This window comes from Bidens hawaiensis, unplaced genomic scaffold, assembly GCF_021521415.1.
Source record: "Bidens hawaiensis isolate Kalapana, Puna unplaced genomic scaffold, B.hawaiensis_p1.1 tig00013505_1, whole genome shotgun sequence".
In the NCBI taxonomy this organism is placed as follows: domain Eukaryota; kingdom Viridiplantae; phylum Streptophyta; class Magnoliopsida; order Asterales; family Asteraceae; genus Bidens; species Bidens hawaiensis.
In genome coordinates, this window is record NW_027492146.1 from 403442 (window position 1) to 475530 (window position 72089).

Genomic DNA, 72089 nt, shown 5'->3' on the forward strand with positions numbered 1-72089 from the left:
CCCGATTTCTGTCCCCACTCGCGATCATCTGCCAGCGATCCACCTAATTTTGGTAAAGCTTACTTATGCATTTGTAATGACGTTAAATAGTTTGATTATATTTTTATACGACCCCATCTCCCACGGTCATATATATTCTTTTAACACAAGAAGGAAAGTATTACGACACAAAAATCATACACTTCATTTAATACGAAATCAAACAAACTTAACAAACATGCATGTTCAGAGTAATAAAGAAGAGTCACATGATACACCATCCCTTAGATGACTTTAAATCCTTATGAACCTTGGTGTTAGACCTGAAAGAACGTTCATATCTACTTTAATCAAGATAATGTCATGAACCATAAAAACCTTACCCCTAACATTTTGAAGCGTGTCCAAAATTGGTTGCAATTCTTGTACAACCCTTTTCATATCCATCCTTTCTGATGGAGAATCAAGAGTGCATGATAGTCCAATCTTCAATATTAAAGCCAAGCATTCCTCAACTTTGTTTGCATTTTCTTCCCTATTTAGCATAAAAGTTTCATTCACTTGATAAACATTCAGAATATTAACATCTATAGCATCTGTTACATGGTCTGACAAGGCCATGGCAGCAAATTTCTGAATGCTAAGGCTCTCCCTAAAAATGTCGTCAGTCGGCTCTTTACCTGTCATAACCTCTAGTAATAAAATTCCAAAACTGTAGACATCTCCTCTACTTGACATCTCATTTCCGAGACCGTACTCTGCAATTTATAAGCAAGTACTTTAGAAATAAAGGTAATACTATGAGTAAGTACATATGAAAGTCTTATTTACCTGGAGCAACATAGCCGATTGTTCCTCTAATCCCCGTTGAGCTGTCTAGGTGTGAAGTTCCAAGTAAACGAGTTATAACCAAAATCTCCAACATGATCTACCATATCATTATCGAGTAGAATGTTGCTTGGCTTCAAGTCTCCATGAACAACAATCGGTACGCATTGATTGTGTAACAACCCTGAAAATAGGGCTAGATTTTTTTTTCTTTATAAGAAATCTTATCGTCAGATAGTGAGTATAATGTTGGTCGAATAGTCGAAGTGACTCGTGGCTCGGCCGATGACTATGTAGAAACCGATGGAGATAGGGATAAGCCGAATAATAATACCATGTTTTATAACGTGTGCTCGGCCCAAATTAATCGAATGAAACAGAGACTCGCTTAACCCAAACAAACATGAACCCAATAACCTCAAAATTAAACAGACCATTCAGTAGTTATTTAACTTTACTGGGTAACTAAAATATATAATCCAAACATCAAACGATCTCTCATATTACTGTCCGGTCACCAAACCAAAGGAAACGAGAACCGACTAACAAGATTTACAACATACTATGTATTAATTTAAAATACATAACTTCATGTTTATACATAAAAACCTGCACTCTTCTAGTTTTATTATTTGAAATTTATAAGAATAAAACAATAACATATTATAGATAATAAAAGATAGGGCAAATATCACAAAAAATCAACACACTTTTTGTTTTTTCTCACAAAAGTCCTTCAACAATTTTTTGCACGTTAAAGTCCTTCCACATGTTAAATTTTAATTAAAAAGTGGCATAACTTCTAAAAACATATATTTTTTTTTGCTTAGGTCGTGTCGCATACATGTAATATATATGATGTTAATTAAAAGTTTTGGCTTATATTGTTATAGCAAAACCAATAATATTTTGCTTAAACTGAGAATTTTTTTGTCTTATAATTTGCTATAACTATAACCAGACTTGATTAAAAAAACAAAATAAACATAACAATAACCACATCACAAAAAGTACAAAACAAAAAATATAAACAAAATTTGCTTATGTCACTCTTGTTCATCGTTCGATTTAAAACATGAAACCGTTCAAACCAAAAGTACAAAATTGGTTTATCCTTCTGCATATGATTCACTCTTTTCGCATACACTACCAACTAATTTTAATTAATAACCATCATTGAATATTAGTTTGTGGATGTTAGTTGTATTTATTTAACCTTCATGATCCATAGCAGATGAGATCTAAGTGAATATGGCAAATGGGATACAAATTAATAAACCCATTTTTATAACAGCACGAAGCATCGATGAGAAACATTAATAGATTTGCAAGCATGTCACAGTATACCATTTTTTCTTAATATCATAGCAAAAGAATTAAAAGAATTTATAGATTTACAACCATTAATCCAGTTAGTTGGGAGAAATACAGTGAAATCAAACCATTAGTAACGGTTCGGTTTTAAATTGTAACAGTTCGGTTTTGGTTTTCGATAATCAAAAGCTGTTAATAACGGTTTGGCTCAGGACTTCCCATCAAAATTGGACCATGGGCACCCCTTACATGTCAAATTTTGCCACATAAGTAAAAATATATGTTTTTATAAGTTATGTTATTTTTTTGTTCAAATTTGACATGTAGAGGGACTTTAATGTTCAATAAAATGTTAAGGGACTTTTATGAGAAAAAACAAAAAGTATATTGGTTTTTTATGGGATTTTCCCTAAAAGATATTATGAGATCTTCAAATCACAAACCCCAATCCCTGGCCTCCTGCAATCTATTGTCTGCCCCAATCAACACTCGTCACCACCTGTTCCAATCAACATCGATGTCAGCCTCCATCCCCAATCCAGCTTCATGCAAAAATTTGATTCTTTGCTACAAGAAGTCTTCTCCTTCATCTCAGTTAATATATTTTAATCTCATCTTCAAACATCAACTCTCTGCTCTTTTGTTCCTGCTTAAAGAACCTAACCAGCAACTAAGAACAGAAAGAAGTGATTAAATTCATAAAGCAAAAGAAACCAGCCAGATGCTTAAATCATTCGAGATATCTGTCAATCATGTTCTTCAATTTCTTCGTTTATTTCAACTTTTCGAAACCCTTGTTGAAGAAACACTAAGTGACCCCAGCAGATTACGGATAATCTTAGGGTCAAGTAGATGTTTCCCACGAGGGTTAGGTCCGGCAAAGATGGTTATTCTTCTGATGACCTGCAAAACAGACACCGTGAGCTCGTCACTGAGAAGGGGGGGTACCTCCTTGTGACCACCCTCCGGCGTGAGAATCAGACTAGATTGCTCTGAATACAAGTGTATATTAAGAGAAATAGCTAGAGCAGATAAGATATGTGATGGTATAAGATAGTATATGATAAGATAATGATACCGTTCCAAGGTGTTGGAGTATTTATAGCCGAAGGTAGGTTTCCAAGCAGGTACAACCAGCTGTATAATATTCCTTTTCTACCAACTGTGGGCTACGCACGTGCCATGCTGGTGGTTGGTGGGTAGGCAGCGCCAGCTGTGTTGGTGAGTAGGCAGCGGCTGATAGTGACATTAAGTACTAGAGCGTGCTGCTCGTCGTACTGTTGTGACATGGCCGGCTGTGTACTATTCCTTTTCCACCAACTGCAGGCTATGTACGTGCCACGATGAGGGTTGGTGAGTAGGCAGCGGCTGATAGTGACATTAAGTACTAGAGCGTGCTGCTCGTCGTACTGTTCTCAGTGAGCTGTCACCCTGTGATTGGTTCATGGGCTGCTTTGGTCAGATCTTGTCTATTTTGTCCATACCTTGGCAGGTATAGTACAAAAGATCCTCCAGAAGCGTACAGACTGACTCATTTGGGCGGGAGTATTCCCGCCTTGCTCATTCCTTCTTCAGGTGACATTACTGAATTATTGAGAGTTAGTGCCTTGTGCGTGTAGCCTTGCTATTAGTGCGGGTAGCCTTCCCTGATGGCTTGTATCCGCAGCTGCGGGAACAGGCGGGGTACTTCACCATTGGGAGGCTTTTCCTGCGGGAACAGCTTGCGTACTGCGCGTAAGGTCTTCATCTCTCTGAGCATGGTGGGTCCTGCGGAACCAGTTGGTCTTTGCGCAGACGTCCCTCTTCAAGGTGAGTCTTGCGGGTCCAACTGGGCTCTGCTGGGACCTACCTCTTCAAGTCCCCCCAGTCCAATGTTCTTCTCATGAATTGTTAATAAGTGAGGTGAACTTTTGGACTTAAGCAAGGGGTTTTGAAAAGGGTTTTTAGTTTTAAGGTTTTCCGTGGGGATTCTTCCCGCGGTTTCCCTAATGTCACGTGCAGAAATTCCCGACTTTTCTGCTTGATCTTTGGGTATGATGCGGGTAGGTGTGTAACTTCCTCGCAAGTCAGGAGCGTTGAGTTTCACTTGTGTAGATTCTCCACGAGGTTTTGGTAGTTTTAGACATAGTGATCAATTATGTTAAACAACCAATTCCATCTTGGAGCTTCAAACAATCTAGTTCTCAACGTTCCCGCTATGCGGGGATGTTATTTCCCTTTCCACAAGCATGGCCCAGAAGATCCTTCTTGGTTTTAATTCCCTGCAAGTGCTAAGTATGTGAAGGGTTTCGCCTTGACACTGTACCCGCACTCGTCTTATAGTTACTTGACTTCCAAGGTATTCTTGGCTTCAATTCCCTGCAGGTGCTAAGTATGCGAAGGGTTTCGCCTTGACACTGTACCCGCACTTGTCTTACGGTTTCTTGGTTACCAAGGTAAGGGGGTATAGTCCCTCTTATTTTTGAATCTTTGAATCTTTTTGACTTGCTTTATAAACGTTATATGACTTGCCCATGCATATTATAGTTTAATTTGGCACTTGTTTTGCCTCATAAACAATATATAATTCGCTCATGCATACTTTAGTTTAACTTAGCAATTTTCCAAGTGTTTTGAATAAGTTAACCTTTCGACGCGTGGTTGTTAATAGGTTAGTGTTCAGTTTCCTCTATCATGATTGTGCGGGTAGGACCGTCACTTTCATTTAGTGGGATGACCAAACTTCACCTATAACTGACCTGCGTGAAGGTTTTCCTCATTTTTTTAGAAATTTTCTAAGTGTTTTGAATAAGTTAACCTTTCGACGCGTGGTTGTCAATAGGTTAATGTTCAGTTTCCTCTATCATGATTGTGCGGGTAGGACCGTCACTTTCATTTAGTGGGATGACCAAACTTCACCTATAACTGACCTGCGTGAAGGTTTTCCTCATCTTTTCCTTAGAAATTTTTACCGTTTTTTGTGTTTATGCGGGTTTTGCCGCCTTCCACACGCAACGACTTACTTCTTTCCATATTTATGCGGTGAATACCGGCATATCAGTCTGGAAAGTTCATAAGTATAAATGTAAGACCATCAGCGTCAATGTGATTTGGAGAATCATTTCCATTAGAAGTGGCTCTAGGCCTTTTCTTTACAAGTTTGGAATTGATCTACATGCAGCCTGTGTAATTGAGCTCCCTTCCATGTTCTTGGGATGGGGGTGTCATCGAGCCTTTCGAGCCGATATGCACCTGGTTCGGAATCTCGTTGTTTACGCAGTATGTAGTCTCCAACATTGAAGCTGCAGTTTCATCCGTGTTTTCCCCAACTGGGGTTCTACACGCATTAGCCTGCTTAGCGTCCATTACGCCACGAGATGAGTGAGTTTCCCATTTCTGACGAATGCTTCGACGACGTCCTTCAAGGCTACGCATTCCTCCGTGGTGTGGCCTTTTGTCCTGTGGAAGTCACAGGATTTGCTTTGATCAGCGTTTGGACGCTGTCGGATTATTGGAGCCTCTGGCCATGGGAGCCTCTCGGTGGCAAATATCTCGGTGACGCTTTTGGTGAGTGGCGTCCATCTGGAGTTCCGGTTCGACGACTGCATGTTATCCTTTCCGCCTAACCGAGGGTGCGAGCCGGATGAGGTGTCAAAGTTTACCCTTGACTTCCAAATACCAAGCTTCCTCTTTTTGTTTTGTCGGGCGGTAAGGACGTTATTTTCTCTTGTTTTTTGAGTGTAGAGGTTTGTGCTCTGGGGAAGATCTCTACCCAGTTGCTTTTCCATTTCCGCGAAGCGTTTAGCTGCTGTCATGATGGCATCCCACGTGGATGGCATGCCATCTTTACCCGTTAAGGTGCGGATGAGCTCTGGGTCTTCCGCGCCCTGGATGAACGCAGCGCGGACAAGATCTTCACTAATAGTGCCCAGACTTAGCTTCTTTGAATTGAAGCGCGTGATGAAGTCTAGTAAAGACTCATCTTCCTCTCGGATGCAGTTGAGGATCGTCCATTGCTCTTCGGTATACTTTCTTTGTTTACTGAAGTGTTGGCTGAACTTTTGCTGGAAGTCTGCCCAATCGTAGATGTGGTGGACCGGTAGACGGTCGTACCACGCTCTGGCTGCCCCAACAAGCGTCATTTGGAACATGTAACACCACGTGGGTTCCGTCCAATTGCTGACGGTTGCCCCCGCTATGAATCTGTTCAAATGATCGTCTGGGTCAGATATACCATCATATGTGCCTATGTTGGACATTTGTTTGGCACTTTTCGGGGCAATTGCTTCCGCAATGTCCCTTGCAAATTTGGACGTTCCCGCATTTGCAACAGTTGGTCTGAAAGTTTTAGAGAAGTCACGTGGGTTTCCACCCGCATTTTTTGGTTTAAAGGTTTCTCCAAAATTTCTTCTGTGGAAATCTGCTTGTTTACGCTTCCCTTTCGCCCTATGGCGCGGGTTTGCGTCACTGTCAGATTCTTCCCAATCTTTATCATAGTTGCACTCATTACTCATGTTGAGCTGTTGTCGAGTGCTTCCGAATTCGTCAGCCTGTTGGAGTGAACGTAAGCGTTCATCCAACTCAGCTTGGAATACCTTCTGACGTGCTTCCGCCCACGCTTTAACTTGATCAAGTGTTTGGCGGGGGAGCCTCGTCTGTTGTCTCTCCAACTGGGTATCGGTGAATCCCAGGGGAGGATTATTTACTGCACTTGCCCCGGCTTGGGTAACCGGGGTAGTGTTCGTAAAAATTGTGTACTCGCCGGTGTTCCCCCAGTAGCTGGGGTTGTGGTTACCGGAGTTTCTTGGTCACTCGTTGGCCTTGGCACCTGAGTAACCTTAACCATCTTTCCAGAGGTTTTGAAGAAACTGAGAAAATTAGTTCTAGCTTTTATGCACGGATGGCGCCAATGAAGAAACACTAAGTTACCCCGGCAGATTACGGATAATCTTAGGGTCAAGTAGATGTTTCCCACGAGGGTTAGGTCCGGCAAAGATGGTTATTCTTCTGATGACCTGCAAAACAGACACCGTGAGCTCGTCACTGAGAAGGGGGGGTACCTCCTTGTGACCACCCTCCGGCGTGAGTATCAGACTAGATTGCTCTGAATACAAGTGTATATTAAGAGAAATAGCTAGAGCAGATAGGATATGTGATGGTATAAGATAGTATATGATAAGATAATGATACCGTTCCAAGGTGTTGGAGTATTTATAGCCGAAGGTAGGTTTCCAAGCAGGTACAGCCAGCTGTATAATATTCCTTTTCTACCAACTGTGGGCTACGCACGTGCCATGCTGGTGGTTGGTGGGTAGGCAGCGGCTGATAGTGACATGGCCGGCTGTGTACTATTCCTTTTCCACCAACTGCAGGCTATGTACGTGCCACGATGAGGGTTGGTGAGTAGGCAGCGGCTGATAGTGACATTAAGTACTAGAGCGTGCTGCTCGTCGTACTGTTCTCAGTGAGCTGTCACCCTGTGATTGGTTCATGGGCTGCTTTGGTCAGATCTTGTCTATTTTGTCCATACCTTGGCAGGTATAGTACAAAAGATCCTCCAGAAGCGTACGGACTGGCTCATTTGGGCGGGAGTATTCCCGCCTTGCTCATTCCTTCTTCAGGTGACATTACTGAATTATTGAGAGTTAGTGCCTTGTGCGTGTAGCCTTGCTATTAGTGCGGGTAACCTTCCCTGATGGCTTGTATCCGCAGCTGCGGGAACAGGCGGGGTACTTCACCATTGGGAGGCTTTTCCTGCGGGAACAGCTTGCGTACTGCGCGTAAGGTCTTCATCTCTCTGAGCATGGTGGGTCCTGCGGAACCAGTTGGTCTTTACGCAGACGTCCCTCTTCAAGGTGAGTCTTGCGGGTCCAACTGGGCTCTGCTGGGACCTACCTCTTCACTTGTATTGATCTAATCCATGAAGAAATTTTGTCATGTGCAGATAGAGTAACCAGCCACAAACTATGCAAAAACATTAATTTTTATCCATGTAAAAACTGACTTTTGTGTATAAAATGCTAACCGGAAAAACTCAGCTTTAATCCAAACACACCTGGATAAAAACTAAGCATTGCCTGCTTTAAAACTCTAAAATTGGTTGGAAACTGTGGTATAATCTGTGTAGCAAACGGGAGTCATCATGGCTGCCAAGACACATGTTAAACTCGGGTATAATATAACCAGGAGGTCGAAACCTTTAACTATTAAACCGAAAACTCGATTTTTAAAACCCAACTAACAGGCCTTAAAACTAAACCAGAACATGTAGAAATGTTACTGATTTGGAACTTTTAAAATTGCATTATATGCAGCCTCAAAACCGTGGCCATTCGGTAACTCGTTTAAGGACAAACTAGTTAGAAAACCTAATAAATAAGTGACCATATTAACTTATGAACCGTTAGCATGATTTACAGAAGTTAGACACTTTATTTAATTCCTTAAACCTGGAAAATACCAGCCCGAATGTATAAAACCGACAGTTAAACACCTTTTAAACCCATGCTTTGAACTCACTTAACTAAGAAATGATACCTGCAGCCTAAATCATATTATGACATTTTTTTTAGCCTAAATATACTATTTTGAAGATATATAACCTTATCCAAAACTATTTTATTTGATTTATCATTTTTAAAAAAAAAAACTGAATATGTCCTTAACGGGCCGTTAATCTTTAAAACTGGTTCATACATATTCTGTTTATAAGTCTAAATATTTCCAGCAGTAGTCCCATCAATAAAATGATTCAAAAAGGTGATTGGCAAGGTCGTTGATCACTAAAAGAACCGGTTAAACCAAACTAAGGGTGCTAAAGGGCCCAAACCGAACCAAAGCCACTATTAAGGTTCCGAGCACCCTAATATCAATATGAAACTTTTAATAAGTCATTTTCAATGAATTATAACTGGCCCAGAACCGTTTTGTGGTGAGGAACCAACTTTAATCAATAAACGTGGCTACGACCATTTTTGGAATAAAAATATGACGGGTAATAACTTAAACTACGAAACAGAAAATATTGATTTTAAAACAGAAAATTTTAAGTTAAACATGTTTATTTTAAAACCTGAACTTGGTGTAGAACAGCCCTGAAAGATGCCTATAAACCGTGTGTTAAAAACCATCCAAACCGACATTTTTGGTGACTCGTTTGATAAGAAACAAGCCGTGCAACCCAAGTAATAATATTATATCTTTTTGCAGCCCTAAACATAATATTTTATTGATATGGTCTGACCCGTAACCATTTTGCATGAATCATCGCTTTTAAAAAAATCGAACTAGACCCCAAACGGGCCAAAACCGGGCACGTTTGCGAAACTGCAGCAACGAACACTTTTCGAAACGCATGATATGCCAAAAACAATCTATTTTTATTTATTCTAACAGGCCCTAACATATTTGATGACCAAAAGTAAGTTTTTGTTAAAAACATGACGAAAGGGCATTGTCGGAAACGAGATTTCTTAAATTCTGAAAGTATAAAAAAATAAGTTTTAAAACAGAAACTTACGAGCTAAAATGTCTCATTATAAGTTATAAAATGTCTTAGGGTAGGAGGATTTACAAAATGGCCCGTTTACAAGCTTTAGAGCGTTGTTTCGTTTAGAACCGAGCGGGCCGGCTTCTTAAGACCAAAATGGTTCAAAAATATAAAGTGTATATTTTTCCATAAATTTATATTTAAAGTACCTTATTACACCAGTATAAAACATTTTTGATAGATGCACCACCACTTTTGTCAAGAATGGTCGTTTAAACGTAAGTTACGGTTAAACCGACGTAAACCGAACAAGCATTTTGAAAAATATAAAGTTATGAAGTTTCTATTTTTTAACAGCAACTATAAGCCAATAAAATCATGATTTGAGTGTTTACTTATTTTACAAAAATATCTAAGTCTTAAACTTGGGTTTTGCCAAAATAAACGTTAAAACAAAGGTACGAGGACTAAAAACTGTACAACCCCAAATTTTTGAAATATTGGACCTGCAATAACTCATTTTTATGATATACGTAATTCTAGAAAATGATAAATTTCAGTTACAAAAGTATTCGTTTATTTAAACTATTCTTTCAAGACGTTTCGTTAAAAACCGACAACACCGATGATAACCGGTATTGCCAACTTTTGTAAACACAAGACATTGTTGTTTTAAACAAGAATCATTAAAATTTTGATATATATATATATATATATATATATATATATAACTTCTATGTTCATACAATGGCCCGATACCTAACCGAAAGCCCGAACTTTCCAAAAATGGAAACTTTACTGAAACCTGACAAGTAAACCGAGGTAACTAAAACTCTTAAGAGTTGAACTATAATACTTATACAACAACACCAATATTGTAAAATTGTTTAAGTGTAAAATTTCCATAAAGGGGAACTTTATTGGTCGGCAACTAGAATTAGCTAGTACACGATACCCATAACGAATTTTACATTGTTGTCCAATAACTTATTGTTGATTGATATATATAATAGGCGTACTTGGTGGTTCCTAGCGTAGTTGCAAGCTCATAGATTGTCTCTCGTTTACACATATTGCATACGGACTGAGGTGAGTTTCGTGCTGCCCCTTTTACTTAAACTTTTTGGACTGAATACATGCTGTGATTTACTTATGGTGTGATGTTTATCAAGAACTGTTTCTGCCATGTTTTTTTTTGTCCCACTTTAAATTACACAATCATTAACTCAGGGAGTGAGCCTATGGCTTGTATGGGTAGTACTATTTGGGAGACCCCACGCACAGTGACCCTATGTCGGGTAAACCACACTGAGGTCTGCGGACCGTTGCGGCATATGACCTAACGTTTGGATTATTTCTTGGCAGAGTAATAATCGGGGACGGGTGCCGTTTGGTTGTAGGTCGAGGGGAGGCTTATGATTGAATGCAGGATTAATTGTGGACTTGATTGATGTGCACCATGCTTTATACATACATACACGCAAACTTGCGCACTGTTATAAATTAACTCTTTTATGTGTATGTGAGCTAAACTCACGAACTCACCAACTTTTTAGTTGACGCTTTTTAGCATGTATTCAGGTACTATGTGGATAGCAATTTGGATTAGCGATGTAATGAGAATTCCTAAAGATAGAGGCGTATGCCGAACAAGAACAATGAAGATTAGATGCCAAGAAGATTAGTAAAACCTAACACAGGATTGCAGCAGTGTCAGAAATAAGATAGTTGTGTAGTTACACCTTGTCTTAAATACATAGTGTAAACCTTGTAACTTATTTTAATCAATAATATTCCACTGCTTCCATTTGATACCAATTTGTCCATGAAACTCCCAGACCCCCATGGCAGGGTGTGACAGATTGTGAATATAATCAAGTGCAAATGCTACATCCATGAGAATATTTATTCTTTGGAGAAGGTTGAGGGATGTGCCTTCACCTGAATGCAACCAATTTTGTAGACTCCCATTAGGCATAAACTTGTATACCAAAGCTTTGAAATCATTTCCTTGAAAGTCAATGCTTGAGCATGAAGTTATTATCCTCAACAGTTTCCGGTGGCGAATGCTTCGCCAAGCTTCACACTCCCTCATAAAGCTACTTTGAGCTCCTCGATATTGAAGATGTATAACTTTAACCGCAACAATAATATTATCATATTCATCAAGAATACCTTTAAAAACAGAACCAAACCCACCTTTACCAATCAAATTGGCTTCGGAAAAGCCATTGGTAGCCTTGAGAAGTTGATCATATGAAACTTTCAAGAATCGATCTCTTGTTGATGATTGAGATGGTTTACTCCTGCTTTTCTTCTTAAGCCAAACATACACTAAACATGCTATGGTGAAAAATGTGACTGAAATTAAAATGACTACTACAAACATAGGAAACTTCTTCTTATGATTCTTTTTCTCTTCACATTTGGGTAACCCAAGCTCGACAATGCCACCACAAAGTCTACTATTACCCAAAATAGAGTATGCACTTGCATTGGCAAACACTCCTAAAGTTGGCATTTCACCTTCAAAATCATTATATGAGAGGTTCAAGTATTCCAATGACGAAAACCCTTCTAAGAATTGAGGAATTTGGCCAGATAAATTATTTTGAGAAATATCGAGTTCCACTAATCCTTTTAAGGACCTTAATGATGGTGGTATCCTACCGTTGAATAAGTTAGCTTTGAGATACAACCATGAAAGACTAACACAACCACCAATGCTACTAGGAATATTACCGGATAAATTATTATCAGATAGATCTAGTGCACTCAACATATTGAGGTATCCAACTTCTGTTGGCAGTGGACCAACCAGATTGTTTTTAGAAAGATTCAAATCTACAGATAAAGATGAAAGTTGAAGAAGTTTGGTAGGAATACTCCCTTCAAGTTTATTGTGATCAAGGTACAACTTTACTAACTTATGACAATTCCCCAAACTTGATGGAATAATCCCTTCCAACATGTTTGAATATAAATCAAGTGTGGTTAATGATGATAAGTTCCCGATGGAATCTTCCCCGAAAGTTGGTTGCCATATAATTGAAGTTCTACTACCTTTTGAAGGTTTACAATGGTAGATGGGATGCTACCAATGAATTGATTCGAATATAACGACAACTTGGTCAAACTTTCGAGATTACCTATTGAACTAGGGAGGTTTCCATGTAACTGATTTTCGTATAAAGATATACGTTGGAGTTGATTAGAAAGATTACCTATTGACGTGGGGAGCATTCCTTGAAGCTTGCAATTAGGAAGAATTAACCATTTTAATCTAGTGCAATCTTTCAAACTACCAATAAACTTCATCTCATCAGTTTCTTTGCTTCCAAAGTTGTTATTACCTAAAATTATATAATTAATATATCTTAGTTTCTCGAAATTGATTTCCAGCTTCCCACCAAGCTCGTTGAAACTCGTTTCAAGAGTTTCTAACCTCGAACAATTAGAAATGGATGGTGGAAGAGGCCCGGTTAGTTGGTTAACCTATAACTGAAGGTGGACAAGATATGGAAGCATTATGGTAGGAGGGAGACTGCCTGTCAGTTGATTATCAGCCAAGCTAAAATGAGTTAAGACTGAAAGGTTATAAAGAACACGAGGGATGTCTCCATATAAATTACAACTCCCACACCAAATTTCATCTACTGTTTTCCAATGACCTAAGGTATACGGAATGCTCCCACCCAATGGATTATCGACAACGCCAAACTTTTTCATCGTTGTTATATTTCCCAAGGAAGGCGGTATTACACCTGTTAAGTTATTATACGCAAGTGCAAGAATAGCAAGTTTAGGGAAGAAACTAATCTCCTTGGGAATACTTCCGGTTAGCTCATTATTGGAAAGACCAAGAATTTCAAGATTAGAACAACCAGATATGTTAGGCGGAATGATCCCATTGAATTTGTTCCCGTACAAAAAAAGAAGTTGTAGCCTTGAAAGGCGACCGAGTTCATAAGGGATGGCTCCTTTAAAGCTGTTGTTAACGAGATTAAGCTCACAGAAGAAGCTAAGGTTCCCTACATGAGGAGATAAAGAGCCTTCCAAACCTTGTGAGGCCAATACTACACGAGTCACTCTTCTTTGGCACTTTCCACATGTAACACCAATCCAATCACAAAAGTGGAGGGAATTGTTCCATGAGGTTAGAGCTCCTTGAGCGATCATGAACTTGATTTGGAGCAAAGTGTGACGATCGGTCTCATTTCTGCGGCCATAAGAAGCTGAGATGGTGGTGGGATTTAGAAATATAATGAGTGCATAAAGGAGGAAATGGCTAAGAGAGAAAGTTGATAAGGAAATTGAAGAGGTAGGTCCCAGCAGAGCCCAGTTGGACCCGCAAGACTCACCTTGAATAGGGACGTCTGCGCAATGACCAATTGCTCCAGCAGGACCCACCATGCTCAGAGAACCTTACGCGCAGTACGCCAGCTGTACCCGCAGGGAAAGCCTCCCAATGGTGAAGTACCCCGCCTGTTCCCGCAGCTGCGGATACAAGCCATCAGGGAAGGCTACCCGCACTAACAGCAAGGCTACACGCACAAGGCATTCGCTACTTCAGTAGTCACATGAAGGAATGAGCAAGGCGGGAATACTCCCGCCTAAATGAGCCAGTCCGTATGCTTCTGGAAGGTCTTTCGTACTATACCTACTAAGGTATGGGCGGAACAGACAATTTGACCAGAGCAGCCCATGAACCAATCACAGGGTGACAGCTCACCGATAACAATACGAGGAGGAGCACCCTCTAGTATTGTTTGTCACTATTAGCCGCTGCCTACTCACCAACCCTTACGATGGGACGTGCGCAGCCTACAGTTGGTGGAACAGTGCGTAGCCGGCAGTAAAGGAACAGTATACAACCGACCTTTACTGTTGGCCGTAGCCTATCCACCAACCAGCATGGCCTGTGCGTAGTCCACTGTTGGTGGAACAGGAATACTATTCAGCCGGCTGTACCTTCTAGGAAACCTACCTTCGGCTATAAATACTCCAACACCTTGGAATGGTAAGGATCATCATCGGATATCTCAATCTTATCTAGCAATCTCTTAATATACACTTATATTCAGAGCAATCTAGTCTGATTCTCACGCCGGAGGGTGGTCACAAGGAGGAACCCCCCCCCCCCTTCTCAGTGACGAGCTTACGGTGTCTGTTTTGCAGGTCCCCTGAAGAACAACCTTCTCTGCTAGACCTCATCCTCGTGGGAAACATTACTTAACCCCCAGATTATCTATAATCTGCCCAGGGTTCACTTAGTGTTTCTTCATTGGCGCCATCCGTGCATAAAAGCTAGAACTAATTAGTTTTTTCAAAATTTCTGAAGAAATGGTTAACGTTACTCCGGTCCCAAGGCCAGTAATCGACCAAGAAACCCCGGTAACCACAACCCCAGCAACTGGGGGGAACACCGGCGGTTATACAAATCTTACGAACACTACCCCGACTACCCAAGCCGGGGCAAGTGCAGTAAATATTCCACTGGGGTTCACTGATGCCCAGTTGGAAAAACGAACGAGGGTCCCTCGCCAAACACTAGATCAAGTGAAGGCGTGGGCCGAAGCACGTCAGAGAGAGTTCCAAGCTGAATTGGACGAACGCTTGCGTTCAGTTCAACAGGCTGACGAATTCGGCAGTACTCGCCAACATCTCAATATGAACAGTGAGTGCGAGTACTCAGACGACGAGAGGGAAGAATCCGATACCGACGCAAACCCTCGCCATAAGGCGAAAGGGAAGCGTAAGGAAACGGACTTCCAACCGAAAAGGAATTTTGGGGAAGCTTTTAAACCAACAAATGCGGAGAGAAACCCGCGTGACTTCTCCAAAACCTTTAGACCAACCGCTACAAATGCAGGAAAGTCAAAGTTCGCAAGGGACATTGCGAAAGCAATCGCCCCGAGAAGTGCCAAACAAATGTCCAACATTGGCACTTATGATGGTCTATCCGACCCAGACGACCACTTGAACAGATTCATTGCGGGGGCAACCGTCAGTAACTGGTAGGAACCCACGTGGTGTTATATGTTCCAGATGACTCTGGTTGGAGCGGCCAGGGCATGGTTCGATCGTTTGCCGGTCCACCACATTTATGATTGGGCGGACTTTCAGAATAAGTTCAGCCAGCACTTCAGCCAGCAGAGGAAATATACTGAAGAACAGTGGACGATCCTCAACTGCGTTAGAGAAGAGGATGAATCTTTACTAGACTTCATCACCCGCTTCAACTCCAAAAAGCTAAGTCTCGGCAACATAAGTGAAGATCTTGTTCGCGCCGCTTTCATCCAAGGCGCCGAATACCCAGAGCTTATCCGCACATTGACGGGTAAGGATGGCATGCCATCAACATGGGATGCCATCATGACGGCGGCAAAGCGCTTTGCCGAGACGGAAAAGCAACTAAGAAGGGATCTTCCCCAGAGTACACACCTCTACACGCAGAGGACAAGAGAGAACAATGTTCGGATCGCCCGGCAGAACAAAAAGAGGAAGCTAGGTATCTGGCAGTCAAGGGTAAACTTTGACACCTCATCCAGCTCTCACCCTCTTGTTGGCGGAAGAAATCACACACACCCTTCAAGCCAAAAGCACCGGTGGACGCCACTCACCAAAAGCGTCACGGAGATATTTGCCACTGAAAAGCTACCGTGGCCAAAAGCTCCAATGATCCGGCAGCGACCTAATGCGGATCAGAGTAAATCCTGTGACTTCCACGGGACAAAAGGTCATAGTACGGAAGAGTGTACATCCTTGAAGGATATCGTTGAAGCATTCGTCAAGGATGGAAGACAGGCACACCTGGTGGCATCAATCAAGAAGGGAGGAAGGAACGACAACCGGTACCGAGGCAACGGACGAAAGCCCGTTGACATCAGCATCAACATGGTTCATGGTAAGATCAAAGGAAGAAAAAGGCGAACGACAGAACCATGTGCGTGGAAGGAAGCTGAGGTGCGCTTCCCGCGAGTGCCAGGAGGACCCAGCAAAGAAGGCCCTATCGTCATCAAAAGCCAGCTGGGGCACTACATCACTTCTCGCACTCTTGCTGACAACGGCGCCTCGTCAACGGTGATGTACAGGCAGTTCTTCGACAAGCTAGATGACGAAGACAAGGAACGCCTGGAAACGATCTGCGCCTCGATGGAAGGGTTTGATGGCAGCACAAACACCCCCCTGGGTATCCTATCTTTCCCCGTCACTCTTACGGATGGGAAACACTCCCGCACAGAAGATGTGGACTTTGTCGTGATGAGGAAGCCACACCACACATACGACATTCTCTTCGGGAGAGACGGGATGGCAAGATTCAACGCCGTGGTATCCTCAGTCCACGGCATGATGGGATGGCCAATAGCTGAGGGTGTAGCGATGATCACCGGCATTCCCCAGGTATGCATCGCATCTGTCTCATCTAAACCCAAACCAAAGATGGCTAAACCAACCATCACCGAACCAGAAAGATGGGCCTTCAACGGCAAGTACCCTGACCAGGCCGTCACCATTGGCCCGACAATTGTTGATCCCACACGCACCTTACTCAAGCGCTTATTACAAAAAAACGCTGACATCTTCGCGTGGACACCAGCTGACATGACTAGTGTACCCCGAAGTAAGGCAGAGCATAAGCTCAAATGCGATCCGGCTGTTACGCCGATCGTACAAAAGCGCAGAGTAATGGGGCCAGAACAAACTAACGCGTGTAGAACCCAAGTCAAGGAACTCCTTGACGCAGGCATCGTACGCGTTAGTAGATATCAAACTTGGGTTGCAAATCTCGTTATGGTACCGAAGAATAACAAACAATGGCGCATGTGCATAGATTTCAATGACTTGAACAAAGCATGCCCCAAAGATTGTTATCCGTTACCCGAAATTGATCTTAAGGTGGATTCGTTGGCACCGTTCCGCCTTAAATGCTTCCTGGACGCGTATAAGGGGTACCATCAAATAAACATGGCCGTTGATGATCAGGACAAAACCGCTTTTCGGACGCCCGATGGCACATTTTGTTACCAAATGATGCCATTCGGACTTAAGAATGCCGGGTCCACATACCAACGCCTGATGGACAACCAGTTTCATGCCCAAATTGGGAGGAACTTGGAAGTCTACATGGATGACTTGGTCATCAAAAGCCCTGACCCAGAAGCGATGTTGAAAGACATCGAAGAGACTTTCAACACGCTCAGGAAGATAAACATGAAGCTCAACCCGAGCAAGTGTGCCTTTGGAATGGAAGAAGGGAAGTTCTTGGGGGTCATCGTCACTAAAGATGGCTTCAGAGCGAACCCTGAAAAGGTCGAAGCCATTATCAAAATGGAATCACCTACTACCATCAAACAGGCTCAGACACTGAATGGACGACTAGTGGCACTTAATCGCTTTTTGGCAAACCACGCAGATAAGTCGTTTCCCTTCGTGTCAACGTTGAGAAACTGTTTAAAGAAAACGCACTTCCGCTGGACACCAGAAGCGGAAGCAGCTTTTCAGGAGATTCGGTCACGCTTGATCGAACTCCCAACGCTCACAGCACCAAAAGCGGGAGAGGAGTTAATCCTATACCTTTCCGCAACAGATAGAGCAACCGGGGCAGTCCTGCTAGTAGAGCGAAAAGGCATCCAGATGCCAATCTATTATGTCAGCCGTATCCTAACAGACGTAGAAACCCGGTACTCTACCCTCGAAAAATTAGTCTTAGCACTTATACACGCTTCACGCAGGTTAAGACGATATTTCCAGGGTCACCCAATCACCATTCTCTCCAACTTCAAACTTGCAAACGTTCTAGGCAAACCCGAGTTATCGGGACGCCTAGCCAAATGGGCAATTGAGTTGGGGGAATACGCGATAAAGTATAAGCCAAGACCAGCCATAAAAGGCCAGGTTCTGGCCGACTTTATTGCAGAAGTACCTGCATCGCGGGAAAAGAGTGCCAGGAAGAGGCTCAACCCTCTCCAGCACAAGACATCAATGATGTCTGGCGACTCTACACTGATGGAGCAGCCAGTAACGAGGGTTCTGGCGCAGAGCTGAAACTAACCAACCCAGCAGGCCAAGAATACACTTACGCTATTCGACTGGACTTTCCAAGTACGAATAACGAAGCCGAGTATGAGGCATTCTTGGCGGGGCTGAGAATTGCGCGTAAGATGGGAGTGAAAAACTTGGAAGCCCACGTGGATTCCATGTTAGTAGCCAATCAAATCAACGGGACGTACACGGCCGTGAACGACACAATGGCCCTGTACCTCGCACAAGCAAAATCCCTTATGCGCGATTTCAACGACTGCAAAGTCATACACGTCAAGCGAAGTGAAAACAAATCTGCGGATGCGTTAAGCAAGCTTGCATCATTAGCCTTCACCCACTTAGGAAAAGATATCCACATTGAACTCCTCGAGGCACCTTCGGTCCCGCACAAGGAAATTTGTGTCATCCAAACCGGCACAGAAACGTGGATGACACCAATAATAAAATACCTTGCGGCAGGCACGCTACCAGAGTCAAAAGCACAGGCAAGAAAACTACGCTGTAAAGCGCTGAATTATCAACTCATTGATGACATCCTTTACAGACGTAACTTTCTTGGCCCACTCTTGAGATGCGTGGACAACCAAGATGCTGACTACCTCCTAAGGGAAGTACACGAAGGCATCTGTGGAGTACACGCAGGTCCCCGCGCTGTTGTAGCTAAGCTAAACAACGCGGGATACTTTTGGCCGGGGATGCATACGGATGCGCTGACATACATCAGAAAATGCAGGTCTTGCCAGCTCTACGCACCCAACACGCACCGCCCGAAGAATGAACTTGTTCCAGTCACCTCTTCATGGCCATTTCAGAAGTGGGCCATCGATGTGACAGGCCCATTTCCTACAGCAGCAGGAAATGTTCAGTTCCTAGTGGTAGCCATAGATTACTTCACCAAGTGGATAGAAGCAAAACCCTTAGCCCAAACAACCACGAAACATATCAAAAAATTTATTTGGGAATTTATTATTTGTCGTTTTGGACATCCACAGAATTTGGTGAGCGATAACGGCACCAACTTTGCTGACAAGAAGCTACAACAGTGGCTGAAAGAACTTCAAATCACCCACACCTTTACCTCAGTGGCACACCCGCAAGGTAATGGTGAGGTGGAAAGAGCAAATAAGAGCATCGTCGAAGGCATCAAGAAAAGACTCTTGGAACACAGATCCGGCTGGGTGGACGAGCTTCCGCACGTCCTTTGGGCAAACAGAACGCTGAAGAAGGCCAGTACGGGAGAAACCTCGTTCAGTCTCACTTATGGCACTGAAGCCATGGTCCCGGTCGAAATTGGTTTACCCTCACCAAGGGTCTTGATTCAGCCAGAAGACAATGATGCGGAAAGACGGTTGGACCTTATGCTAACCGAGGAACGCAGAGACTTAGCCGCAGTGCGTGAAGAGAACTACAAGCGACAAATGCAAAAGTACTACAACACGCGGGTAAAACTCTGCAACTTCAATGTAGGAGATTACATACTGCGTAACAACGAGGCTTCGAACCAAGAACGCCCGGGAAAGCTGGCCCCGGTCTGGGAAGGGCCATACATTATCAAAGAAGTCCTGGGAAAGGGCGCATACCGGCTCGAAAGGCTCGATGGCACTCCCATCCCAAGAACATGGAATGGAGCTCAATTACGCAAATGTTATATGTAGATCAATTCCAAACTTGTAAAGAAAAGGCCTAGAGCCACTTCTAATGGAAATGATTCTCCTTTCACAATGTGTTGATAGCCTTACCTTTATACTTATGAACTTCTCACACTGATGTGCCGGTATTCACCGCATAAATGGGGGAAGAAGTAAGTCGTTACGTGTGGAAGGCGGCAAAACCCGCATAAACACAACGCTAAAAATCTCAAGTTTTAAGGAAAACCTACACGCAGGTCAGATGTAAGTAAAGTTTAGCCATCCTTGTAAGTGCAAGTGACGGTCTTACCCGCACAATCACGAACAAGGAAGCAAAACTTCAACCTATCATCTACCACGTTCAAAGGTTAACTTATTCTGAACACTTAGAAAATTTCAAAGGAAAAGATGAGGAAAACTTCCACGCAAGTCAGATATAAGTAAAGTTAAGCCATCCTACTAAGTGTAAGTGACGGTCATACCCGCACAATCATGAAAGAGGAAGCGAAACAAACTTATAATTTACCACGTTAAAAAGTTAACTTATCTAAGTACTAAAGAAATTGCTAAGTTAGATCAAAACATGCGTAAAATAAACAAGGCAAAGAACAAACACAATCTTTATTTCATCAAATTCAAATATTACAAAGATAGCTATACAAAAGCAAAAATATACGCTAATGGTGGAAAGGGATCTTCAGAATCAAGCTTCAGGACCACTTCCACTTGGACCCGCTCCATCAGTAGAGCGTAGTGGTTCAAGGAAGGCTTTAAGAATAGCTAGCCCATCATCAGCAGCAGCGATTCGTTCACCTTCTCCACCACCGGATGCGGGAAGGCGGCATACTGGTTCACTGCTTGGTCGTAAATAGCTTCAGTATCCACATCATACAAAGGGAAGTTGGAAGGCGGGATGCCTTTCTCAACGAACCCTAGACCAAGCAGGAAGCCGGCCTTTTCCCCATCCTCATGAGAAGCGTTGAGGGCTGCGCTCATAGCATCGTCATAAGACGTCTCTGAGAAGACCCGATGCACAACCTACAAAGAAAAAATACAAGTATCAGAACCTTTTCTATTTACAAAGAAAAGCGTGAAGACATGAAGCTAAACATACCTGAGACAACGCTTCTCGAAGAAGCTATTCCTTGGCAACCAGAGCTTCTTGGAGGGCAGCTTGAGCTTCGTTACGGGCGCGTTCGGCTTCACTCTTGTTGAGGTTGGCAAGCAACACATCTTTAGCAGCAGCCTCTTCGACGCCCTTTAGCTTACGCTCGATATGGTCAAGCACCCCCCCTCTGGTCCAGGATTTCTTGAAGCTTCTTAGCGTCCTCCATCGCCAAGGCATCATGAGCCTGCTGGAGAGCCTCTAATTTGGCTTTAAACTCTTCATTCTCCAGGCGTAGAGGCTCAGCAACAGTTTCAGCCTTGGTGGCCCTTTCAGTCGCGTTCCTAGCAGTCTCCTTAGCCAGCCGAAGCTTTTCATTAACAGCTTGGGCAGCCTTGGAGCGAGCCTCGAGACGGGCCTGAACCTCAACTTCAAGGGCCTTGAACGCCTTCTCCTTCTCCGCCGCCGCGGCGGAAAGCTTCCTATTCTCCTCCCGGACAGCCCGCGCCTGAGCTACTTCCTGAAGGCGAGCTGCTTTTAACTTGTCGTTTTCACGACAAAGCAGCTCGACGCGCGGCTGCATCCGGGCCAGGAGAACCCGAAGCTCATTGCTTAGCCTACCCTCCTGGTAGCTAGCCATGGCTTCCCCCAACGCACCACTGGGAACAGCGTGACTAGCCCACTCCACGCACTCCACAGGTGTGCGAAGGGTTGTTCCTCGGCGAATGTTCCATCGTGGAACATACACTTCATTGGAATCCGACACTGCAAAAAACAAAGAGCAGTTAGGAAAAGATGATTGAAAAATATAAAATAAGCCAAAAGAACCCTACGCACCTGTAGGGTCAATAACAGGCCGATAGCCGCCGAACCCATCACCTGAACCCAAGGGAAATCCATCCAAGAGGTCAGGCAGATGGGAAGGTGGCAGAGGTTGGCGATACGCCCCATGCATACCTGAAGGTTCGGCCGTCGTTGCCGATGACAGAGGAGGCATGGTAGCGGCCGCCGCGGTCGCCGCTGCGGAATCCGCAGCAATAGTAACCGCCGGCTCGGTGAAAGATGCTGTAAAAATAGCACTCACAGCCGGCGGTGACGTCATCACAGCTGGAACAGTCGGCTCAAAGGAGTGAGCAACTGAACCAGCGGATGCAGGCGCAGGTGCCTGGGTCGTCGCCTCAGGTAGGCTGACCAAGCCTACCGTCATGGGCGGAGAGGTACTCCTCTGCGCTCCACCCTGGAATGCGTCAACATCCACGCCTGCGTAAAGAAGATATGTGTTAATGATATTAAGCTATGAAGTTAAAGATAAAGGAAATTTGCACTTACGGGTTTTCTTGAGCCTAAAGGTACGGAGAGGCGGGGACGAACCCGATGGAGCCGGCCTCTTTGCGCCGCTCACCGTCGTCTTCTTGGGCTCTCAGGAGGTGACAGTCGCAGCCTCCGGAGCGGTGGTCTTATCACCACCGGGATTCCCCGCCACCTCTTCGCTCTCGGTCTCCGAATCAGACCGAGGCACTGGATCCGCAGTGGAGGCCACCTTCTCCTTTCCCTTCCCGCCGGCAGCCTTCTTCTTCCGCACCAACGGAGTACCATCTGCGGATTCCTCATCAGAACATACGATTAGAGGAATTCCAGCAGAGGTTTCAACATTGAGGGGTCGAGGGTTGAATAGCGCCTTACCTGGCCGCCTGGCGCTCAGGATCTCGTGGCCTAGCGGGTAGACCTCCACGAACCGATCCGCCGTTTGTTCTAGGATGGGCAACTCGTTCTCGTCTAGAGCGCGAGTACCCTCCGAGCGGGACCATCAGCCTCCCGCGGGTTCAGGAGCGACTGCAAGTCGTTCCCCTCTGAAATAAACAGGAAAAAAGTTAGAAGAAATTCAGAATCAACAAAAAGAAACAAAGCATACCGTAAGGAACATAATTCGAACCGTATTCAAGGACGATTGGGATCTTTTGCGCATCCGCCTCCTTCCACACCCGGCTCATCCCCAACATCACCATCCCGGACTCCGCAAACCGGTAAACCGGAGATTGGACCCGGGATATCTTCGAAAACCATTCCGCCTCCTCGTAGTTGGAGGCTGGGAAGTGCTTGCCCGTTCTTGAATTTCATGGCAAGTGGGATGGCGCGAGCGGAGATGTAGAAGAACTCCCGCTTCCACGAGCGAAGACTGCGCTCGGTTGCGCAGATTTTCAAACCCTTAATCCGGGTTATCAATGTATACCACCCCTGGATGCACCTCCAAGTGTAGAAGGTCATCAGGCGGTCAACATAGGGCTCAATACCCAGAATCTGGCACACCCACTCGAAGTGCCGAATCTTGGCAATCGCCATCGGGTGCACCTCGGTCAGGTGCACACCGTGCCTCTCCAGGACACGGTAAACAAACTTTGTCAATGGGAACCTAAGATTCCCATAAACAAAGAATGCAGCATATACCCCGATCTTGCCTCTAGGGGCATCGTACACTGTCTGATGGGGTTCAGGAAACTCAGGCTCGAGAGACTCGAGCATGAACTTCCTGACCACATACTGGTACAGATCGACAGGCAAAGCACACTGGCACTCGCCAGCAGTACTCTTGTCGTCGGCTGTAGACTCGAGATCACGAGACGACATCTTGCAGATGAAAGAAAACGATTTCGAGAAAAGGCTCGACTGAAAAGTAGAGTATTCACCGGAAATCGTTATAAAGATGAAGAGAAAAGCGAAAGTGTGAATTACAAAGAACCCTCTCCCCCTTTATATACTAATCGCAATTAATGCGATGAATTTAATGCGGAGGAGAGAGAAATCGAAGGTGCAATGAAACTATGACACGTGGCAAAAAGCAAGCTGGCAACAGCTGTTGAAAGGACGCATACCATTAATTTCGCGGCCACGCGCCCGAAAAAACGGGCCCACGCGCCTGAAAAAGCGACTGGAATGACCAGGTACTGTCACGTTACCATAACTTCCTGCACGTCCTGACACAGTCAGAAGAAACCGTCGCACGACGTTTCAGAGGTTTGGACTGTTCTTATCCTTTCACCAACTCTTCGAATTTCAAAAAAAAATTCAAAAAAAGATTCAAAAGTAAGCGGGAAAATACCCCTTACCTTGGTAACCAAGTAACCATAAGACGGGTGCGGGTATAGTGTCAAGGCAAAACCCTTCACATACTTAGCACCCGCAGGGAATTGACGCCAGGAATACCTTGGAAGTAAAGTAACCGTAAGACGAGTGCGGGTACAGTGTCAAGGCAAAACCCTTCACATACTTAGCACTCTGCAGGGAATTCAAACCAAGAAGGATCTTCTGGGCCATGCTTGCGGAAAAGGGAATAACATCCCCGCATGACGGGAACGTCGAGAACTATATTGTTCGAAACTCCATGATGGGATTGGTGGTTTTAGCATAATTGATCAATATGTTGAAAACTACCAAAACCCCATGGAGAATCCACACAAGTGGGACTCAACGCTCCTGACGTACGAGGAGGTTACAAACCTACCCGCTTCATACCCAAAGATCAAGCAGAAAAGTCGGGAATTTCTGCGTGACATCAGGAAAACCGCGGGAAGAATCACCACGGAAAACCTAAAAACTAAACCCTTTTCAAAACCCCTTGCTAAGTCCAAAAGTTCACCTTACTTATTAATAATTCATGAGAAGAACGTTGGACTGGGGGGACTTGAAGAGGTAGGTCCCAGCAGAGCCCAGTTGGACCCGCAAGACTCACCTTGAATAGGGACGTCTGCGCAATGACCAACTGCTTCAGCAGGACCCACCATGCTCAAAGAACCTTACGCGCAGTACGCCAGCTGTACCCGCAGGGAAAGCCTCCCAATGGTGAAGTACCCCGCCTGTTCCCGCAGCTGCGGATACAAGCCATCAGGGAAGGCTACCCGCACTAACAGCAAGGCTACACGCACAAGGCATTCGCTACTTCAGTAGTCACATGAAGGAATGAGCAAGGCGGGAATACTCCCGCCTAAATGAGCCAGTCCGTATGCTTCTGGAAGGTCTTTCGTACTATACCTACTAAGGTATGGGCGGAACAGACAATTTGACCAGAGCAGCCCATGAACCAATCACAGGGTGACAGCTCACCGACAACAATACGAGGAGGAGCACCCTCTAGTATTGTTTGTCACTATTAGCCGCTGCCTACTCACCAACCCTTACGATGGGACGTGCGCAGCCTACAGTTGGTGGAACAGTGCGTAGCCGGCAGTAAAGGAACAGTATACAGCCGACCTTTACTGTTGGCCATAGCCTATCCACCAACCAGCATGGCCTGTGCGTAGTCCACTGTTGGTGGAACAGGAATACTATTCAGCCGGCTGTACCTTCTAGGAAACCTACCTTCTGCTATAAATACTCCAACACCTTGGAATGGTAAGGATCATCATCGGATATCTCAATCTTATCTAGCAATCTCTTAATATACACTTATATTCAGAGCAATCTAGTCTGATTCTCACGCCGGAGGGTGGTCACAAGGAGGAACCCCCCCCCCCTTCTCAGTGACGAGCTTACGGTGTCTGTTTTGCAGGTCCCCTGAAGAACAACCTTCTCTGCTAGACCTCATCCTCGTGGGAAACATTACTTAACCCCCAGATTATCTATAATCTGCCCAGGGTTCACTTAGTGTTTCTTCAGAAATGGCTGGTTACTTTGAATTCATTGTGAAAATAAACTTATAATCTGAAGATAATTTTTTTTTGTTAGCCTTTAATATATATGCATGTTATCGTAGTACTCTATTAGTTATAAGTCAACGAGTCTTCAATCTCCAGTTTCTAGGAAAGAAACTTAGAATGGGTCACATGACCGGGGTTTTGTCATTACCAAAACATTCAATATTCAAAAAGAATAAAGCAATTCGTCACTTGCAAAGTGTGACATGGGGTTTTTTTGTCAGTGACGAATAAGACCAAGTGTTAGGCTGGGTGGTATGGGACTCAGGTCTAAAAATAGGACTGTATCTAAGAATCAATTAAAATTTTATAACATTGGACGAGTAAACAAGGGCCTTTTAAAAAGGGTGGTGTTGAATCAAAATTAATTTGTGAATGCTGAATCAAAATCGGCACACATAACTTGAAATCAAATTGGCATAAATTCAATCGGTTTTTTTGTTAGTATACGCTTAGGACTACATTTGTATAACATGTATAAAAAAAGGGTGTTGTTGTCATTAGTGGATGCGAATTCGGTCGGTATAGGCTAGTTTTGTTTCAATTTTGGAATTAAACCCCAAAAATAATTTCAATTTGACATATAGTATCATAAAAAGCGTGGTCAATGCCAATAGAATTCACGTTAACGTTTAAGTTTACTGCCGAATTTTCTGCGCTGGCCAAAATATCAAAATATTTTATCTTATCTTTACCTAACATTAGAAAAGAATATTTTTAATTTTTACAACAATAAAATATTTGATACGTAAACCAACATCCAAAGTTTTAGCTCCGTATATATATATTTATAATATGTATATCTGTATCTACTTAGCTCTATAAGGCTGGACGGAGCAGAATTGAAGAAGAAATTAGAAACGTATATTATATATTATTAGGTACGTAATCCGCTCTCAAGTTGTTATTAGTTTCGTTTTATTATTGTTATTATTATTTTTTAGCGGGATTAAAACTGTTTACGGTGTTGAAATAGTTGAGTTTTTAGTTGGATTCATGTGTTCCGATGGATGATCCGAATCACGAATCGAATTTTGAAAGAAATAATTACTGCTATCGACCGAACAACAATCAGTACTTTTCCCGGCATTTGAAAAATAATACTTGTTAGTGTTACCGGTACTAATCGTCTAATCGTTACTCAACCAAAAAAATTGGTACGGTGTTTGGTTATGGCTTTACTGTTATCCGTATCGGTATTTTTCAGTATGTTCATTGGTACCGGTTAAGTATTTCATATTCATCAAACATCTCTATTTTCCATTGTATTCGCAATGCAACTTTTAACGGCTGCGGATGGCGTTTAAAGTTGCTTCATGCAAGAACAAGTGTCTTGAGAAATTGCACATGTTTATATCGTTTACATTTGATACGTTTGGTTTTGTTACGCCTACAGCTAAAAATGCTACGATTTCAGGATCTGAATGCAATTTTAAAACGACTTACTTTTTCAATGTCACTTTTTTTTTAAAAAAAATATAGGTATTATGCATATACGTTTTCGTGTTTTAGACTTGTTCAAACATCTAATTAAAATAACGAGCAGCCTTACACCATAGCCCACTGTTAGAATTTTTTTATTACACGTAACTGGCCTACAACTTTGAATATGAGAAAACTTAAAGTGCACGGAGTAATATTTTCTTGTGTGAATTTGACTATTGCTCTCTAAGTCGCTATATAATTGGAAAAAAATCAATCAATAATGATGACATTTCTAAGCAAAAGGTGTTTTACTTAGCGAGTACATACATATAGACTAATTCTGCCTAACCACTTTAAAAGTGATTAGTCTAGAAACACAGTATCATAGTGTAGAAAAAAACTTTGAGGTAGTTATAAAAAAATGGGTGATTTAGGAGTAAAGTTAAAATGTGAGAGCCGTCTTTCTAAAATCTGGCTACTCTATATATATTTTTTTAATTTTAAATTAGTACACTTTTGGTACATAACTGGTTAAATTTTGTTTTATTTATAAATTAGTACACTTTTCGTACATAACTTGTTAAAGTTTTATATAAAAATAAGAACCAGATAATATCCAAAGACTTGTAGCATGGCAAATATTTGACAAAAACGTAGTTTCAAATTTCAAATATTTTGACAAAAAATAAGTTTAGAGTGGTAAAAAATAATAAAAAGAACCATTTGATACACTTTTGCTAACAAAATGAGATAAAAAATTCTGAGATAGTTGAGAGTGAGATGGACGTTTATACAAGTAATTTAAAGTAAAAAAAAAATACGCAATCTGAACTTAGGCCTTCCTTTAAAAATTGGTGGTGTGTGAAAAAATAACTTTATAGCTTTTGATTTTTAAGAATGAGAAGTATACAATATATATTTATGTGTTTTGTATCTCATTAATCATATTTCAGCTACAACTAGATACTCTCACACAAGTGTAACATGTACCAGAAGATGAAGATATCAACTCATACAACTTTGATTTTCATCACTTTGATCATAATCCCATTACTAGTATCTAAATCCAATGGAGATGCAAGAACCCAAATCATTAAAATCCACTGTGATGGAGGAATATTCGAAAATGGTACGCAATTTATCGAAAACTTTGTCCTTGCAGCGACAATAACTACCACTGATATTCAGACCTCACATATCTCAACGGTAGTTGTAGGTAGTGGGCCTAACACGGCCCATCTACTCACCCAATGCTACCGGGATCTCTCTTGGCAAGATTGTCTCATATGTTATTCCCAGTTACGAACTTATGTCCCCAGTTGCTACCCGCAAACTGGGGCCCACGTTTATCTTGACGGGTGCTTTATGCGACTCCAAAACTTTTCTTTTTTTGAGGAGTATACGGGCCCAAATGATACTACGGTTTGTGGGAATACAACACAAAAGGGTGTGTCATTTCAAGAGTCAACGAGTCAAGCGGTGGTCAATGCTGTATCGGGTGCGTTAAGAAATAGTGATTATTTTGCTAGGGAGGAAATGTTGGTGTCAGGTAGTAATGACTCGGTTTATGTGTTGGCGGAATGTTGGGAGACTTTAAGCCCGAGTTCTTGTAAGGCGTGTTTGGAGAATGCATCGTCGTCGATAACAAAGTGTTTACCATGGTCCGAGGGTCGTGTGTTGAATACGGGGTGTTTTATGAGGTATTCGGATACAAATTTTCTTAATCCCATACCAACCACAAGCAGGTCTAGCAATAGCAATAAAGGTAATTATGATTATCTTGAATCAAACTATAGAACTAGAGAAATGTATTTACATATCAACTTGAGATAACATAATTCAACAGGATGAAAGCTTGCATACATGTCTCTGATGATATTTTTACCCACTGAGTGTTTTGCAGGGAGGATAATAGCTATTGTGGTTTCTGTTTTTAGTTCTGCGGTGGTTCTCGCGGTAGCGTTGGTGATTGCTTTATACATCACAAAACGCAGATACATACTGCGCAGGAGAAATGGTATAAAAATATACATCTTTTTTAGAACCCGTGAAACAAACAAACAAATTAATGTTTGGATTAAAATTTTCAGGTTCTTATGCTAATGCTGAGGAAATGGCAAAGACTCTTAATGACATAAGCTTGAACTTCAAATACTCCACTATCGAAAAAGCTACCGGAAACTGGGATGAAATCAATAAGCTGGGACAAGGAGGATATGGGACTGTGTACAAGGTACTACATTGCATAATACAACCACACCAGTTAACGAGCGAGCCTAGTCAGCTTTAACTTGGGCTCGGGATCTCATTTATTTTTAACGAGCTAAATATTTTCGTAAGATTGAAACTTGGAATAATATTTTAGACATGTGAATTATTTCATGATATATCCCTTATAACAAATATAAAGTTTTAACAACGAAATTGGTCTCAGGGGGTTCTTTCAGATGGACGAGAAATAGCTGTGAAAAGGCTTTTCCTCAACAACAGATTCAGAGCAGCAGATTTCTACAATGAAGTGAACATAATTAGCAGTGTTGACCACAAGAATCTGGTTAGGCTGTTAGGATGCAGCTGTTCAGGGCCCGAGAGTATTCTAATATATGAATATGTACCTAAGATGAGTCTCGACCTCTTCATTTTTGGTAATTTAAAGAACTCTTATATGAAACTAGTAATCTGATATGAAAATGTGAACTTGTTACCATGGGCTATAACCAATGTTACGATTTTTAATTTTTTTGTAACCAGTAGAAGTTAATTCGGTTATTTGAAAACGTGGCTTGGTATTGTTAATCACCATCTTTGGACAACTATGCTATATATAAAAATTTATAATGAAGAATAAGTGACAACTATGCTAGTTATAAAAATTTATAACAGAATTGTTCCGACAAATAGCGTCTTATTTATAAACAAAACGCAAATGTTGGTTATATAGTTTGTAATTTGGTTATTCACACACATAACCATAGCGAACCAAGCGGTTCAGTCTTTTCAACTATGGTTTGGTTTGTTTGATTTTTATTCTCACTGTTACTTGTTACAGATGAAACTAAAGGCAGAGAATTAAGTTGGGAGAAGAGATGTAAGATTATAATTGGTATAGCAGAAGGTCTGGTTTACCTTCATGAAAATACAAAAAACCGGATTATTCATAGGGATATTAAAGCTTCCAATATCTTATTAGACTTGAGGTTTCGTCCCAAAATAGCTGATTTTGGGTTGGCAAGATCTTTTCAAGATGATAAGAGTCACGTCAGCACCGCGATTGTAGGAACACTGTAAGTACCGTGATTTCATCTTAAAAAAAATTAAATTGGCTAAGCTAACTTTTTTTAATTTCTATTATCAACATAATTAGTGGATATATGGCTCCAGAGTATCTAGCTCATGGTCGTTTAACTGAAAAGACAGATGTGTATAGCTTCGGGGTGTTACTTTTGGAGATGGTTACTGGAGTAGCAAACAACATAAGTAAAACTACTGAATATACTGACAACTTGGTGTCTACGGTAAGTATTGAAACTTCACTTCACACCATAAATGGCTCACAGTTTCTAGTAAATATTTTTGATTATAACCAGTTCTGTAAACAAACCAAAGGTCCTTGAGAATTGCTTTAATGAATGTGAAGAAATTTTTTTTCATTGAATTAAACGAACGAATATAAACGCATGTCTTATTTGTTTATTTAAATTCATGAACATTCGTTTATGTGTGTTCATCTGCTTTCACTCATTTATTTTCATTTGCATGCTCATTTGAATTAGTTATTAGCAATACTAGTTGGTTCATCGCTCAATTGTGCATAAGTCCAATAGAATTTTAGAATTGAATCTTGATATTTGAGTAGTGTGCGAATTGACACTTTTATTTTCTTTGGTTATTTTCGTTTATTTACACTCGTTTATTATCATTTTGAATGCCAAGGAACGAACAATGACACATTTATTTCTTAACAAACAAACCCAGCAAGAAAACCCGCTCCTTTTAAGTGTTCGTGCCCATTTTTTGACTCGTTTACAGCCTCCGTCGATGTGATATGTTTATTTATATTAATGGATTGGTTTGAATTATATATTATTTAAAAGTGTTTATTAGTTAAACTTTACCCGACCTTAAACGTTATGATATATTCAATTCCCATGTGTTATTTATGGATAAACAGGCATGGAAGCATTTCAAGCAAGGTAGAGTGGAGGAAATATTTGATCCAAACCTAATGATGCATATTCATCCCAACATCAAGTTCCAAAAGGAGGCCGTAAAAGTGGTACATGTGGCACTACTTTGCATCCAGGAAGCTCCATCTTTAAGACCATCGATGTCAGCAGCACTAAAAATGTTAGCAGTAAATGATGAACCTTTACCTGCGCCCTCTAATCCCCCTTTTATAGATGAAGGAACCATGGAATTTAATAACATCACACAAAGGCTACTCAATAACTTTAATGGTGATGGTTCTAGCTCGATGTCCCATATCCAATGTATATGAAAATTTGATGTAATTATTAAAGGTTATTGCTAAAAATATCAATTCAAGATATTTGTTACTAGAGTTTACTGTTAAGTTCATGTTTTGTGCACAACATAATACCTGGAAAAAATAAGTTAAGAGGGTTGTTCTAGGAAAAGGAAGCAAGCTAAGGGGGTTAAAGTTGAAAATTTGAATCCGGAGGACTAAAGCACGGAAATAGCTCACTTGAAAATAAGGTTTTAGATGAGATCCTGTCGGCTTGGTTTGTAAACAATCTGAGTTCAAGCTTGAACTTGCCTCCGCTTAGTTAGGCTCGCTTAAGTTAACTCAAAAATTGGTTTCAACTTTCATAACATAACCCATTCTTACTCTTTCTCACCCCGGACTTTACAACCTAAGTGTCCAACCCCCATATATAGGGTATGTTTGGTTGAGAGCTTTTAGGAGCTTCTAGCTTCAATCTTTTAGGAAAAAGCTTATACTCAATTAAAAGTCTTGTTTGGTTGAAGGAGCTTGAAACTTTTAGGTTATGAAAAAAAGCTTAAAGCTTGAAGCTCCTACTAATAACGCTTAGAAAAAGCTATAAGCTTTTAGTATTTTAAATTACTTAAATAACATTCCAAAATAAATGCATTTAGTATTATTTTTTTAGTTATGCCCATTTTTGTCATTTTATACATTTTATTAAAAAATGCTACTCTACCAAACATCTAAATATATCAAAAAAGATACAACTACCAGTTTCCAACTACAGCTATCAGCTTCAAGCCACTAACCACCAGCTAGTTTTGCCAAACCAACGCATAGAGCCGAAGTGCCCAGGCCAAATATATCATACTAATAACTAATTTAGTGACAAGTGGTATAGTTTCTTTCTAATGATTCAGTTGAACTGGTGACCTAGTATTTGATTGATCTTGTAATTTGTTGAACGTTGACAATGTATATTTTCTGCAATATTTTGAACTTTGCTTTACTCTTATTTTAATTTTTTTTTTTTTTTGATAAAGTCTGACTAATAATATAATTTGTGTTCGAAAACTAATTGGATTACATCGAAACAGAAGGCAAGCGGGCAACAAGCTGCGCCGCTACTCCTTATTTTAATTATGTCTCAATCTTGAAATGTTCTATCACACTTACTTTTTGGAGATTTATATGTACTTCTTGATATTTTTATGGTATATTAGAAGGTCTTCTCGTATATATTAAATCGACAACTTCAAGACTATAAGTCTTGAAATGTTCATCACACTTTTCAGAGATTTATATGTATTGAAACTTCTTGTTATTTTTGTGGTATATTAGAATGTCTTCTCGCATATATTAAATCAACAAAATCAAGACTACAAGCATTGATTATCTTGAGTTTAGGCACGAATCTCGCTCTCTTTAGAAAAACACTTGAAAATAACTCGCTCGGTCACCAACATAGATGAGAACCGAAACTTCAATACAAGTTATTGATAGGTACAAATAATATTATTATAAATGATATCTCCTAAGATAACATTTTCTAAAATGAAAACAACATATATATTTATTTTTTATCATCAAAATTATGTACTTAGTGATTAATGAAAAAAAAAATATTATTTATGTTAAGTATTAATGAATAAACTATATAGTTATTTATGAAGATCGGATTTGTTTATAGATTTGTAAATTGTGTACCAAAAGTCAAGAGAGAATTGAAGACCTGGTCCACCATAACCCAAATAATATATTTTTAAAATTTTGTTTTATTTAACTGAAAGAGTCAATTACGCAATCATGTTGAGTGTGACCATCAAAAACAATTTCAAAGCCTACTTTCATATTGTTCTTGACCCTTAAGGATTGATCTTCTAATCTACACATTTTTTTAAAATGTTATTAGGGGAACACAAATCAAATTCTAACTACGCTGATATCGGTGTTTTTAAACACCACTATGTCCTAGTTACTATCTAATGGGCCCGTGAAATTTGACGGACTTTTAAAACTTTTCGCATCTTATTCTCTGTGTCGTCTATATAGATAACACTTCTTTATTATTTTTTAACTATTTTTATTTTTCTTCCACTCATAAATTATATGTACAGAAAATAAATTGTCAATCTCTATAATTAGAGAATCACTATAAAGATCCAGGCGTGATGATAATTTTACTAATTTCTTTAAAATTTAATGATATAGTAGATGTAGCAACCAAAACGCTCCAACAAATAAAAGACAAATTTTCAGTGGAAAGATAAAAGTCCTCGTTTCCGACCTTTTTCTAGCCAATTGAAGTTAATGATTCAACTAAATGTAGTGTAAATGATTGCATTTACTATTTTTTTTCCTTTTTTTGAACGGCTTAAGTTACACAATTTTTTTTTGGTTATATAGAGGATTTGACCCTTCAGTTTAGGAAAACATCATTTTTCAAAAAATGCAAAAGGCCTTTTGTTAAATGATTGCTTTTACTTGATAAGTTGAGTGTATATATTCTTTTGAATAAGATTGATCTTTACTCAATAATATTATTAATAATTTAACTACTAAATAAATTAAATGAAGCTCTTTCATTGCTCCTTTGACCACTTCTATGTATGCAAATTCTATATAATCTATACACTAATACAAGTCTAAACATACCTGTGATTCCTCCATTGACTAAGGAGCATTCTCTCCACCTCTTTGAGCCATATCTAATGATTCAAATGTAGGCAAAAGGTATGTATACTTACCCAAATCATTAAATTTGTTTTATTATTATTACTAATTAATTAGGATTAAAGATATTAAGTTGATATGTAGATAATTATTTTAATTTGACAAAATAACTTCGGATTTCATCCCTGTAGTTTGTTCAAATTTTCTATTTCAGTCAAAAAGATTAAAATTTGCTATTTTTGTCCCTAAGGATTCATTTACGTTGCAATTTTCGTCCATAAGTTTCGTTTTTATTGCAATTTTCGTCCCCGTTGTTTGTTAAATATATTATTTCGGTCCAAAATATGTTAATGAAAAGGAAGAAAATTGCAATGAAAATGAAACCCTAGGAATGAAAATAGAAAATATAAAACTTTTGGACTAAAATGGTAAATTTAAACAAAGCACGAGAACAAGAACCATAGTTCACTTTAATTTAATTTATAGGGATTGGTGTTTTAATCTGCCTTGTGGTATGTAATTGGTGTTTTGTAGTTGGGTCTAAATCCTTCTGCCATCACCATTTCAGTGGGGGTGGTAACGGTTTTTCTTAGGTTTTTTTATGGGAGGATCCAAGTCTGAATCTCCACGTATGAGCGTGCTCTTAAATATAGACACTACACTAAGTAGACGAGGGAAATTCAAACTTGGGTAATAGGATATGACAAGTGTTATGATAATTTGAAAGATACACGAATACCATTGTAACAGACGTCTTTAAAGTTAAAAAAAAGGAAAAAGAAAAATCCTTTGTTAGATCTTGTTTTGTTGTTGGTTTGCAAAATCCCCTGTGTTCAGGAATTAAAAAATAAGTACGTGGCATAACATGTTGCTACGTATTAATAATGGTGGACATGTTAGCATTTATTATTTCCATGTTTTCCTCATACAATAATTATTATCCAACATACACAAATATTAGTAAAGTCAAACAGTGCAAATGTATGGTTTGAATTAGTCTTGTTTTGTTTGGGATTTTTTTTAATGAATATGTCACTATAAAAAGTGATTTAATACATAACAATTCTAACAAAGACTTGTAACGCATTTTTTCTTTAAATATGATACATAAAATGGTTATCTAACCGCTTATAGCTACTCTTTTCTTACTCCATATATCACCCAAACACTTACTACAGGTATATTACATGATTTCTACAGCTATCTGCTAAAAGGTTTGGCTAAAATGAAGTCATCACTTACAACTATAATATTCGTCATCGCTTTGATCATGCAAGTATCTAAATCAAACGGTGACGCGCGATCCACAATGATCAAAATGCATTGTGATGACACCTTAGAGGCAGACCCGACAATTTTCGTCCAGAATTTTGTCCGCACGATTAATACAATCGCGACCCAAATTCGAACTTCACATTATGTGACAACAGTTGTGGGTACTGGCCCCAATATAATCTATGCTCTAGCCCAGTGCTATGGTGATCTCTCTTCACAAGATTGCATCTCATGCTATGCCCGAATGCGTTCAGCACTTCCCGGTTGCTACCCACGAAACGGGGGGTGGACTTATCTTGACGGGTGCTTTATGCGAATACAAAACTATAGCTTCTTCGAGGAGTATACAAACCCGAAAGATAATATGGTTTGTGGCAATACAACAAAAAAGGATGCATTGTTTCAAGAGTCAACAAGTCGGGCAACGGTCAACGTTGTATCGGGTGCATTAAGAAAAAATGACTATTTTGCTAGGGAAGAGATGTTGGTTTCGGGTACCAATGATTCGGTTTATGTGTTGGCGGAATGTTGGAAGACTTTGAGCCCGAGTTCTTGTAGGGCGTGCTTGGAGAATGCTTCGATGTCGTTAACGAAATGTTCACCTTGGTCCGAGGGTCGCGTGTTGAATATGGGGTGTTTTATGAGGTATTCGGATACCAATTTTCTCAATCCTGTACCGGTGTATAGCAGTAAAGGTAATCATAACTATACTAAACCAAACGGTTTGGCTCTCGGTTAGGTTTTAATGGTTAGCCGGTTGTGTTCGCTTTGGAACTTGAAACCAACCGTGTAAACCCGTTTAACTTATATATTTATATGGTGGAGTTATACTTAAAAGTAAACTTTTTTATACTTCTTAGGTGAACCTAATTCTATAAATAAATCAAAATAATGAATCATCTTACTATAAATACAAACTAATGATTTAAAAAAAAAAAAAAAAAAAAAAACTGGTTGACCCTTAAACAAGTAAAATGAGCTGACTCATTCAAGTGCTCGGTTTGGTTGTCGCTCCTCGAGACTATAGTTAGCAGTTCAGCCTAGAATTTCACTAAACTCCAATTAAAATGATAAAAAATAGCATAAATAACAAAAACACATGATATTAAAGATTGTTAACGATAGTGATATTGGTATTTGCAGGAAGGATAATAAAAATTGCGGTTTCAGTTGCTAGTACTGCGGCGGTTACTACAGTTGCTTTGATCATTATTTTGTATATAAGGAAAAGAAGATATATACAACATAGGAGAAGAGGTACAATACACATTTGGACAAAAGAACATGCTCAATAAAATCTATGAAACAGACTACTAACTGCTTATTATTTCTAGGTCCTTATGATACCAAAAAAGTAGCAAAGATTCTTAATGACAGTGGCTTGTACTTCAAATACTCAACTGTTGAAAAAGCTACAGAACACTGGAATGACTCTAATAAGATTGGAGAAGGAGGATTCGGGACCGTGTACAAGGTTTGACAGATTTTGAGGCTCAAATATGCTTACATAAAAACTAGTCTTGTAAACGAACACGAACAAGAAATGAACGAAACATGTGTTTATGTTCGTTCGTTTAATTAATGTTCTGTGCATGTTCGTTTGTTTATTAAATGAACAAACATAAACGAATTCCCACCGAACAGTTCACATATAGTTCACTAAACGTTAGGTTCGTTATGCTTCAGAATACTTTTGAAATTATTAACGCGAACAATGAAATTTATTTCAGGGGATTCTTGCAGATGGACGAGAAATAGCTGTGAAGAGGCTTTTCATCAGCTACAAATTCAAAACAACAGATTTCTATAATGAAATTAAATTAATTTGCAATTTTGAACATCCAAATCTGGTTAGGTTACTAGGATGCAGTTGTTCAGGATCCGAAAGCATTCTTATATACGAATATATGCCCAACATGAGCCTTAACTACTTCATTTTTGGTAAGTTTTGAAAAATGTTATTACAATTTCATTTTGTTTGATTGTGAATTAATTATCTATAAAAAAATTTATAGAATGGACAATGAGTGTTTGGGGTCAACTCAACGCAATCCATGATTAAAATGACCCGTATGAACCCGAACCCATATGACCGGTTATGTAACCTTACCTATCAATGGCTCTGAGCCATCACCCATCGACTCTAAAGTCATTAATCTAATATTTTTAGTGATGGAATTAATTACTGAACTGTCCTTTAATTATACGTGGCTTGAAGTACAAGGAAGGAATCTTGGATTGCATATAAAGTTAATTAGAGGGTTATTATATAATTATCAAGTTTGGATTGATTATCTTAATTTTTTTTATTATTTTATTAGAGTCCTAGTTGTAGTCTAAACGGGTTTATGTTTAGCTACATATATCGAGTCGTTGTAAGGGCTGACGGGTTGTAATCAAATTTTTGAGTTATTTTCTTGGCTAATAGAAATTGAAGAGTTTATTCCAAATTTAATTGTTTTTACTCAAATATGTACAGATGATATAAAAGGTAGGGAAATAGGTTGGGAGAAGAGAGTTGAGATTATTATTGGCATAGCAGAAGGCCTGGTTTACCTTCATGAGAATACCAAACGACGGATCATTCACAGGGATATTAAAGCTTCTAACATCTTATTAGACTATAGGTTTCGTCCCAAAATAGCTGATTTTGGGTTGGCCCGGTCTTTTCAAGAAGATAAAAGCCACATCAGCACCGCCATTGCTGGAACCCTGTAAATATCTCTTTTTTAGATAGAATAATCATGCAAAAGATATTTTAATTATAAATTCACTTATATAGTCTACTAACATTTTTCATTTTTATTTTGATATTACCAGTGGATATATGGCTCCAGAATACCTAGCCCATGGTCAATTAACCGAAAAGGCAGATGTCTATAGCTTTGGTATTCTAATTCTAGAGATGGTCACTAGAATTGAAAGCAACCGAAGCAAAACCCTTGAATATACTCGCAGCTTACTGTCTACGGTAAGCATATCTATTTCACCCCACACAATTCTTAAAAAGATTTAAAGTTATAATCACATATTTGTTTACCAAACAAAATTTAAAATGTCAGTTGACAATACCAACTATTTTTACTTCAAGATACATTGATTCACGTTATAAAAAGTATTTCCACTTTGAATGAAAAGGCATGGAAGCATTTCAACCAAGGAACTGTGGAGGAAATATTTGACCCAAATCTAAAGATGCACATTTATCCCAACATAAATTTCCATAAAGAGGCCATAAAAGTGGTACACGTGGCACTACTTTGCACCCAAGAAGCTCCGTCTCTAAGACCATCGATGTCAGCAGCACTAAAAATGTTAGCAGTAAATGATGAACCGTTACCTGCACCCTCTAATCCCCCTTTTATTGATGAAGAAACCATGGAACTTAACAGCATTATACAAAGTCTGCCAAATAACCATGATTCTAGCTCCGTTGCTATAGTTTCTTAGACTCGTTTCTACTCGAGGTAACCCTAGTTAACCAGAACTAATCAATAATGCAGTGTGTAAACATGTAGTAAAGGATGTTTGTAGGGCATGAAAAGAAGCCAAGGTGTGATGTTGGTTTGTTGTTACAGAATATATAACTAAAGGTAAGGCCTGGTATTTGGAGAAAGAAGAAAAGCAATATAAACGAAGCGAACCTTGGCTATTTTGAAGAAATATTTATGACTTGAGAGGTAGCAAAGCAGGCAGGCCAGGCGGATTAGAAACATGTCGCAATGGGTTTAGGTCCAAATAGATGATGCTTAAATACTAGTAGCCAAAAAGGGTTTGTTTGGTTGGTTTTGATTGGATTGTCTCCCGACAACTGTCCTATTAAGACGGGTCGGGCGAGTCAAAATATTTTTTTTCCAACATTTTTTATATTTATATAAATAATTAGTGTGTTAAATATTACTATAAAGTTGTATTATGTTCTCAAGTTTACGCTCACAAATTCCGATTTTATGCTCCCCTGCTCGTTCTAATATGCTTCATTTGGGTATTGAGTTTAGAACTAGGCTAAATAATCCCTCAAGTTTGGTCTTAAAGATCACCAATTGCATACACATTTTTCGAATAATCAAGTTGTTAGCTTTTAAACGGTGTACATTTTACCCGTTTATATCCATTTTTTAAAGCCATTGGCATAAACTTAACATCTTCATTGCATAAAGGAATGCAGAAGTACCTTTTAACCATCATTTTGCAAAGTTTACCCATGTATGATCTAGCCAGCTTTCATGTGATTTAAGTTTATGAATGACTTCTCTTGTTCTTATTTGGCGTGTTAATATGTAGTTAACACAACTTTTATAATTTATAAATTTCTAAAGATAGATTAGAAGGTAATAATGGCTTACTTAGCACCAGCCAGGGCCGGCCCTAAGGGGGGGCCGGGTGGTCGACGGCCAAAGGCCCGACACCCTGCTAGGCCCAATTTTTTTAAAAAAATTATATGTATTTTATTTAAACAAAATGAATATTTAGTGCTTAAACTCAATTAAATAGCCACTAGTTTGGTCTAGTGGTAAAGCGGTATTACTCCCAACCAAAAAGTTATGGGTTCTAGTCTCATTTGAGATATATTTAATCATATTTTTTATACAAAAGATTTTTACACAACCTAAATTATAACCATGTAAGCCAATATCAAAATTAAATTGTTTAAACCCAACAAAATTATCCTTTTATTTAAGGCCAAAAAATATTTCGTCTTCGACCCAAAATTTTTTTACTTTCTCAAAGCCGGCCCTGCTAGCTAGGATACGGTTAAAAGTTTTTGAGCTTGTTTTGAGAGAAAATGTGATAAGGTTTGTTTTGTGGTGTCGTATTTTGAATTCAAATGTACGTATATATGTATGTAAAGATGGGGTTGTCTTGCGTCATATTTCAAAGATTAATTTAGTGTTGTACTTATAATATAAACAATGCTAGTTCTTGTCTTGTCATCATGGTGGTAGGTGGTAAGATTTTCATTGCATTCACATCTTAACTATCAATTTATACTTGTGAAGTTTTTATAATTTAGATAGTGGTCTAGAGTGTTATGAATGAAGGAGAAAAAAAATACAGTGATTTTTTTGTATATTTAAAAAGCTATTGTTCACACTATATAATTTTTTAATATATTTTAAAAATGGCTGTGACTGAAGAAAAAAGAAATGGTAATGATAAATGTATAAAAAAATATTATTTAAATGTAAATAAGAGAGAAAATACATTGATTGTTAGTGTTATTATGGATTTAAAGATAGAAAAAAGGATATGAATGCTATAATAATAATTTAGAATTCAAAATACTCGTACCACTTTTCCCGGTTGCTCTTGAGGAGTATGCAAACTTGAAAGATAACAGGGTTTGTGGGAATACAACATAACAAGGTGCATTGTTTCAAGACTCAACAAGTGGCGTAGTGGTTAAATTTGTATCGGGCGCATTAAGAAATGATGACTACTTTGCTAGGGAAGAGATGTTAGTGTCGGGTACTAATGATTCGGTTTATGTGTTGGCTATTTTCTACTTGTTTAACTTTCATATTTCTACATGTTTGATCTTCGATCAATACTTTACTTTTAGTTTTCTGACTCTTTTATAATTCAATTGTCAAAATGGTTTTGATCCATGACCCACGGATAACTCAAATGAATGAAATGAGAAATTAGAAAATTATGAAGGAAAATTAGGCTATACTTGAACGTGGGTTTGACACCTAAGCATTATTATTTTCCTTTTTATTAGAAGAGCAAGATAAGATTTGTAAATGTAAATTTGTGTTGTGTAAATAGACACCAAAATTCAAAAGGGAATTGAAGACTTGGTCCACTAAAGCCCAAATAATATTATCTGAATCTGAAAGCAAAGTTTATTGAAAGAGTCAAATTACGCAACCATGTTGAATGTTAGTATGTTACCATCACAAACAAATTCAAAAGCCTATTTTCAGATTGTTCTTGAACCTAAGGGATTTTGATCTTTTTAATCTACTAAATTTTAATAGCTCTTCTAAGGGCAACAAATCAAATTCGGACTAGATTAATATCGGTGTTTTGAAAACTACCAATAAGGCTGTAACAAATGAATAAGCCGGTTTTCAGTCAAAAGAAAAAAAAAATTCACCTACAAAATTTGAACCCTCAACACATAAACCAGTTAGGCCAAAAACCTTTCAGTAAATGACTGCTTTTACTTATAAATTAAACCTATATATTCTTTTTTTAGCAAGATTGATCGTTGATGAATATCTAATACTTTATTTAACTACTTAAAAGATAGGTGTATTGGTTTTATTAATCCTAACCATCATCTATTGGTCGCTGCCGGTCCCAACTAACGAGTTGGCTGATGACGGTCCCATCTTTTAGCGTATTTGTTCCCAACGGTTCACGACTAACAGAATCCTAACGCCGTTACTTACAGGTCGCCAGAAAAACGCTTTTGACAGGAAAAGTCACATTTTTTGCTGGAAAACTCAACATGAACACTGCCACCACCAACTGACTCACCACCATTTGAGCACCACCAACCGATTCCGATGATGGTTCTAGGGTTCCGAGTTCCGACGACCTCTATAATTGGGAGCTTTTACTCGAAAAAGGTTGCTAAAGGTCGGATCTAATGTATGGGACGACGAAAATATAATGTTGAGTTTCCCAAAAAAAATGTGAGCGTTTTTCCGGCAACCTGCAACTAACAGCATTAGAATTCTATTAGCCGTGTATCGTTGGGAACAAATATGATAAAAAGTTGGGATTATTATCAGACAATTCGTTAGCTGGGAAAAGTAGCTACCAAAAGATGATAGTTGAAATAATAAAACTCAATACAACTAAAAAAAAGGTAATAAATGAAATTCTTGCAATCCTCCTTTGACCGCTACTATGGATGTAAATTCCATTATAATATATATATATATATATATATATATATATATATATATATATATATATATATATATAAAAGTCTATACATATCTCTCATTCTTCCTTATTTGATTAAGGAGCATTCAATGTAGGCAAAAGGTATGTAAACTTACCCGAATCATTAAGTTTGTTTTATTATTAGGGCACTGGGGGCACCTTCGGCAACCACCTTTCGGGTTGACTTTGCCTATACATTGCTGCTGGCCATGCGGGTACCACATGGCAGCTTGAATCCTGGTTACTTGTTGGCAAGGAAAGAGTTAGAGAGAGAGAGAGATGTGTTTGTGTGTAGATGAGAGAGAGTTGTAGGTACGCTTTGGTACGGATGGTATGCGATGAGTTGTCAACGAGTGGCTGGATGTTGGGCGTATACGCCCCTACCGGCCTTTAGTCAATTATGATTAACGATTTTACGTCGAGATATGTTGATAACTATTTCAATTTGATTTATTATTGGTTTCTAAATCGTTGCTAGATCTTGTTTTGTTGTTGGTTTACAAAATAATAATAATAATAATGACAAAGATAAAGATTATTACATTAATAATAACCAAACTATTAGTAAAGTCAAACAATGTAAATGTATGGTAAGAATGAGTTGTATTTAGTTGTATATTTAAGTAATCTGTCAAGCTGTTTATACATAACAATTCTAAATAGAAAACCTTGTAACATATATGTATCTTTTTTTCTTTAATTAAGATAAATAAAACGGTTATGTAATCGTCATTCGTAGGCCTACATTTTTTTTTTTTACTTTATTATATCTTTCAGACACTAAGTACAGGTATATTACATGATTTCTCCAGCTTTCAAAAAATTGGTGTTGTATTTCGGTTTTCCTGAAAAGTCTTGTATACTAGAAGATGAAGAAGTCCTCACTTACAATTATAATTTTCGTCATCGCTTTGATCATGCAAGTATCTAAATCAAACGGTGACGCGCGATCCACAGTGATCAAAATGCATTGTGATGACACCTTACAGGCGGACCCGACGATTTTCATCCAGAATTTTGTCCGTACAATAAATACAATCGGGACTCAAATTCAAACTTCGCATAATGTGACAACAGTTGTGGGTACTGGCCCCAATATAATCTATGCTCTGGCCCAGTGCTATGGTGATCTCTCTTCACAAGATTGCATCTCATGCTATGCCCGAATGCGTGCAACCCTTCCCAGTTGCCACCCACAAAGCGGGGGGTGGACTTATCTTGACGGTTGCTTTATGCGAATCCAAAATTATAGCTTCTTCGAGGAGTATGCAAACCCGAAAGATAATATGGTTTGTGGGAATATAACAAAAAAGGATGCATTGTTTCTAGACTCAACAAGTCGGGTGGCGGTAAACGCTGTATCAGGTGCATTAATAAACAATGACTATTTTGCTAGGGAAGAGATGTTGGTGTCGGGTACTAATGATTCGGTTTATGTGTTGGCGGAATGTTGGAAGACTTTGAGCCCGAGTTCTTGTAGAGCGTGTTTGGAGAATGCATCTATGTCATTAACGAAATGTTCACCGTGGTCTGAGGGTCGTGTGTTGAACCTAGGGTGTTTCATGAGATATTCGGATACTAATTTTCTCAATCCTGTACCGGTAAAAAGAAGATCTAGCAATAAAGGTAACCATAACTATCCTAACGATTAGCTGGTTGTGTTCACTTTGGAACTTGAAACCAATCGTGTAAACCCGTTTAACTTGCATATTTATATGGTGGAGTTATATTTAATACAAACTAATGACTTTGTAAAAGAATTAAAAAAAAAAAAAACTGCTTGACCGTCAAAACGAGTAAAACCGGCTGACTCATTGCAGTGATCGGTTTGGTTTGTCGCTCCTCAAGACTGTAGTTAGCAGTTCAACCTACAGTTTTACTAAATACCAAACAAACTCTTACTGAAATGATAAGAATTAACACTAATAATGATATTATTATTGCCATTGGCAGGGAAGATAATAAAAATCGCTGTTTCGTTTGTTAGTACTGCGGTGGCTATTGCAGTTGCTCTGATGATAATATTATATATAAGGAAACGTAGATATATACAACACAGGAGAAGAGGTATAATACGCATCTGGACAAAAACATGTTCAGAAAAATCCATGAAACAAACTACTAATTGCTTACAATTTCTAGGTTCTTACGATACTCGCAAACTAGTAAAGATTCTTAACGATAGCGGCTTGTACTTCAAATACTCAACTGTTGAAAAAGCTACGGGACACTGGGATGACTCTAATAAGATTGGAGAAGGAGGATTCGGGACTGTGTACAAGGTTTGACAGATTTTGAGGCTCAAATATGACAAACCAACGAACACGAACAAGGGCATGTTTGTGTTCGTTCATTTAACTTTAAACGAACATGGAACACAAACACTTAATTGGACAAATATTTGTGTTCATATTCGTTTGTTTAAAAAATGAACATGTTCATGCTCATTTATGTTCGTTCTCTTAAAATCTAAACGAAGAGTTCACGAACATAAACGAACATAGATGAACAAACATAAATGAATACACCTAAACGAACGTTCGCTATGTTTATGTTCGTTCGTTTAATTAAATGAACACAAATTTTCTGTGCATGTTCGTTCACTTATTAAATGAACAAACATAAAAGAACTTCCCGCTAAACGGTTCACGAAAAATTCACTGAAAGTTCAGTTCGTTTACAGACCTAATAAAAACTATATTATATTGCATAACAGTCGATTTTTATCATTTAACGTTTTATGCTTCAGGATGCTTTTGACATGTTCAGCCTATTTGACTAGTTGGCACATTTTCCTTTAGGTTAATTTTGTTGTTTACAATTATATGTTTCACCCATTAGAGATAGCATAAAACTAAATCAACCAATTCATAACTAAATTGGTGGAAATTATTAACGTAAACAACGAAATTTATTTCAGGGGGTTCTTACAGATGGAAGAGAAATAGCTGTGAAGAGGCTTTTCAACAGCTACAAATTCAAAGTAGCAGATTTCTATAACGAAATTAAATTAATTTGCAATTTTGAACATCCAAATCTGATTAGGTTATTAGGATGCAGTTGTTCAGAATCCGAAACCGTTCTTATATACGAATATATGCCCAACATGAGCCTTAACTTCTTCATTTTTGGTAAGTTCTGAAAAATGTTATTACAATTTTGATTTGTTTGGTTGTGAATTTGTCTATATGTTTTTTTAATCTCACACGGGTCAAGTCAATGGTTTTTTTTTATATTTATTAAAAATATATTGTTTTTATAGAAACAATAATGAATTACTTATCTATAAAAAAATTACAGAATGAACCCAAACCCATATGACATGTTACGTAACTCTGCCCGTTAGTGAGTCTGAGCCGTCACCCATTGACTCTAAAATCGTTAATCAAATGATTTGAGATTTAACATTTGTGAATTTGTACAGATGATGTAAAAGGCAGGGAAATAGGCTGGGAGAAGAGAGTTGAGATTATAATTGGTATAGCAGAAGGCTTGGTTTACCTTCATGAGAATAGCAAACGCCGGATTATTCACAGGGATATTAAAGCTTCTAACATCTTATTAGACTTAAGGTTTCGTCCCAAAATAGCTGATTTTGGGTTGGCCCGGTCTATTCAAGATGATAAAAGCCACATCAGCACCGCAATTGCAGGAACACTGTAAGTATCCTCTTATTATATAAGAATAATCATCCAGAAAAAGATAACGTAAGTAAAAAAAGAAGGAAGATGCAAACTAATTTCTTTTTTTTTTTTTGTAAATATTTTGGCATTACCAGTGGGTATATGGCTCCAGAATACCTAGCCCATGGCCAATTAACCGAAAAGGCAGATGTCTATAGCTTTGGTATTCTAATTCTAGAGCTGGTCACCGGAATGGAAAGCAACAGAAGCAAAACCGCTGAATATACCGACAGCTTACCGTCTACGGTAAGCGTATACACTTCACATAATAATTACTCCTTTTGGTTTCTAGAAAAATTTCAAGTTATAATCACAAATTTTTTTACCAAAAGCTTAAGATATCAGCTGGCAGCATGAACTATTTTTACATCAAAATGCATTGACTTAGGATATAAAAATTAATTCCATAGTTATCAAAGGCGCAGCGCCCAGCCGCCTGGGCGATATTTCTGGGCGAGGCGCATAAACACCGCCTATGTTGACTAAAGTCGGATTTTTAGGGCTTAAAAACGGCAACTGAATATTTTTTTTTATTTTTTTATTAACCTTGATTTTATATGATTATTTTGTGATTAATAGTTGAACAACCTACCCAAAATATATGGGATTAACATAATTAAGTGTTGTTTCTATCTTTATAATAATATAATGATCGGCAATTAGTTTTTATTATCACAACTACAAGCTACCAGTCGCTACCAGAAGGAGCAGGTTAGCAATATATATATATATATACATATATATATATATATTTAATTTTTTTTTAGAATATGAGGTTAGTTTAGTGCAGCTTGTTACTATTTTCTGTTTTGTTTTATGTTTTCGGTTATGAGATTAGTTAAATTCTGGTTTGTTTTTATTTTCTGTTTTCGATTATGATGTTAGTAATAGACTGGTTCGTTAGTTTAGTGCAGCTTGTTACTGTCTTCTGTTTTGTTTTGTGCTTTTGGTTTTGAGATTAGTTAAATTCTGTTTTGTTTTTATTTTCTGTTTTTGATTATGATGCTATTAATAGACCGGTTCGTTAGTTTAGTGCAGCTTGTTACTGTTTTCTGTTTTGTTTTATGCTTTCGGTTATGAGATTAGTTCAATTCTTTTTTGTTTTTATTTTCTGCTTTCGATTATGATGTTAGTAATAGGCTGGTTCGTTAGTTTAGTGCAGCTTGTTACTGTTTTCTGCTTTGTTTTATGCTTTCGGTTATGAGATTAGTTAAATTCTTTTTTGTTTTATTGTCTGGTTGATGAAGATATTTCGGCTTTCGTTTTTATATTTATTACTTCATGATTTTTTTTTGCTTTTGAGTATGAACAATTTGGTTATTTTGGATTTTCATTTGATTTTGGAAACTATGATTTGAGGATTATGCTTTTGAATTGTTTTGGTATTTGAATAAAGTATTGTTTGCCATTATAAATTTTGTTTGTGAATTTTTTTATTTAGTTGCGCCTTTTTTGTATCAGGCCCACGCTTTTTTTGCGCCTAGCGCCTGGGAGAGGCACGTTCACCTTGTGTGCGCCTATCGCTTTTAATAACTATGATTAATTCCACTTTGAATGAACAGGCATGGAAGCATTTCAACCAAGGCACAGTGGAGGAAATATTTGACCCAAATCTAAAGATGCAAAATTATCCCAACATAAATTTCCAAAAAGATGTAATTAAAGTGGTACATGTGGCACTACTTTGCACACAAGAAGCTCCATCTTTAAGACCATCCATGTCAGCAGCACTAAAAATGTTAGCAACAAATGATGAACCTTTACCTTTCCCCACTAATCCCCCTTTTATAGATGAAGAAACCATGGAACTTAATAACATTGCACAAAGTCTGCCGAATAACTGTAACAGAGATGATTCTAGCTTGGTTGTTACAGTTTCTCAGTGTCGTTTATACCCGAGGTAACATTAGTTAGCTATAATTAATCAATCATGGTTAGAAAAAACAATACCGTTACAATGATAAACTAGTTCTAGGTGTGTAAAGCGATTTAAGATGACTGTAAACGTTTAGTGAATGTTATTGGGATAATTTAGGTATTATTCTTTTCTATAATTTAACATTAATCATTTTGTAAATCCTTTTTATAGGGCATGAAAAGAAGCCTAGGTGTGTTGGTTTCTTGTTACTGAAGAACTGAAGGTAGGACCCACTAACTGAAGAAAAAAGGGAAGTGCTATAAACGAACCGAACCTTGGCTATTTTGAAGAAAAGATTTACGACTTTAGAGGTAGCAAAACAGGCAGGTCAGGTGGATTAGAAACATGTCACAATGGGTTTAGATCCTAGCAGATGATGTATAATTACTAGTCAAAAAGGGTTTGGTTGGTTATGACTGGATTGTCCTTCCAAAACCTTTCCAACTAAAGCAGATCAGGTGGTTGGAATGTTTTTTTAACATCTCTTTTTTTTTCTATAAATAATTAGTGTGTCAAATATGACTATAAACTTGTATTATCTTAATCTTAGTGTTACATTCTGACTTTATGAATATAATGATTTTGGAGGTTTTATGCGTTAGGGGTTAGATTCGGTTGACCCATTTTCTATTAAGCTAACCTCTTTGACTTAAACATTTGACCCTTTAGGATAGAAACATGCCCTAAATTCAGATTCTAAAATCAATGCATGCCCTAAAGGCCTAAATTCAATACCTTATTCCCTTCTTTTGCCCTAATTTCCAAAATCAATACATGCCCTAGATTCAAATTCTAGAATGCATGAATCACTATTCTAAATTTCTAATCGAGGATTACATTAAATTCACTTACTCAAATGCATAAAGATTCCCTGTAGTTCCAGCTCTAATTATTCTACATCTCTTAATTATTAAGGAGATAGACAAATACAACAATGAAACATATATATAACAAGATTAGTAGATTACCAAACACAAATTGTTCATGAATGAAGTAACATGGATATATAAAGTTTTGGAACCAAAAATATCATTTCTAACCTTTGCTGATGAAAACCAAGCATTTTGAAATCCTCATACAAATTACAGGCATTTTTTATCGTGTAGCAACCAAATTGCCCATGAGTCCTCCCCCGACTTCAAAATGTTTAGCACTTGAAAATCCTGCTTTTAAAGCAAGATGCTCCAACTCCTCACCTGTATATTATTTGCAAGTAGTAAAGTGAGTTTAATAGTCATATGAAACTTAAGGGTATCACATTGTAAATATAATGGTGTCTTAGGATCTCTAGCTCATCAAAATTAATAATATTCCGACTGATGGAAATTGAAGGCCAAATCATGCCTACTAGTGACATGTTATCATCATTATTCTATTTCATTATATACAAACATATATCGGATAAAATTAACGAACCTGTATAGAATTCTTGAATTGAGGTCTTTAGATATCGATATTCCTCTGAAAGCCCATAACTAGCTGCTACAGGCACAACTATATTGTCTATCATCCAACCCTACCACAAAACTCATAAATTTCACAGGATGTTCACAAAATGAAACTTGCAACGCATAACATAAACCAAACCTGAATAGTCGTCCTAAATTCATCAGTGGTCTTGTTGAAATCAAGGATTGAAGCTTTCGACCCTGGTTTCAAAACTCGATAGACCTCCTTCATTGCCTTGTATTTGTCAATAACATTTCTTAGCCCATAGCCCATGGTAATTGCATCAAAATAACAGTCGGAAAATGGCAAATCAAGTGCATCACCTTCCACCCACCTACATATATAATCACCATTGTGTTGGACCAGTCACAAGTAAAAGGTTTAAATTATTAACAAGACATTTAAGTGGAACTAACAAAAGGTAAATATACTATACCAATGAATGCTCACTTAAGGTTACGATAGCAGGCTTTCGGGTGTAGTTTCTGGCGAGAGGAAGCAATGTCTAGTTGTTGTCTTGAAAAGTCAAACCCAATAACCTGCAAATTATTAGGGTCAATTTTTTTTTGAGCGGCCAACAAACAGAGAATTGTCTAGGTACTCCGTACAGAGTGACCCAATGGCAAAAGGCCACCGCCAGCTAACCCAACCCAGCCCTACGCACCTCCAAGTGATGATAACAAGTTAAACTAATTAATTAAATTACAAGTGAATAATAATAATAATAATAATAATAATAATAATAACAATAGGTGACCAACTACTCACCTGGCCATGGAGTCCAACCTTTTGAGACAAGAGAAATGCCAGGTCACCACTTCCACAACACAAATCCAATGCATTACAACCTTCTTTTGCCCTAGTTTTCAGATATCAATACATTCAATGGGGAAGTATCATTAGGGCCATGGGTCCCCCCCCTGTTTTTTTGCGCAGCTGTGTAAATGTATTCGTTTTTTGCCGGAAAATTTTATACGTAGTGTAAATTTACCTGTTTTCGGCCGAAAATTTGAGCCCGACCCGCCTGTTTGTTTTCGCAGTAGTGTAAATGTATCCAATTTTCGCCCGAAAATCTTATACATAGTGTAAATTTTCCATTTTTCGCCCGAAAATTTGAACCCAGCCCCCCTCGTTTATCATTTTTCTAATGCATTTTGAGTTCCCCCCCCCCCCCAAAAAAAAATACAGTATTAATCACTATTTGAATCCACATCTCAAATAATGCCTAAATAAATATTACACATTATTATTATTAGTGAATTGATTAATTAATTAAAGGTTAGCTACTAACTCACCCAGTCCAGTCAACTGCCATTCGCTTCCATATGCGATGTTGCCCCAAACTCAACACATCATTCAGCTGTTATGTAATGTAACAGATCATATATATTAATATTACTAATTAATCGCATGTCAATCAAATAATTAAGTACGTTATCGTAAACAGGAGCAATGCGGTTGAACAGTGCTTGCCGGTCACCGGAGGCCATGATAATTTGCTGCTGCTGCTGCCGTCGTCGTCTGCCGGCAACCGAAGGCGCAAATGACAGCTGAGGAAGCACCGATGATTGTGACGTCATTCTTACATTTGCGTATTATTGATTTGCTACGTTTCAGGATAACGTTTTCAGGTGTACAAAACCGGTTTATTTGAAGAAGAAAAAAATAGAAGAAAGAAAGAAAAAACCGGTTGAAAGCAAAAATATTCTAGCTTATCAAACCAATTCGGTTCGGGTTATAAATAGGTCTGGGACAAAGATAGTGATTTTTTTGTATGTTTTCTAATTTGGTTTGGATCCAAAACCGGGTACGGGAATGCGACTACAAACGAATATACGTACCTGCAGGTTGGGTTGGGTTGGGTCTTAACCAGTTTATCAAGGCCGGGCCACTTTTTTGGTACATGTATTTAAGATGTATTGTATCAAAGTTTGTAGACATTTTGACCCTAGAATTTTTATTTTTTTTTTGAAAGGCTAAAACGAAAAGAGACACTACTTACAAGATACAAGCAGTCCAAACAATACAAAGGAAAATAAATAACATCAACAAAACATGCAATCGCTTATAATGGAAAATTAACAAAATTGAACCTGCACCACTAATTACGTCATCACCAGAGGAGCGTTATTAATGATAACATTATTCCCTGTCAACCATATCATCCAACACGTCTAGGGTCAAAATGGCACATTTCTTTACAAATAATATTCTTATTCGGGTACGCGAGAATCTCTTCCACCGACTCAAAATTGGTTTGTCTCGAAATCTTGACCCAATTATGTATTATCAGCCAAATGTCATTAATACCCTTGCAGTCAACAAACATGTGTTGTGAAGTTTCTACCCCTTCAACACAAAAAACACACTTCACGTCACCAACTGTAATACCCCGTGTATATAGCGCCGCTTTAGTCGCAATGCGGAACAATCTCCAAATAAAGCAATTAATTTTAATAGGAGCCCACTTAAACTAAAATGTGAAATTTTATACCCGCCATTTCCAACCTTTCCAACAGTACATATTGTAATAATTTTGTTTGATTAGCTACACTATTTTTGAAACCAACATATCATCATCATCATCATCATCATCGTACTCAGTATATCCCACCAATAGCAATGCTATGGTAGGATCTGAGGAGGGTAAGATGTAGACAGCCTTACCTCTATCCCATAGGGATAGAGAGGCTGCTTCCGGTGAGACCCCCGGCTCGATAGTAGTTTTGCATCAAGCCTTGGACATAAGGCACATAGCACTCAATCATCGGGACACCGGCTGATCGGTGCATGTGCCCTTGTCTTTCGGCTATCAACGCCACCACATGATGCCTGATTAACCTTCCGCCACTTTTAACGTTATTTTCACGAGATTAGTAAAATAACGTCAAAATTAGTGCAATTTTACTTTTGCCCACCCGAGGGTTCACACTTATGGGCTGCAACATATTCTAAACAAAAACACCAAAACTATACATTGTTTTCCTTCCCAATTCACCGCTGCCTGCAAGCCAACTCTCTTGTGAAATCTTAAATATAACATACATATATACTTATTCAATGCGTATACGGTATACACCATTTTCACATGACCAGAGGAGCTATTATATTTTCTCAACCAAAGACCTGAAATTTGCTGCAAACCCAAACCAAAACAGCAAAACTTAAAGAAACATATGGATTTATACGAACAGGGGTTAGAAATATATGGATTTTATATAAAAACTAGTATTTGGCTATGACATTGGTTTGAAAAGTTATTAGTATGACACTGGTGATACCCATCTGATTAACTGAATATACTTAGCCACATAATATCATAAACGGATACGCCCACAAACCCAATGGTTATGCAATACACGGAAAATACAAGAGAAAAAATTTATAATCAGCCCATGCAAAGGGTTTGATTAAACCATTGTCAAATTCCATCCATATACAGTAGAACTAAAAGGTCTCAAAATTTTAGATCTTCTGTGCAACTTAACTAAAACCAACTTTTAAATCACTTGCGTTAGTACTAAACAGACTGCAATTCTTTCATATGTTATTTTGCGATCGTAATAAGGATATAGTCGGGCCAAGTGCGCTACCTCTTAAGGCTCTGTATGACCATTTGTTCCGCCCAGTATCCCTTTTCATCTCTTCATTTATTTCCATCAATTCTGATTTCTTTGCGCTTAAAAACTCCTCCAGTTCAGTCCACGTGTTGACTTCTTTGTTTCCAGCCACTAGTCGAGAAAATTATAACAAATCCATTATGCATGCAAGCATAGGTCTTTGACCCGATGATTTATTAACTAGTCGACTCACATTTTGTTTATAAACTATGTTACTAAATTTGAGAAACTGGTTGTATAAAAACTGACTTGTGACCCAGCCAGCACATTCCGCCACCTTACCACCTCCAAGTTTACTAATTTTGTTTGTTTTGAGCGCCAAAAGGTTGAATAACATTAGAGGTGTAAATGAGCCGAGCCGCTCATGATCGGCTCACTAAAAGGTTGAATCGAGCCGTACTTAAACGAGCTGGAGCCTTTCTTGGAGCTCATTTATTAAACATTAAGCTCGATTATTTATATAATTTTAACTTAATATATTAAATTAACTTTTGCATAATGACTATTAGTATATACAAAAGTATGATAGAATAACTAAATAATATATGTTACTTTATATATAAAAATTATAATTATAGATACAGTTAGTTACTCAGATGGTCCCTGCTATTTTCCCAAATTACAAGTTTGGTCCTTAAGTTTGAAAAAGAACATGCATGCTCCCCCATCATTTCAAAAATGCAACAAGGATGGTCCTTGAAATGGATGGGCATTAGCATTTCCAGTTAGGTGCATGTGAATGACTAAAATACCCTTAATGATAAATTCAAAATAACTATAAACGTATATATATAGGGGAGGGATCTTTTGAGAACCATGTTGAGTTGTAAGAACTTAAGAACTCCATTCTAGGCCACACATTTAATTAGGTGGATTGGAATATGTGGTTGAGATTAAATCTGGCAAAAAAGTCAAAGTAGGAGAGAGAATAAAGATGTAAGTGGTTACACTGACTTTTACGTCCGTTACACATGTGTAAAATGTCGGCTCGGTGTGTAAAAAATTCTGTAATTTTTTTACGTGTATGTAACATATATTACGCATGTGTAAAAAAAATTCGAAAAAAAAAATCGTTACACTGAGTTCTTTAGAGTTCTTAAAACTCAAAGGGATTCTCATTTGAAATTCCCCTATATATATATATATATATATATATAGGATCAGGATCATGTGAGAACTTTTTGGGAATTGAGAACTATGGGAACCATTTTTGACCACAAAAAAACCCAAAAATAAAAAAAAATCATAAAACAAAAAAAAACACAAAAATAAAAAAAGTAAAAAAACCAAAGTTCTTATTTATCATCCCGGTTTCTAAAAAAACGTATAAAAAAAATTCTCGGTTTAGCTAAATTATACATATACATATATGTATAATATGTACATATATGTACACACATGTTTTTTTCCTATACACATATGTATAATTTAAGGTAAATGATAATGTACATATGTGTACATTACATAACTAGAGATTAAATGAAAGTATACATATGTGTATAGGTATAATACGAATTAAAAAGAAAAAAAAATCGGTTTTTTTTATTATACATACATGTATAATATGTACACACATGTTTTTTCCTATACACATATGTATAATTTAAGGTAAATGATAATGTACATATGTGTATATTACGTAACTAGAGATTAAATGAAAGTATACATATGTGTATAGGTATAATACGAATTAAAAAGAAAAAAAAATTCAGTTTTTTTTTTTAATGAAACCGGAATGAAATATAAGAATTTTGGTTTTTTTACTTTTTTAAAATTTTCGGTTTTGTTTGTTTTATAATTTTTTTAATATTTTTTAGAGGGTTTTTTTAGTGGTCCAAAATGGTTCTCAAAGTTCTCAATTTGCCAATGGTTCTCTTAGGATCCTTACCCTATATATATATATATATATATATATCTTTAACAAATAATATACCTGGAGTTGGATCTTTTGGGAGATTTTCCTTAACGTCAACAACTGGAGCGGTTTCATTAACTCCGTTACTGGTATCTTTAACGGCATCTGAATTACTTTGATTGAGACTGCGTACATCAGCAAGAGCTGCAAACTTTATCTGCACAGAAAGCATTAAGTGAGACGCAAAAGATAATACACTTATTATATGTGTTTGGCCAAATTTACCCACACACCATTTCAATGATGGAGCAGTAACTAAAAGTGGTAAAGAGGGTAAAACTGTCCAATCATATATAATTATGAAAGCTTTTAAGTACCTCTAAACTTCCATCCTCTTTATAAAGAGAGTTTTCAGGGCCATCTTCATCCATTTTATCTGATACAATGGGATACTCTGGAACCGGTATCAAAATGATGTTATCACCATCATAATATGATATTTTCCCAACCTGTAATTAAAATTGAATTTTTAGCATAGGAACAATAATGAAATGCCTGAGGGCATCTTTGCTTGAATATAGTTTCTAGTAAATTGTACCCTGAAGGAAGAGAGCTCAGGTGTCCAAGAAGCTGATAATTCAAGAACACGGTACACAATGACATCACCCTCCTAAAATTGTAAGACCATTGTTACATTAAAAATAGTGAAATGCTATGTGCTATGTACTTATGTGTGTGTGGTGAGGGAAAAGGGACCTTTGGTGAGCTGCACAGAGGAAGCTGATCAAAGTCAATGGGGTTAGTCAAAGGTGCTTGTGCATCTATAGTCAACATTGTGGAAGGCTCTTCATTTTCATTTTGATAGTCATCCTTTTTAGAAGTTGAAAACTTTTCTAAACCCCATTTTTGGCCCTTTTTCTTGCTGATACCATTCCACTGAAAAGTTACCTGAATCAGAACTCAAAAGTTCAATGAGAAGAAAGTTGAATGAAGAGCAGCATAATTAAAGTTAGAATAACTTGAATATATACATCTGGTACTTCGATATGCTTTGCATCTTCATCTGCAAGACAAAAAAAACACTTTATCTTAGCACTCCGCAATGACATGTGAACAATTGGATCCAAAACAAACTAATAATTATGTTATTATAAGCCATAGGGAAATACTTGATAAGACTGTTTGATGATTAAGTGAATGTATAAACTAGATGGTGCATACCATCATCAAGAGGTTCAAAGCGAATATGTCCTGGCCTGACTACACAAGGAACGAGTTTAGTTACTCCATTATCATTACAGTTACTTTCTTCTTGTTTAATAATAGTCTCATGCACAACTTTTGCAGGCACCTGATCCTGCTTTAACTGCAAATAGAAAGAAACTTGCACAATTAATAATGAATAACCATATCTTAAGACTCAATGAATAACGCACTTGTTGTATTACATAGATATTCGTTTTCAATATAAATTTACTTACGGGTCCCTCTTGATCACTAGTAGCCTCTTTGTTCTCGGTTTTGGATATTTCTGGCTCCACGTGGGTATCAGGCTGCAATATGATATTAGAAGTGATGAGATATTCATATAACTGAAAATGAGAAAGCTGGGCTTCAAAACCTATGGTTTTCTAGCATTTCAAAGAGAAATTACTTGCAATTTAAAGATAGCAATATGAGCACACTATGTAATCGGTAAAACGGTGGGTCGTATTGGGTTGGCCAAAACACATTTTGTTGAAATTTTCTACATCATATTATAAAAAACTTGTGTCCTATATGGTTACAGAAAAGTATGTCATTTTAGTGATAGCTCGTTGTTTATGCATTAAAATCACTTGGAGCAACTTATAACCCATTTGACCCGTTTCCTTTTTTAAGTTATTGTCTTTTTATTTTACCTGTTTGACCCGTAAGAAATATTGCATAACCTGACTTGACCATTAGTAAGTAAACGAGTGAAAATTTGGCACCTATACTTTTAATTAACAACTTACATTCTGTGCACTTTTAGCAAGTTCCCGCCTCCATTGTCTTTTAGCCTTTTTCCTTCTAGCACTTCTACTAGGGCCCTGATAATACATACCAAGAAAAGCTAAGCGCTACCACACCAAACATAACCGCTAGCCTTATTGTTTGTATCACAGTCATACAGTATATGAAGTATCTGTCTTTTATAGAACCACATAAAAAAGCAAGAAACTATTGCCCATGTGACGGAACACGATTCATTTATCTCACAAGTTGAATCTAATTCTAAGCACAATACCATACCTTTTTAGCCCCATCGGGTGCAGAAGACGCATGCTCGACTCCTTCAACGTCATCTATATTTTTGTCACTTGTTTCAGCATTTACCCTTTTAATCTCCCCATTTGGTTTAGTCTTCTTCTTGCTAATCTTTTCACTCCCATTATTGTCATCACCAACAAAAATCACCTCCAAATGATGTTTCTTCTTCCTATGATTCACAAAAGCAAATTATGGTGAGAAATAATTATAAAATATAAGCATCGCCTATGAGATTTTTTTAATAATATGCATACAGCCATACACAACAGAGGATTATAAAATTACCTCTTCTCCTTAGAAGGAGATTTAACCTTTTCAATGACTGCTTTTCCGCCACTCTTCTTCTTTGATTCAATCTTTTTGTTATTGATTGTTTCAGGATGATGCTCATCATCATTTATGCCATTATCCTCTTCTGGAACTTTATCTTCAACGTCATTCGTTACAGCCATTCGGTGTTTCTTCTTCCTATGATTCACAAATACAAGCACATGTAAGCCACACAAGCAAATTTGCACATCGTTTAACAAATGCCTTCAACCAATTTTCAAATGTATTAAATAATGGCATATATAATGAATCTTGTAGACCATAATATACATATAAATAATTTGAAATAAAGACTAATGAGCAATATTGCAACTATATATTGAATATGCATGAAACAAAGAAAATGCTACAGATTTCTTGGGGCATCTAAAAGAGGGAAGTGCTTTAGATTTCAAGGGAACCGAGAGAGTAGCATCCAATACCAAAACTGGTGTGTTACCTAAGATATAAATTGAGCCAAGGTCGATTGCCCTTTATGCAATTAACCTATCCTATATTACACACCTAACGAACCATAGTGTACCACAAATCTAAATCAAAAACAAAAGGCGCATAACAATTGCATGACCTACTTTGAGGTTTTAAGCTTTGTGGAGGCTTTTCTTTTCTTAGAAGACGTTTGTTTTGGTGCAGGTTCATCTTCCGACTTTACCACCTCACCTTCCTCATATTCACTTTGGTAGCCTCCAGTTTCTTTATCAAACTCTTCATTGGCCAAAAGTAGCACCCCGTTATCTACAGGTTCCCTTCCATTAGCTTCATCATTAGGCAAATTGCATGCATCTACACCCTCTGTTGCTTCACCCAAAGCCAGCTCTTTCCTTTTCACACTGAAGTAACAAGCACATGTTGAGTTATTAAACGGCTAAATACACGATTGCTTAAGAACAATAATGCAAAGTCAAATGTAATTGTGTAAAGCTGACCTAATAATATCATTATCCTTCAAGATACGAGTCGACTCAGATGGTGGTAACACAAAGCCTTCCATCTGCAAGAGGTAAAGGTTACTTAATCTTAACTACCCATTAAAAGAAAGTGTAAAATCATTGAATTTGCAGATTTGAAGTCTCAAATTGAATTCCTATCATCAGTATTAGATATTTTTCAAAGACATAAAAACAGGAAATAATATGCATATACACAAGAACAGATTAACTTTCCAAGAGAATACAGTTTTGTTGCTAGTGACTGAATGTATTATCCTATATTAACACATAAGTTTGAAACAAAGCGGAACGGTAGTTTTAGGATCAAAATGAATTGTTTTTAACATCAAACTCAAGCTTACTAAATGTAACATCATGTCATCACATTCAGTATGCTTTGTGATTCAAGCCTGTGAGCCACTGGTGTCAGATTACTAATAGCGTCCCACAATGATTCCACTTCTTTGGGCATATTTAAGCACATTTTCAGTTTCAAATAGAGATGAAAACGAGCCAAGCCACTCGTGAGCAACTCAAGGTCGGCTAGTTAAAAGCTTGGCTCCAAAGCTTGAATGGAGCCGAGCTTAAAGGAGCTTGAGCCTAAAAATAGCTTGTTTAAAAAAACAAGCCAGAGCTTCACATTCCAAGCACAAGCCGGCTTGCAAGCCTAAACGAGCCTGTTATTCATATAATTTTTATTTAATATATTAAGTATATAATTTTATAATAACTAGTATTATACATAAATATATGGAAATAAAATAAGTATATAATAAATATTATGCTATGTATATAAAAACAAATTATATGCAAAAAAAAGAAGTATAGATATAAGTAAAATAATAAGCTAGTTGAGCCTTAGCCGAGCATGAGCTTAAAAACTACTCACGAGCGAGCTCGAGCTTTAAAAATAGAGCTCTAAACTATCTAAGCTTGAGCTTGGAAAACTACTCACAAGCCTTGCTCGAACTTAAAAAACCACACAAGCCGAGCTCAAGCTCTAAAAGTAGAGCTTGAACGGAGCCGAGCTCGAGCTTGGAAAACTACTCACGAGCCAAGCTCGAGCATAGATGAGCTCGGCTCGGCTTGTTTACACCCCTAGCTTCGACATTCACATTACAAATCAATCGTTCGACGCATTAGGTTAAACGCCGACATTCAAAACCTAAATGCAAACATTTCTAGAGTAATATAAGTTCAATTCTACAAACAAATTATATATGTGATGAATAACAAACTAATTAGGTTTTAGTACATTTAACAACAATCAAAATGGAGTGAATATAAGTAAGGAAATAGAGAGAGTTACAAATAGGAGGATGCCGTTAGGGCACGAATGCTGCAGGTTGAACTTGTGGAGAAGATGATCGCATATGTCGGAGATGTTCGGATGCTTATGTGGTTCGATTAGAGTCCAGCTGTTGCTCATGCCGACGGAACGTTGAGTTAGGTTAAGAACTGAGCAATCGTCGAATGTTATGCGAAGACGTAACGGTGGAACCTCCATTTGTGACGACGGTGATGGAAGTGGATGGATACTGCGCTCTAAAACCCCATTCTTGTAAACCTTGGTTTTGTGAGTGAGTACCTTTTGGCTTTTGTTACTGGGCTTAATTATTTATGGCTCGCAGGATCAAACGAGTCAAACCGCTGACGAGCTATTTGAAGCCTTATTGAGCGTTTAGTTATTGAGCCTTGTATATGTTTAAGTTTTAGCTCTTTTAGACTCTCATGTGTTAATTTCGCCCTACACGATTTAGCTCAAACCGAGCTTTGGCTTGTTTAAGGTACTGCACACGAGCTCGAGTCGAGGTTAGGCTGGTTCGAGGTTTCTCGAAATATATAAATTAATTAAATATGCTAATAACTTAGTTATTTAAACGTTGTGGGGCGTCGTGGGGTGTTATTGGCCCTGGCGTTGAGACATCGATCATAAACGCCACAAGGTCCACGACAAAGGGGCACGAGGGGAAGGCGCTAGTTGGCTCACGACCTCTAGCGATGAGTGGAGAGATGTTCTGGGGGTGCTATTGGTTTACACGTCACAACAGGCTCAAGTGAAGGGGTAGGGGTGAACGATCAGCACCATGTGACACGATACTAGAGGATGAATCTATGGTTAAGCTTCAACCACAACACAGCCTTAACATGTTAGCTTGATTGCAACTCATTTACAATTTCTCAATTAGTTTGTTTCATTTAACAAATGTTATTTGTGGTTGAGTTTGTGTTACATGATTTTAGTGTACGTAGGTTAGGATTGATGTTTGTGAACGCTAGGTGTGTGAATCTCTTATGGCATTTTGGTTGGTAGGAATTCAAAGGATTTAAATGGAACTGGAATTTAAATTCCATTCCATAACATGTTTGGTTGGCCAAAACAAGAAAGTCCAACCAATTCCTTCAAACTGTGGATTTCACAATCCTTCATTATATCTATGGAAAGTTTGATTAATCAATGGAATCTTTATATTATATTACATAACTGTCCCTGGCAAACAATAGCAAAACTGTTGACCCTCATCTCCTAATCGCAACCGACACCGACAGTTTTCTCCAGCGACAACCACCAACACCTTTCTCCGGTGACCACCACCAACGTTATTCCATCGATATCTGAACCACATTTTTCGGCTATAACATTGCCTAAGCATCGCCGCCACTCCCTTCATTAAGTCAAACGTGCATGAAACACCAGCAGGCGCCACCATCGTGTTACCGGCCAGATAAGAACCACCGTAACCCCCTGTTTTTCCTTCATCGATTCGATTTTGATTGTCGCTACTTGGTAATAGCTGGTGATGGATTTTGATTTCAGATCTGGATCAGGATGGTGATGTATTGGCGGTTGAAGCTCGCCTCCCCTAATGATAGACGAAGGTGTTTTTAAGATCTAGGTTAACATTAACCATACTGGTGGTGGTCGGGACGGTGGTGACCGGCGGGGCTTTTAAGAGGCAAATGACGGAATATATTTGTTGATTCTCTAAAGGCAATTTTGTCTTTTTTGTTCATTCCAATTCCAATCAACAAAAGGATAACCAAACAGAAGATTGTTTTCCAAAGGAATCCCTTAAATTCCAATTCCAATTCCAATTCCAATTCCAAAACATTCTGTGAACCAAACGCACCCTTAAGGGGTAAAATATCTATAGTCTGCGCACCACATCTGTAGCAAAAGAGGTGGACCAAACCTCTGCAGTATGCAAGAAGAAGACTGTTTGTTTTTTAACGTCTACGGACTGATAAAATAAACCAAAAATTTTTAGTGGAAACTGAAACACCCCAAATTAAATAACCATTTTTATTATTTATTCGATGCGGAAAATGGGGTCCCAAAAATTTCTTTACTTTCCAATAACATAAAACTAAATTCTATTAACCGAACACAACGTTTAACTTTTACAACAACTTGTCTTCTAATTAAAGACAATATGCACTCAGAATTTATTATTAAAAATAGATAATTAAACTTTAGATGTGTATTGATAGCCAAGTCCGAGCACTTGATATTCCACTTTTAATCCAATCCCGAGCCAAAGCGTAAACTTTTCCTAAGTCAAATTAATAGTAGGTTTTTACCATAAATCATATACTTTTACAATGAAATAAACTTTGTTTAGATAAGTTCCACAAATTTCATCAAAATATACATAACCTTTCCCTTAAGCATTTTAGCAAACACCTGGTGTGCCATAGAATCCAATTAATTTGATATTGGTTCTTTGACCAAATTCACCTTTAAGAACATTATTTAAAACCTTTTCATTACAATTGAAGTTATCTAACACCCATCCATTGGTATTACCATAAACTCATTTTATAAATATGAAAAGTATATAGTGCTTACAATTTACTAACTAGTTTACTCTAAAATCTAGTTTTCTCTCAAAGAATGACAAATTGACTTCCGACGAAGGGGCAGCGTGGGAGGCGGAAGAGCAGCGGCGGCTGGCCAGAGGTGGAGGACGGCGGCGAAGACGTGGAGCTTTGTGGTGGCGGCGGAATCAGAGGTGGAGGGGCGGTTGACGGGAGTTGAGGGTTGAAGAATGGGTTGTCTAGGGTTTGAGAGAGCTAATGAATGTAAAAGATGGAAAATATTAGAATATGTGAGAAGAAGAAGGTCCATGTCTTCTAGGATAAGAGGACGCGAATACGTTTTTTACTGAAATGTCTTCAGAAAAACAAACAGTCAGCAAGCCTAAAGGTCTGCACGTGGTCTGCGCGGCGCGGACATAAGAGGCCAGGAAGATCTTCAGACAAAAAACAAACACCACCTTAGACAACTCAGAAAATGGCACAAACTTAAAACAAAATATAATAAGGTTTTGAGTTGTCTAGTCTAATGACAAGGTCATTTTCACGTTTACTTGTTTAAATTGTTTGATCAAAGTGGCGTTCAAAAAACAAAGGAAAAATCTAGTAATACAGGGAAAGATGAATTCAGCTATTCAAGTACATGCATGATTGAACAAACACGACTCACAAGCTAAAGCCTTGAATTTTTATGAAAAAATAGAGGTAGCAGATCAAAAAGGATGTAGCAATTTCCTCCAGCATTCGACCAAAGTTATTATCCGGTTCCAGTCAATAGCCCCTGCATCGAGTCAAGCATGTCAAATAAGGCAAAGCATTCTTTTATTCTCTGTCACAAACTTCATGTGCAAGTAACAGATTATTGATACAATAAGTATTTATCAAACATATTAAAAGAAAACGTTGGATAACTAATGCATACAACCTCCTAACTCGCTTTAGTCAGATGTTTTTAAAAACTGTTGGAAAATGAGGTGTTTGTAATCACACATTATTTATTTATTTATGAGAATAACTAAAAGTGGTTAATGGCCCAGAATCACAAACGCAAGAAAACGCAGGAACACAAACACAGTTTTTATCAAACCCCAATCAACCGAAAATTAACTTCTGACTATTACAAGGACTTTATTAGAATTCTTTCTACATGGTTAAACTTAAAATAAGCATCCTAAAATAAGCATCCACCATCCGTATTTATTGGGATTTACTTTCATGGTCATCACATACTGGTTGTCTAAACTTTACCAACAAGGTCAACAGAATCTTTCTGACTTCCGAATTTCTTATCAAAATTTTCTAAGAAGTTTGGGGAATCTATGTATATTTCTCTAATAAGTAAGAATTACAATGTAAATGCATGACAGAAAGATCTATATACATCCCTTATTATACTTCATAGCAATTCTTCATTCACAAAATCTCTTTAGCGTGCAGTTAAATCAAAACTGACTAACAAACCTTGTATAAAACCAGTACATCCCTCTCAGGTCTGATGAGACTGAAGAAAGGGCTGAACAGCATCAACCAGATACAGTTCAAATTCGTTTGTTTATAGTGAGTTCAATTGATTCCATTTGTGAACGAGCCAAGCTGCTCAGCCTCAGATCAATATAAAGCTCAAAACGAGCCGATCTTTTTCGAGCTCAAGCCAAGTCTGGACCTCAAATAAAGCTCGTTTATTTATCAAGCCCGAGCTCGAGCCTTGTATGGGTAGCTCGCTTAGGCCCGTCGAGCCTTAACGAGCCTTGGGTACTTTAATTTTTACCTCTTTTGGACTTCTATGTACTATTTTCACACTGATCTCGAGCCGAGCTTTGGCTCGTTTAAGGTACTACACAAGCCGCCGAGCTTAGGCTCGTTTAAGGTTATTCTCAAAATATAAAATCAGTTGAAAACATATATAAATTAATTATTAAATAATAAACGAGCCAAGCTCGAGCTGTAAAAAAAGAACTCGAAACGAGCTCGAGTTCTGGTAAGTCAAAACAAGCCGTCGAGCTCGGCTCGTTTACACTCTCCTAGGCAGCTAGACTAGTAGACTTCCAAAGGAATCCAAATCAATCATATCTTCTAACTATAACTATGATAATGGTATAACTATAAACCGTAACCAATCTAAAATCTAAAAATGCAAGCTAAAGTCACCATTTCACATCAATACACACAACAATCAGAAGCCTATTAACTCATTAACTTCAACAATCACATAATTAACCACAAATCAAACCAGCTAACCACCATACCTGACTTTTTTACATATTTTGCAATTTAAGCCTACTCTTTAAATTAATTTTACATATTTTGAGAAAAACCTTAAACGAGCCTAAGCTCAGCTAGAACTCATGTGCTACCTTAAACAAGCCAAAACATACCTTGAGCTCCGCTGTGCAGTGTAAAATTAATACCTAAAAGTCCAAAAGAGATCAAACTTAAAAATACACAAGGCTCCACAAGCCTACATGAGCTTCACATACAAGACTAAACTCAGGCTCAATAACTAAATGGCGTTTTTTATTAATTCGAGCTCGAGTAGCTCGTTTGTACCCCTACAGTCATAAGACTGTTGAAGCCTTAAATTAAAAACTCACATAGTTTAGACAATAATCATATCTTCAAACTATGATGACAGTATAACTACAAACCCTAACTAATCAAATATCTAGAAATGCAAGCTAAGTTCACCGTTTCACAACAATCACTCAATCAGAAGACTATTAAAATCATTAAATTCATAACTCACATATTTAACAACAAATCAAATCAACTAACCACCGTACCTGACTTTCTTAACGAGAATCGACGTAAGCTTACGAGCTAGGTCTTACGATTTAAGCCTACGCAGCAGATTCTTCTAACTATAATAGCATTTAAACAACAAATCCTAACTAATCTAAAATCTAGAAATGCAACCTAAGTTCACCATTTCACAGCAACATATAATATATACAACAATCAGATGAATCGTAGAGCCTTATAGTATAACATAAACACAAATTAAATCAACTAATTACCGTACCTGACTTTCTTAACGAGAATCGACTTAAGCTTACGAGCCAGGTCTTGCGATTTAAGCCTACGGTGCAGATTCTTCTTAGCCAAAACTCGTTTCTCCGAGTTCTTGATGTGGTATATCTGTTCGTTCTTAATCATCCGTTCGATTCCACTCGACTGCATTATCCTCTGCATGTGAGTTAATCCTCTCTCCAAGTTATTGTTCAGTATCTTCACGCGGATACCACGCCATTGCTGTGAATCGGATATCCGGTTGGTTAAGCCGGCGTGTGGCCGTGAGAAGATTGACGAGAAGGCTTTGTACGTTGAGGTCATCGTTAGGGTTTTGGTTTGGGAAATTTTGGTCTAGTAGTAATGACAATTGAAGTAATTGAAGGATGCAAACGAGTGGAGTGAAGTAGAGCCCGAGATTATTTAATTTAAACGAAACGAAGCTTAACTTGACTTGTTTATTATTTATTAATTTTGTCATATATTTATTATTTATGACTATTTTTATATAATTTTTTTTCAATTATAATTTATGTATAGATGGTGTCATGAGAAGTTGGTTTAGTGGTGAAAAGTCTGTCCTCCAATGTGAAGACGCATGTTCGATTTTCACTTTGACCAGTTCGAATGACGTCAGGGTGAAGGAATGAGTCAGGGATTTAATCTTGCGTTCAAACCCGACAGGGGCAAGGGTTCATGGATTTTTTCCGGTTCCCACACATCAGGGGGTATGGTCTCACGGTGGTCAATGAATCAACCTTAGACACAGCCTCGAAAGGAAAGGTTTACACGTAAGATTCTCTGTCGTTCAAAAAATGTATAAATAATATATATTATTTATGTTTAGTTATTTTTTTTTTTTGTTCATATCATTATATTAAATATATATTTTAAAAAGTTATATAATTGACAAGCTCGTTTAGCCTCGCGAGCCAGGTCTAGCTCGATAAGTGAAGTTCGGGTTTGGGCTCGTTTTATTAAACAATCTTACTTTTAGGCTTGGGCTCGGGCTCAATCGAGATTTTTAACAAGCAGATCTCAAGTAGCTTGCGAGCATCTCAGCTCGTTTGCACCCGTAGCTTTAGTATACCATATGTATAAATAATCAAGTCAAAAGATCCAATTTATTAAAGTGGACCACGATTTGGCTCAGATTAAATTCAACCTTAGCTTGAGCTAGTTTGAACTCGTTTGTTGTCACGTAAAATTGCTCCTTTACCGGTGAATTCTTATACTGACAACCATCAAAACTCTATCCTGGAGACGAGTATATGTCCATCACCGGGGGTTCAACAAGGAAATTCACTATGACCGCTACTTGTTTAATAATTGCAAGCTTCTTCATCATGCTTGGTATTTTGATGATGTGATTGTCATTAGGTGTTCAGTAAAAGTAGCTGTATTGTTGGATATGGATGGTCAGTCCAACAATGGGTTTTGAACTAGATGTTAAGAAAAAAGAATTGTTTTGCCATTCTTGTGATAATAGGAAGTTTCCTAAGGGTATATTCCCTATAAACATTTGGAAGCCATAATTGGGTTTGAAGCCTCCCGGGGGGGGGGGGGGGGGGGGAATTGGTAAAGACTCAAGGTTTATTAGTCGGTTAGGGTGTCCCAAAACGCACATGTGAAGGATATAATGTTGTCCTTTAACCAATGATTGCATGTGGTGACGGAGGACATTGTGGTTTGCAAATATCCTTTATTTGGAGACCTTCCAACGACGACCTGCTTATTTACCAATTAAGTTGGGGGCCTGAGGTTGTATACGACAGCAAAGACTTCATCCTACGCCTCTGTGGCCTTGAGGGCCCAATATTCAATGCTTAATGATCACATCTTACGATACAATGGTATATGTGCTATGAATTCTTATTATGGTTGTGCTTTGGCTTGCCATTGTGTCACGATTCCAAAGGTTGACTTTAGCCATTTTACTATCAATGACCCCCCTCCCTTCCCGCTAAGAGCCCAACATGCATTGACGATTGTCCTTTTTAGTAAAATTGTCCACAGAATGACGGAAATGCAAGTTAGCTAATTTTGAATACAAGGTTTAACTCGATTAACTGTTTCGAGCTAACATGGCTCATTTGATTCAAAATTCAAGCCCCAAGCTCCACCAAACTCAAGCCTTGAGATCAACCTTAATTCTACATGTGATATCTTGTATACATTGACGCATGCCAATTAATAACTTTTGTATTATGTGACGGTTTTCACCGAGTAGGTCATATTGTGTGTTAAAGCGTCACATCATTATTTATTTTTATTAGAACAGTGTACTCAACATAAGAATGGCAAAAAATGTCCGAGCCCGACGGGTATACCTGAAACAAATCAGACGGGTATACCTGAAACCCGATAGGTATGGGCCGGGTATGGGATTAAGATTATAAAATTTTTGCGAGTACGGGCGGGGTATAGGATTAGATGATACTTGACCCGATTACCCGAAAACACATACCCGCTTATCCGAACCATATACCCGAATCATATACACGAAAATTCTTTGTATTTCATAGGCTGTGAAGTGTATATATAAAAAACTATATATAAATTATAATGATATTATTTATTTACTGTCACGCTTATATATGAAGCGTATTATATTTAAATTTGTAATAATTATTCTATGAATAAAAGGTATAAAATAATTATAATTATTAAAAAAACGTATTGAAAATTCCAACAGGTATAACTGATACTCGACAGAAAATGGGCCATCTATGAGACAAATTACTAATAATGTTGCCATCCCTAAATTTCAACATATAGTATAGGGACTGTAGGATGGGTAGTTTTAACTTTTAGCCTCACCCACTTTTTATCAAGGGGTAAAAAGTGCATAAATAAATATCAAAGTAGTTAAAATGCAACTCATCCAAACCAACCCCTGTTAGGCTAAGGGGTGTGGGGGGCTCTAATGGGGGCTCCAGCCAATAATATTATGACGTGTGGCAGAGAGAGAAACTGGATAAGGGGTGTGTTGGAGCCCCCGTTGGAGCCCCTGGCCCTGGTGTGGAAGGGCTCCAGCAGGGGCTCCAGCGAATTTTTTTTTTATTTTTTTATAAATATTGTAACATCCTAAAATTTATAATGTTGAATAAAGAAAGTTATGTTAGTGATTTCGCGTTTTTAATTATTAATATCGAGTAGGAGCGGGTCATGGACTTGGATTAATTGAGATAGGATAAATGAGAATGGGATTTCAGGGATATAAATACCCCCAAAATCCCAAAATATCTCATTTCTCACCAAACTCCACACATACTCCACACACTCCTCAAAACACACACATACTAACCGATCGAGATTCGAAGCCGAGACCCGAGATTTTGTTGATAGATCTGAGTTGGTAAGGTAAGAACAAATCCCCCAAAGCTAATATTACTGAAAATGGTTAGGATTGGATGGGTTAACCGGACCCGAAACCCAAACTGCCCAAATCGGACCCCTAAAACGTCGATTTTAGGCCGATTTGATGGTTGGGATTTGTAGGCGCTGATCATACGATTCCGTGGGTACCAAAATCGAGTTATTTGGCTAAGAAACGAAGGATTTATGGGCAAACAGATCTGCAGCGCGATAACTTCGCCTGCAAGATCAAGTTCGCCTGATGAACTTCGCCTTCAAGCGTAACTTCGCCTTCAAGCGTAACTTCGCCTAAGGTATAACTTCGCCTACGGCCAAGTTCGCCTAAGGTATAACTTCGCCTGAAGCCAAGTTCGCCTAAGGTATAACTTCGCCTGAAGCCAAGTTCGCCTAAGGTTTAACTTCGTCTGAAGCCAAGTTCGCCTAAGGTATAACTTCGCCTGAAGCCAAGTTCGCCTAAGGTATAACTTCGCCTGAAGCCAAGTTCGCCTAAGGTATAACTTCGCCTGAAGCCAAGTTCGCCTAAGGTTTAACTTCGCCTGAAGCCAAGTTCGCCTAAGGTTTAACTTCGCCTGAAGTGAAGTTCGTTTATAAAATAAATTAAAAACCTAATGGAAAATGTGTTAAGGCAGTTATCGAAAATAAAATTTTTCCAAGCTGACCTGGCAGCTTAACCCCAGCCAGGGGCTCTGCCCCTTGGACCCCGCTAGGGGCTGCCGCCCCTAGAACCCCGCTGCCAGGGGCGCTGCCCCCGAACCCCCGTTCGTTGTGGGTCATATATAGATAGAAATACAAAACGAGTAGTAGTAGTTAATTGATATGTGTAAATATTATACAGTTAGCCGAGCCCAGTTAAAGAAAGGAATTACGATCAACGGCGAGCGTAACAGGATCCAGGTGAGTTTCTAGCCCCATTCCTTGTTATGTTTTCGGGGCTGTGTGCATACTTGATGTGTTGTTAATACATTTATCCTAAGTGATAAGTGTATGCTATATGTGATATATGTGATATGTATGAATGATTGCTTGACGGTTCGTGAACGATCTTCGGATATTGCACGTACTGTCAGGTTGTAACGTTATAAAGCCATATGTGATATATGTGATATGTATGAATGATTGCTTGATGGTTCGTGAACGATCTTCGGATATTGCACGTACTGTCAGGTTGTATCGTTATAAATATGGCAAGTATGATATGTATGTTTATGTGTATGAACGTAATAAAGTTAATAAAAGAAGGAAATGACGGTTGTATGGTTGTATGGTTACGAAAAGGGTACCGAGCCCTAATAATACTCGAGGTATGATGTATGGTTGTATGGTAACGAAGAGGGAATCGAACCCTACTAATATTCGAAAACAAGGGACCAGACCCTTATAATATCTGTGATGTTAGGGACCAGACCCTTATAATATATGTGATGTTAGGGACCAGACCCTTACAATATCTGTGAGGATAGGGACCAGACCCTCATAATATCTGTGATGTTAGGGACCAGACCCTTATAATATCTGTGATGTTAGGGACCAGACCCTTATAATATCTGTGAGGTTATAGGGCGAAAGGCTCTTAAAAACGTATGATTATGAATGTAAAGAAAGTATGTAAGTAAGAAAGAAAGTATGTAAGTAAGAATGAAGGTATGAGTACTTATGTGTGTATGAAAGAAAGTTATGAGGTTAAGTACGTATGTATGTAATAAGGTATTGTATGGTATTGTATGATTATCTAGAACTCACTCAGCGTAGCTGACTTTTAGTATGCACGCAGGTGAGTAGGATGAGACAGCTGGCTTGAGTGGAGGACACATGGCAGAAGACTAAAGCCTGGCATCTGAAGATCTGATATGTTTTATAAGTTATGTTTTGATTTTAAAGGACAAGAGGAATGTTTTAAGACATGATTATGAATTGATATGTAATGTTTTATGAAAGTTTTATATTCCGCGTAAAGTTTTTAATTAACTCTGATATTTAGAACTGTGTTTATGAGTAAATCCAACACGAAAGTAGGGTTACCGGTGACGGGGCCTTACAAATATATTCAAACAACGTATTATTAAAAAAACCTATAAATTATTAAAAAAACATACATTTTTTTTAAAATTCAAATTACAAAAAAAAAACATACTAAAAATTAAACAAACAATAATACTTAATAATAACACTAATCTAATACAAGATCATCGGGTCGCCTAGCCCACAAATGTTCAACCAACTCATGTCGAAGATCCCCGTGTATCTCACGGCTCTTGATATTTGCTATGTTATGAAGTCTTTGTTGATCACTGATTGTGGACGGTTGTGGCGGAATGTCACCTTGGTAGTTTTGGCAGATAGCTTTGCCCTCGTCTTCTAACGTCATGTTGTGTAGGATCAGACACGTGTAGACGACGTCCGTTATCCTCTCCCGAGTCCAATAACGTATCGGGTTCGCCAGAACATAATATTGTTTTTTATAGCTCCAAAAGCTCTTTCAATATCTTTTCTAGCAGACTCTTGCTTCTTCGTAAAATACTTCCGTTTGTCGGCGATTGAATCTGTAAAAGCTTGAACTAACAAAGCCCATTCGTTGTAAATACCATCGACCAGATAGTACCCGTACTTGAAGAGTTCTCCATTTGCAACAAAAGATTGAGGTGGTTCAACCCCGTCGATAAGGTCGTTGATCAAATGTGACTGATCGATAACATTAAGGTCGTTATTTGACCCAGCAACACCAAAAAAAGCATGCCAAAACCAAAGATCCTGTGACACCGCCGCCTCAAGTATAAGGGTCGGCCCTTCATGATCGCCACGGTGGAACTGACCTCGCCAGGCCGTTGGACACATAGCCCATCCAACATGCGTACAATCGATGCTACCTAGCATCCCAGGAAAACCATGTTTTTCTGCGTGCACCTCATATATGCGTTGGATGTCATACATTGTAGGTTTACGCAGATATCTCCGAGTGTAAGTCGATATGACTCCTACGTATATAAAATAATCTATAAACATATAATATATATTACAAAATGTAATAAATATTTAAT

The 72089-nt window shown here is 38.3% G+C and overlaps 5 protein-coding genes and 1 pseudogene across 6 annotated transcripts; 3 read left to right on the forward strand and 3 right to left on the reverse strand.

Annotated features, from left to right (window-relative positions):
* Nucleotides 1-273: 273 nt before the first annotated feature.
* On the reverse strand, nt 274-12832 carry LOC143544243 (receptor kinase-like protein Xa21; annotated as a pseudogene). The gene is made up of 3 exons (XR_013137216.1): nt 11460-12832; nt 811-986; nt 274-737 (listed from the first exon to the last, which is right to left on the reverse strand). The product of XR_013137216.1 is annotated as a receptor kinase-like protein Xa21 (transcript).
* A 15632-nt stretch (nt 12833-28464) lies between these two features.
* Nucleotides 28465-31978, forward strand: LOC143544244 (cysteine-rich receptor-like protein kinase 2). Its single transcript, XM_077036386.1, has 7 exons — nt 28465-29245; nt 29384-29497; nt 29571-29713; nt 29915-30125; nt 30530-30764; nt 30845-30995; nt 31652-31978. Exons 1-7 carry the CDS (start codon nt 28465-28467, stop codon nt 31976-31978), a joined length of 1962 nt encoding a protein of 653 aa, XP_076892501.1.
* A 3847-nt stretch (nt 31979-35825) lies between these two features.
* On the forward strand, nt 35826-39325 carry LOC143544245 (cysteine-rich receptor-like protein kinase 2). The gene is made up of 7 exons (XM_077036387.1): nt 35826-36570; nt 37019-37132; nt 37210-37349; nt 37606-37816; nt 38355-38589; nt 38696-38846; nt 39014-39325. Exons 1-7 carry the CDS (start codon nt 35826-35828, stop codon nt 39323-39325), a joined length of 1908 nt encoding a protein of 635 aa, XP_076892502.1.
* Nucleotides 39326-43641: 4316 nt separating this feature from the next.
* LOC143544289 (cysteine-rich receptor-like protein kinase 2) lies at nt 43642-48365 on the forward strand. The gene is made up of 7 exons (XM_077036425.1): nt 43642-44404; nt 44732-44845; nt 44921-45060; nt 45699-45909; nt 46203-46437; nt 46557-46707; nt 48024-48365. Exons 1-7 carry the CDS (start codon nt 43648-43650, stop codon nt 48363-48365), a joined length of 1950 nt encoding a protein of 649 aa, XP_076892540.1. The 5' UTR covers nt 43642-43647.
* A 986-nt stretch (nt 48366-49351) lies between these two features.
* LOC143544264 (2-phytyl-1,4-beta-naphthoquinone methyltransferase, chloroplastic-like) lies at nt 49352-51422 on the reverse strand. The gene is made up of 7 exons (XM_077036399.1): nt 51262-51422; nt 51124-51188; nt 50597-50687; nt 50279-50367; nt 49967-50162; nt 49796-49895; nt 49352-49575 (listed from the first exon to the last, which is right to left on the reverse strand). The coding sequence occupies exons 1-7, from the start codon at nt 51406-51408 to the stop codon at nt 49475-49477; spliced, it is 789 nt and encodes a 262-aa protein (XP_076892514.1). The 5' UTR covers nt 51409-51422; the 3' UTR covers nt 49352-49474.
* A 1763-nt stretch (nt 51423-53185) lies between these two features.
* Nucleotides 53186-60361, reverse strand: LOC143544265 (coilin-like). The gene is made up of 14 exons (XM_077036401.1): nt 60164-60361; nt 58852-58916; nt 58498-58755; nt 57881-58063; nt 57578-57764; nt 57301-57375; nt 56785-56856; nt 56525-56669; nt 56335-56366; nt 56060-56251; nt 55902-55973; nt 55681-55812; nt 55382-55520; nt 53186-53559 (listed from the first exon to the last, which is right to left on the reverse strand). Exons 1-14 carry the CDS (start codon nt 60359-60361, stop codon nt 53369-53371), a joined length of 1941 nt encoding a protein of 646 aa, XP_076892516.1. The 3' UTR covers nt 53186-53368.
* Between the last annotated feature and the right edge of the window lie 11728 nt (nt 60362-72089).

Coding starts and splice junctions, on each gene's coding strand:
- LOC143544244 (XM_077036386.1), top strand. CDS start 28,465: ATGTACCAGAAGATGAAGATATCAACTCATACAACTTTGATTTTCATC. Junction 30,765..30,844: donor ACCGCGATTGTAGGAACACT/GTAAGTACCGTG, acceptor CAACATAATTAG/TGGATATATGGCTCCAGAGT. Junction 30,996..31,651: donor CTGACAACTTGGTGTCTACG/GTAAGTATTGAA, acceptor ATGGATAAACAG/GCATGGAAGCATTTCAAGCA.
- LOC143544245 (XM_077036387.1), top strand. CDS start 35,826: ATGAAGTCATCACTTACAACTATAATATTCGTCATCGCTTTGATCATG. Junction 38,590..38,695: donor ACCGCCATTGCTGGAACCCT/GTAAATATCTCT, acceptor TGATATTACCAG/TGGATATATGGCTCCAGAAT. Junction 38,847..39,013: donor CTCGCAGCTTACTGTCTACG/GTAAGCATATCT, acceptor TTGAATGAAAAG/GCATGGAAGCATTTCAACCA.
- LOC143544289 (XM_077036425.1), top strand. CDS start 43,648: ATGAAGAAGTCCTCACTTACAATTATAATTTTCGTCATCGCTTTGATC. Junction 45,910..46,202: donor CCTTAACTTCTTCATTTTTG/GTAAGTTCTGAA, acceptor GAATTTGTACAG/ATGATGTAAAAGGCAGGGAA. Junction 46,708..48,023: donor CCGACAGCTTACCGTCTACG/GTAAGCGTATAC, acceptor TTGAATGAACAG/GCATGGAAGCATTTCAACCA.
- LOC143544264 (XM_077036399.1), bottom strand. CDS start 51,408: ATGACGTCACAATCATCGGTGCTTCCTCAGCTGTCATTTGCGCCTTCG. Junction 50,368..50,596: donor AGGTTGGACTCCATGGCCAG/GTGAGTAGTTGG, acceptor AATAATTTGCAG/GTTATTGGGTTTGACTTTTC. Junction 49,576..49,795: donor AATTCAAGAATTCTATACAG/GTTCGTTAATTT, acceptor AATAATATACAG/GTGAGGAGTTGGAGCATCTT.
- LOC143544265 (XM_077036401.1), bottom strand. CDS start 60,361: ATGGAGGTTCCACCGTTACGTCTTCGCATAACATTCGACGATTGCTCA. Junction 56,857..57,300: donor TTGCTAAAAGTGCACAGAAT/GTAAGTTGTTAA, acceptor ATCATATTGCAG/CCTGATACCCACGTGGAGCC. Junction 55,974..56,059: donor CTCTGTGCAGCTCACCAAAG/GTCCCTTTTCCC, acceptor TTACAATTTTAG/GAGGGTGATGTCATTGTGTA.